Source organism: Leptosomus discolor, chromosome 2 (assembly GCF_034619465.1).
Source record: "Leptosomus discolor isolate bLepDis1 chromosome 2, bLepDis1.hap2, whole genome shotgun sequence".
In the NCBI taxonomy this organism is placed as follows: Eukaryota; Metazoa; Chordata; class Aves; order Leptosomiformes; family Leptosomidae; genus Leptosomus; species Leptosomus discolor.
Window position 1 is genome coordinate 90,569,979 of NC_141392.1, and position 72,089 is coordinate 90,642,067.

The 72,089-nt window shown below is 41.3% G+C and overlaps 1 protein-coding gene across 1 annotated transcript; it reads left to right on the top strand.

Moving 5' to 3' along the window:
* The first annotated feature begins 26,069 nt into the window (after positions 1 to 26,069).
* On the top strand, positions 26,070 to 56,719 carry ELOVL4 (ELOVL fatty acid elongase 4). Its single transcript, XM_086461443.1, has 6 exons — positions 26,070 to 26,169; positions 43,362 to 43,549; positions 46,849 to 46,929; positions 53,395 to 53,566; positions 55,814 to 55,941; positions 56,444 to 56,719. The coding sequence occupies exons 1-6, from the start codon at positions 26,070 to 26,072 to the stop codon at positions 56,717 to 56,719; spliced, it is 945 nt and encodes a 314-aa protein (XP_086317569.1).
* Positions 56,720 to 72,089: the final 15,370 nt, after the last annotated feature.

The window sequence follows — 72,089 nt, forward strand, 5'->3', positions numbered from 1 at the left end:
TGGTAAGATTCAAAATATCAGGGGTTGTTATCATTGCTGGAATTAAAAAATAATTTTAAACTTCAGCAAAAGAGAAGGAAACTGAAATTTTAGAATAGACAAAATATTGATTGAAATGCGGTTTCTGTAAAGCATGAAGGAAGTTAAAATTGAAGCTGAAGGGGAAAGTCTGGTCGCCAATACTGAGTCATTAAAAAGGGCTAAAATAATGATACTGGATGAAGTTTTCCCGCAAAAATAATTGACTTTTCTAGCTGAATGTGCGATTCAAGATGACACAATGAAGCAAAGATAGTGGAAGCTGTTGCCAGGCAGATTGCCCAGAATGGAGCCTCAGGAGATATTTAGAAGAAAAAATTGATCTACGCCTGCCAAACATGAGGTGCATTTTAAGATCTTATTACTAGGAATAAATATGTAACTGATTTTTATCACAGCTGTAAATAGCAGCATGAGAGCCAAAAGATCCACCTCAGGACATCCTCGTTAGAGCTCTTAATTTTAGCTCATCTTACATGAGCTAACCTGGTTATTGAAAGCAGTCCAAGGGCAGCAACAGAGAGTAACGTGGGCTCCCATACGCTGCTGAGGACTGTCGAGCTGAGCAGCTGTGCTCTATCCTGCATGGTTCTCCATCCTCTCACTGTTGCTTCTGATACCCAAATAGCCTTTTTTAAGGAACACCTGTAATATATAGCACGGTACAGACTACTGCCTGATCGAAAGTATTGCTTGCTTCACAAGAATCTGACTGTAACTTAAGAGATGATTGTGATTTTGTACAGAGGCAGTTCCTCTGTTCTGTCCTGACAGGTTTGCAAGAAGGTTGATAATGAAAAATCGAGTTATTTCCAGTTGGAATCAGATCTTGCATGCTGAGCTGCACACTCCTCTAATTGATGGGGTAGGAAAGCAGCAGAAAATTAGAAATGGAACCATGGCTTGGGTAGCAAACTCTACTTGTATTATTAACTCACTGCAACAACACCTCCTGCCAAGGTTTCTCAAGGAAGGAGGTTACTCAAAAAGGAACCAACCACCAAGAGTGATTTAATCAAAGGTATGAGAGTTGAAATTAGCAATTAGCAAATGTCCAGACACATGATACGGATAAAAAGAGATTAGAAGGCTTTGTCCACCCTGCTTTCCATTGGGTCTGTGAGCAGCGTGAATAGACGTGCACAAGTTAGCTTTAATCCGGTAAGCAGAGGTAACGTAGCAGTCAAGACATGGCAGCACCGTGTGGGCCGGTAACCGGTGTATTCTGTGTGCATTGTATAGCCCCGGCTACTGCGGGTGTTAAGATTACCAACACCGTGGTTAACTGAGCTAGCCAGGTTACAGCCCACATGGTGGTACTTACCAGTGCTGCTGCTGTGCACCCCGTTTGTAGGTGAACATGTGGAGAGGCCAGTGGAAACAGTGGGGTTCACTACCTGGAGGGCTAAACTTGCCAAGGCAACTCTAGGCCCATTGGAAGGGCTGAGCTACTTGCTGTAGTCTTGCAGTAACACTTGTTTCCAATATGCGTGAGACAGGTACCCAGAGGTAAGACAAAACAAAGCTTCTTTTTAAAAGCAAAGGCATGAGAATAACCAGGTATTCCATACTTAGAGTGCATCACAAAAGGACTTGTCCCCAGGGAGAAAAATGCAAGAATAAAGGAAGGGGAGTCATCGTGGCATTGCACATTTCTGATGCTGTGTATGGGAGAAACCACACCAGTTGTCCAGTTTATTACCTTATGCCCTGGAAAAGTTGAAATTCAAAGATTATGACACCTTAGAGGACCTTAAGACCATTGGCTTAAGTGAGCAAATGATCTTAACACTGCTGACAGTCAATCCTTCAAAACTGAAGCACAGTCACAGGTAGGTAAAGTTGTTGACATTTTGACCTTACCTATGCCGGCCATTTCATACGTACTAGGAAAACTTGATTATTGGCTACAGCAGTCACTTTGTAGGACATTGGCATTTAGCCACATTCTCAGTGAGGGGGTTCCTTTTGCTGATGTAGGCAAAGGGAGCTCCAGTGTATGCTTATGTAGACTCTGCATGAGAACTAGTCTGAAAAGCTTGTGCCTGTTTGCAGTAGCGAGAACAGAACTTAATTATGACCAAATGAAATATCTTCATTGTCAAAAAGGAAGGTCCTGTACGACCAAGAAAGCACTGCAAAGACTGCCGTCCAAATAGAGAAACCTGTCAGGAACCCTTCAAGCTTAACACTGAAGAATTATGTTGGAAACTTTAAGGTATTAATAGCTGAAATGCCAGTGAACCGTTGAAGATGGCCTGCACGTTGAACAAGGTAGCAGCAAAGATCAAGGACTGAGCTAGCATAGAGGAAAAGTGTGCAGAGATGACTGGGGTATGTTTAAATTAACAATTAATCTGACCTATCCATGAGTGATGTAAAGGAAAACTGCCCTACAGATGTTGAAAGTGGTTTCAGCAGATGATCTGTATCGTTTCTGTAAAGAGAACAGAGATAAAGCCTACATCCCGGATGTTTACAGGTACTCCTACCTACCCAGCCACTAACCACTACAGGCATGTCTCATGCCTCAGTACCAACTCTTCCTAGTGTTGTCCCTTCCAAAAATAAATGTTAAGATAATAGAAGTTAAATTTTAAAAACTTATCAGAGTAGGAATAGTGAATTATCCTCTGTAGCATGCAAATCCAACATAATCTAAGTAGATGAGGAGGAAGATTTTTGTTCCCCATGTTAAACTGAAAGAATCAAGCATTCATGGTTGGACAAATCCAATGCCTTATACCTTATATTATTCTGAGCACTCTATTTTATAAAGTGCCATTTTGTCCAAAAAAGTGCCTACTGTCTTTCTGAAGTGCGTGGCAGCTGAGTGCCTGCTTTATTGCATTTCTTCACAAAAAACACAAAGCACCTTAAAAAAATATGCTGAGTTCTCACCCAACATCAGACAGACGTAGCAAAATTTTCTCACGTACCAAAGAATTATGCTCCACATTGACTGTTTCATTAGTCCCTTACTTGCTCGTGTTGCCATGCATTACTGTCTGGTTTAATCACTTATTTAATGTGACAAATAGATCAGTGAACTCACTTTTACCACAGGCTGAAAGCAGACACATAGGCAGATACCAATGAGTAGCTGACATCTGGGGACTTCAGATCCCTCGATGACTGCTGGCAGCATGTCACTTGCTGTTCTAAGTTTGATTGCTTATGGGTCAGGGACAGTAATTGCATTTGAGAAGAGTCATTATTTCCATTCAGGACACCTAGAGTAACTGGCTTGAAACAGGAAGGTGTATTTCAAGACTCCTCCATGAAGTAAGATCCTTCCCTGTTTATTTATGGATAGCATATTAACCTGTGATTTTGTGAATGCTGCTACATACTAAAGATTGCAGGATCAGATGACTTTAATTTAAATACTTTCTAATACTATCTATGGAAAGATTTTCGGGTTGATTTTTTTACATAAAATACACCTTTTCTGAGAAAATGTGTTACAGAATACCCTAGAAAAGCCAGCAAAGACATTTTCTTGGAGTGCTTGGATGTTTGAAGAGATAACCATTCAATTTGCTCTTTTTTTCTAGCAATGCAAAACTTCTTTAACCTGTCAACCTACCACACAGCCTATTCTGTAAGTAGTTTTGCAACTTGGAAGCAGTATTAAGATTTTTGCCAATTTTTTTCACTGCCAAGCTAGGGACATAAATGTAAGAACCAAGAGAATACAGGAGTCTTTCTTAAGTTTTCTGCCCTGACATGGCCTAGCTATTGGTTTGATCTGGATAAAAATGGAAAACTAAGCCAAGAAGTTAAATGACAGTATATGAAGAAAGTCCAAAAGCATGTATTTAAAGCTACTGAAGGTAGTGGCATACCTAAGAACAGGGAAAATAATTAGACTCCTGAGATACTTGCTTCACTGGACCCCAGGAAGCACTGCTTTATTGCACTGTAGAGAGGCACCCGTGCTAACTCAGAGCTATACTTACAAACATGGTATCAGCAGAACTGCTTGGCCATGGCGCCATTTGTATCCCCCTTTACAACCCAGTTACACTGCATCACTTTATTTGTTTGCCCATAGCCTCCTACGGGCAAATCAGGCAAGTCTGAAACTGGTAGGAACTTTCACATTTTTGTTTTAAAACCTGTTTGTCTTGAATTTTAAATATAACCAATGTGTGCAGTTTCTAAATAATGTATGTAAGGCCTCACAGCATTATTGTGATGCTGCAGTGTCTCACTGACCTTGGTGTCTGCAGAGTTTGTTTCTCTCTCATTTCCCTCACTCCTCTCTCACAGCTGCTGCACAGTGTTTTTTACCCTGTCTTAAATATGTCACCACAGAGGTATCACCAGCATCACTAAATTTTATACATGAGGATTGAATAATTTCCCTTTGCAATAACATCATAGTTTTGAGTTTGCTGTCCTTAACATCCATATAAATCTCAGAGTTTTCCAAGATACATCAAGGTTCCAAGCTCTTTACTTTGTTTTTCTCAGGACTGATACCTGGTTGGCCGACCTGCAATTATTTCATTCTGATTGCTTTTTGAGCACTGACAAAATAACATTAGAATTATTAATTTTTTTCTGAATTTCTTGGAAATCGTCAATAGAACAGAGATCTCCTGCATCTTCCAGATGCAAAATATTTTAGTTTATTAATTCAGAAATAATTATTTCAACTAAGTGTTGTTTTAACATTTATTTACTAATATAAATATGAGTAGCATCCAGCTTAATAGATGAATATGAATATAGAATTGCTCTTTCCTGAGTAGAAATATCTATTAAAATTCTTTTCCTTTTATGCATTTTTATTGTCTTTGTCTTTAAATATATCTGCATTACCTGCCATTTTGCCTGGATTATAGGATCATAGCGTAATTCAGATTGGAAGGGATCTCAGGAGGTCCAACCTCCTACTTAAAGGAATGTGGTAAGTTCTTCGCTATCCCACTATGTATTTCTTTTTCTTTATTAGTGTACTTATTCCACAAGTGAGCCATAACAGATTTCTTCTTGGACTCCAAAAGCAATTTGCATTACTTAGGGGATCTTTCACCCCATTGACATCCTCTGCAATTTAGAAAATTGAGTCATATTCAAGGCAAGAAGAAACAGAGAACTTCTCCAGCTTGTATTTCATACAGTGAACTACCTTCTTGTCTTTAAGTGCTATGTCCATTTTCTCTTCCCCATCAGCCTTTTCTGAAAAAAATAATGGTAATCAATCTGTCATTTGAGGGCATTTTTAATTACCTTTCACAGAATGACAGCATCAGTAAGGTTGGAAGGGACATATGGAGACTACCTAGTCCAACCTCTCTCAAAGCAAGGGATTGCTCAGCGCCACTCTGATCATGTTTTGAATATCTCTAAAGACTCTACAACCTCTCTGGGCAACAACATCTAGTTGTCTGCTTCACCTGCTGTAGGTGAACCTGCTTTAGCAGGGAGGTTGGGCTAGATGATCTCCAGAGGTCCCTTCCAGCCCCTATTGTTCTGTGATTCTGTGATGCTGTCAGCCACCCCTACAGCTAAAAAAGGCCTTTGAATGGAATGTCCTGTATTTCAAAGTGTGTCCATTGCCTCCTGTCCTGTCACTGGGCACTACTGAGAAGAGTCTGGCTCCTTTGTCTTCATTCTCTCCCGTCAGGTATTTATACCTATTGATAAGATTCCCTTGAGCCTTTGCTTCTCAAGGCTAAGCAATTTCAGCGCTCTCAGCCTCTCTCCTTGTATCAGGGATGCTCCAATCCCTTAATCATCTTTGTGGCCCTTCTTTGGACCTGCTCCAGTATGTCTGTATCTCTCTTATACTGGGGAGCCCAGAACCGGACCCAGCACTCCAGATGTGTCTCACCATAGGACTAAGTAGAGGATAAGAATCACCTTCCGTGACCTGCAGGCAATGCTTTTTCTCCTGCAGCTCAGGATGCTGTTGGCCTTTCCTGCAAGGGCATATTGCTGGCTCATGGTCAGATTGTCCACCAGGACCTCCAGGTCCTTTCCCGTGAAGGTGCTTTCCAGCTGGTTGGTCCTTAGTCTGTACTGGTGCATGGGGTTATTCCTTTCCACGGGAGGACTCTGCATTTCCCTATGTTGAATTTCAGGAGATTCCTGTTGGCCCATTTCTCTAGCCTGTCAAGGTCCCCCTGAATGGCAGCAAAACCATCTGGTGTATCAATTACTCCTCCCACTTTTGCACTGCCTGCAAACTCGATGAGGGTACACTCTGTCCCATCATCCAGGTCATTAATGAAGACTTTAAACAGTATTGTCCATACGATCGACCCCTGGGGTATCATTAATGACTGGCCTCAGCTGCATTTCGTGCTGCTGATCACACCCCTCTGAGCCCAGGAGTTCAGATCACTTCATCAGTTGATCAGTGAGGATATCACGCAAGATGGAGTTGAAAGCCTTACCAAAGTCAAGATAAACAACATCCACTGCTCTTCCCTCATCCACCAAGCCACTTGTCTTATTGTAGAAGGTTATCAGGTTGGTCAGGCATGATTTCCCCTTTGAAAATACATGCTAACTGCTCTCAACACCTTCTTATCCTTCCTATGCTTCAAAATAGTATCAATGAGGATTTGCCCCATCACATTCCCAGGAATCAAGGTGAGGCTGACCAGCCTGTAGTTCCCTGAATCCTCCTTCTTGTGCTTTTTGAATATTGGACTGACATTAGCTTTCTTAAGAGTCCTCAGTCACCTGCCCCAGTTGCCATGACCTTCCAAAGATATTGAGTGTCCTTGCAATGACATTGACCAGTACCCTCAGCACCTGTGGGTGTATCCCATCAGGTCCAGAGTTATGTATGTCTAGTTTATTTAAATAGTCACTAACATGATCCTCCAGCAAGGGAAAGTCTTCCTTGCCCTTCCAGAACCTTGATGAATCTTAGAAAACTCTGAGGTTTATATGTATTTTAAGGACAGCAAACTTAAAACTATGATGGTATTGCAAAAGCGAATTATTCAGTACTCATGTATAAAAATCAGGTGACTGGTGAGTAGGTGCTGAGAGGCGATTTTATATTCATATGTCATGCTTGTGAATCTCTTATTAGTCAACAGCAAAGAATCTTCATTTCAAAAAATGAGTCATTACAATGCACAAAAGAGCCACAAAAATACATCAGACCTGAACAAAATGATTTCTTAGTTATTTAAAGAGAAAAAAAAAAAAAAAAAAAGAAAAAGAGGTTTGAGATATAACTTGATTATTGTACTTATCTTTGCTGGGAGCGAAAACTAGGTATTACAGTGGTCTCTAATTTAGTGGAGAAAAAGTTCGATGGAACTAATGTCTGGAAGATGAAACTTGACACATCTGAACTGGAGACAGCATACACTGAGCATAACCAGTGAAATAAATCTTCCAAGGGGATTCGTGAATAATCATCTTTGAATCAAATTTACTTTTTCTGAAAGAATGTTTTTGTCAAAAATGTATTTGGCTGAATACAAAGGTAATACAATCAATTGCAGTGAGTTGTGATCTGTTTGCACAGATGTTTATTTTACAGTCCTGTCTGACTTAAAACTCTATGAAATAATTAATTTCTGAGGTCCTCACAGTGAGTTTGAAGGCCAAAACCAGTGTGGGACTTCAAAAAGTACTGCCTGTGCTAATCGGTATAGTTGATGCTGTACACTTGAAGAATATCAGTCAGGCCGAGGTATGTGGTTGCTATCGAGGTGTGAACACCAAAATTAGATGGGACTTAAAAACATGTAGTGCATGAAAAATAGATCAGAAAAACCAATCTAGTAGAACATGAGTTCGTTTTATCAGAAGGAGAAGAGATCCCACAAAACACTGAACATTGTGAAACTCCTACTCAACACTGTTTCAATCTAATTTTTGTACTAATGAAGTTACCATGGAATTATCTCTCATTTTTTGTCATCATTGGCTAGTTATTTGTCTGTGTACATTACTCTGCATTCTTAACAATGCAGCATTGACTATGGGGTCAATTTTGTTCTAAATACATTTTCCAGACCTGTAAAATGCATTGTCATGTTTATTCTATTAGTTATTTTTTGCTTCCTAAATGACTTGCCATATGCTGAGTGACTGGGCTGCATAGCTGTATAGGAGGTGTAATTCATATGACATGAATATTTTGGGGAACTTGTTTTTGCATCACAGACCCGTTCCCACCACTATGCTCCTTAGTCCCAACTCTCCTCTAGTGCATCTATTGAAATGGTGAATTTGCTAAGGATAACTTTAAAATGAGACTTCTGAGAGGTAGTTTTCTGAGAAGCATCCATTCTGTTGAACGGTGAATACATAATTGTTGCAAGACTCACACGGCTTTTTCTAGAACAGCGTATTTGTCCTGCATCTCTGGAGATGCACACACTGATGATGGTAGCTTTAGTTATGCATGTAAGAGGTGTTGGGCAAGAATGGCAGTAAGGGGATGAAGCCAGGAGGGGAGAGGGGTGGTGTGGAGAAAAATATGCAGCAAATCCATATTGACAAGAACTCAGAAGTTATGGCGTGAAGCTTACTGAAGGTGTGAACAATGCCTGGCATTAGTAGTGCCTATGTCCCCACTAGTAAATTGGTGTCAGGGAATGTTCCAAGATCCTGAACTGAAATCATCCATGCTAGCAAGCTCCTAAAACAGTGCCTGTCTTGCTTTCAGCCTGAAACTAGCTGCCTTCTGAGCTCTTCCTAAGTCTTGTCCAGGGGGTAGGACCCCAACACTCTTAGCCTTTCTTCAGAGGAGAGGTGTTCCAGCCCTCTGCCCATCTTCGTGGCCCTCCTCTGGACCCACTGCAGCAGGTCCATGTCTTTCTTGTGATGAGAACTCCAGAGTTGGATGCAGTACTCCAGGTGGGTCTCACCAGAGTGGAGTAGAGGGGGAGGATCATCTCCCTCGACCTGCTGGACATGCTTCTTTTGGTGCAGCCCAGGATGCGATTGGCTTTCTGGGCTGTGAGCGCACATTGCCAGCTTATGTGTAATTTTTCATCCACCAGTACCCCCGAGTCCTTCTCCACAGGGCTGCTTTCAGATTCTGTCTCTGCTGAAAGGTTGGATTCTGCAGAATCGTACAGACATGCAGATGCCTGAAGTATGTGGAACAGGTATTTGTTCCTTGCTCGGTCATTCTGTCCTTAGTCAGTCTGGCTACATCTGTACGAAGTTTAATGTATGACTGATGTGAACACATCAGGAATTACCCTGTGCACACCACACCTCAACCTATTTACTTTGAATAGGGCAGAAGCATGCACCATGTTACACTGTTTGTATTGATTTGGGAGCCGCACCTTATGATTACCTGATCTTTGGGCTATGATTGTGAGGCAACCTCTGGTATTTACATTTATGCCATCGGTTTTCTGTGCAACATGGGACAACTTATTTAAGCATGCGATGGCTGCATTCCTTCATATCTAAATCGGGGGCAATTCTTTCCTCATGAGATTGTTATGAAGCCACATTAATTAATGTTTATAAAGCACACAGAGGATATCCTGGGGTGAATGAGACAGATACATGAAAAGTATTCTTACTATTCATAATAGGACAGTACATTCTGCATGTATGTACACAGAGAATATACACACTGGCTCAGAATGGGTGAAGTTTACCTAAACTATATGTAAGGGTGGGATTCATTTTATTTAGTCATCTAACACTCAGGTATCTCACCTAGCCACTGCTCTAGGCTCTTTATATTGATAGAGACAGAAAACCTTGGGCAATGGCTTGTTTTATCTAAGGGTGGTAGAATGTGTCTTCCTCTGCAAGTATCTATTTCTCCCCACTGGCTATGAAACCTAGAATCACAGACTCATAGAATCATTAAGTTGGAATAGACCTTTGAGATCATCAAGTCTAACCATTGACCTAATACCACCATGCCCACTAAACTATGTCCCGAAGTGCCATATCTGCACCTTTTTTGAACACCTCCAGGGATGGTGACTCCACCACTTCCCCGGGCAGGCTGTACCAATGTTTGACCACTCTTTTGGTAAAGAAATTTTTCCTAATGTCCAATCTAAACCTCCCCTGGTGCAACTTGAAGCCATTTCCCCTTGTCCTATTGCTTATTACTTGGGAGAAAAGACCAACACCCACCTCACTACAACCTGCTTTCAGGTAGTTGTGGAGCGCGATGAGGTCTCCCCTCAGACTTTTCTTCTCCAGACTAAACAACCCCAGTTCCCTCAGCCTCTCCTCATAAGACCTGTTCTCCAGACACTTCACCAGCTTCGTTGCCCTTCTCTGGACACGCTCCAGCACCTCAATGTCCTTCTTGCAGTGAGGGGCCCAAAACTGCACACGGTATTCAAGGTGCGGCCTCACCAGTACCGAGTACAGGGGCACAATCACCTCCCTACTCCTGCTGGCCACACTATTTCTGATACAGGCCAGGATGCTGTTGGCCTTCTTGGCCACCTGGGCACACTGCCGGCTCATGTTCAGCCAGCTATTGACCAGCACCCCCAGGTCCTTTTCTGCCAGGCAGCTTTCCAGCCACTCATCCCCAAGCCTGTAGCGCTGCGTGGGGTTGTCATGACCCAAGTGCAGGACCCAGCACTTGGCCTTGTTAAACTTCATACAGTTGGCCTCAGCCCATCGATCCAGCCTGTCCAGATCCCTTTGCAGAGCCTTCCTACCCTCGAGCAGATCAACACCCACCCAATTTAGTGTCATCTGCAAACTTATGAGGGAGCACTCAATCCCCTCATCCAGATCATCAATAAAGATGTTAAACAAGACCTGTCCCAACACTGAGCCCTGGGAGACAGTGCTTGTGACTGGCCACCAGCTGGATTGAACTCCATTCACCACAACTCTCTGTGCTCAGCCGTCCAGCCAGTTTTTAACCCAGCTTAGTGTTCAGCTGTCTAGGCCATGAGCCACCAGCTTTCTTAGGAGAATGTTGTGGGAGACTGTGTCAAAAAAAAACCCCACCAAACCTAGGAAAAAACCCTAGAGTAGTTCACAGAAGATATGCAGATGCACAAAGTAAAGTGAGATTAATCACAGGCTTTACCATTTTGCTCAATCAACTGCTGCTATATATTTTTTATTCATAAAAATGATATGGCTAAAATATCACCTATATAAGATGATAATATGCATTGTACCCCCTATATCCTTTAAGTCAAGTTGGACAGCCATGCAAGAAAAGTTATACAAGCGTGTACCCAGCTCTATTATTGCACGTGTGGGTTGTTACTACACTGTGCTGTTAGTGTACAGACATGACACAGGAGAATAACCTGGAAACTCCAAGTCCTGCAGGCATGAGCTCAGGTTTCTTTGTCGAATGCGTGGCAAGCCCTAATCACGGAAATCGAATACGTGGCAAGAATCTATTTAAACTTAACAACAAAGCTGAGCTCATGTTTGGAAAAAGGAAAAGAGGAGTAGGAAGAGGTGAAGGAGGTGGAATCACCTCAGGTACCTATTTAAACAGCAGTAAGATCAGTGAATCATATAGGTCGCTATACCGATATAGGAATATTTTCTTGGCAGACTCTACCCATAACATGGACCAGATGCCATTTTCCCTAGCCTTCCCTCCCATGGCCAAAGCATTTTTCATGCAAGCATGTCAGAGTGTTTTGAAACTGCCAATATCCAACTTGACTATAAGATAGTTTTATCCAAGCCTATGTTGCAAGGCCTTTATGGTAAGGGCTATGTCCTTACTGTAGGTGTAAGTGATTTCTAGCATACAAGTTCCACAGTTTCTTGTTGCTCTAGCATTACAGATAAACTATTATTATTTGCAATTGATAAAATATTTTTAAACCTCCTATAACCCATTGCTGTTATTAATGAATGTATTCCACTCATGGATGAAATTTATTCATACATGTACTAAACATACAGAATATTCACATTTTAGGATATACTCAAAGCTATTCTGACATGTTTAATATTGCCATGCAAGAAAAAACTCTATACATTCACAGGGAATCTGAACCCAAGTGGCCATAAAAGTTGCTATATATGCTATATTTGGGTTAGTGTTTGATTCTTTAGATAAAGCAGTCTTGCAAGCACTCCTGTGATCATGAGGGATATTCTGGCTGTATTGTTACTATTGTTATGATTATGAATCACAGTATTGCAATTCCTATACAGAGGCATATTTGGGATTATTATCACACCTGTACATTCACAAATATTCCTTTACAGTTTGTCTTATCTGTGTCATTTATGAACATGAGCAAATTTGGGATAATTAGCATTAACAGATCATCCATCCTGTACGACATACTGTGAGACAGCATATACTGGAAGTATAGCTCAGGACACATCACATTGTAACCTGTAACCATTAGGACACTTTTGCACATATCAGAAAGAAAAAACACAAAATACAGGAAGGAATAGATTTCATTTTTAGTTGCCATACTAAAACTTTTCTGTCATTTCTGACACATTAAATGCAATACACATGGAACAGAATACACTTTGGATCCCACCTAGCCACTTCACAAGTCACTAAGTAAAGCTATTACACTTGAAACACTGGAAGTAATCTTATAATTAACTGGACACAGATCTTTAATTATATTGGCAATATTTTAGAAACCATAGAAATGGAGAACTCACTGTCCAAGAGTATTAGAATATCAAAATAGTTGGTCAAATAACTCAAATATTAAAGCTGATTTTTCTCTAATCTTGAAGCATTCGTGAATTTCAAGTGCATTACAGAAAACATGTCCAAATGTTAAACTGGTTGATTTCACAAACTTGTAACTCTTAAACATGACATGGGTTCAGGACTCAATTAAAAAGACAGAAATAAGATGCCACAATAAAGAAAATAAAATGTGTAAGGAATTAATGGCCATCGACCTGGTATTATGAAATACAGGTTTTGGCAGATAGGCTTGCTATTTGAAGACTAAAAGTCTGACTGATAAAGGTAATGGTACTAGTATATAAGATAAAGCTCCTGTAGCATCTGAATTGCATGAGTTTCTGAAAACAATTAGAGATGCAAAAATTACTTAATTTAAATTATATGGATTAACAAGTAGTTAAGTGACAGAACAGAAAGGGTAACTGCAAATGGAACCATCAGCTGTAAGTAGTAAAATCGTTTCTGAGATGCCATGGACAGATCTGGCATTCACATTTCTAAAAAAATACTGAAAACTTGCAAAAACTTTGTTGAATGATATAACACCCAGAATACATGCCTAACAATAACAGTCAAAATAAGACTAATCTCATTTGCAATCCAATAAAAAATCAAGAGGTTTATACGAAGACATAGGAATACCAACATAGAGAAGAGCTTACTGATAGTAGACTGATCTATACAATAGGGCAGAGAAAGTGTAACGGGTAGTTAAAAGCTGCAACGGGACATTCAGACAAGAAAAAATGATGATAAATAACAACTCATAGGTACTTAATTGAAAATAGAAAATAAATGGAAACTCTTGTATGCCACAAAGATAAAAGATACGACTTCCCTTTTGCTTTGGTGCAGAAAGGTAAGTGGAGGTTACTTGATAGGCAGCCAGCTTGGGCTGAAAAGAGAGCGGAGATGGTGACAGCAAGCAAGACAGATGTTTCAGCTGCTTCTTCACACAACAACCAGCAGATCTGAGGATCATGTCCTCTGTGCTGCAGCTGCTGACCAGTTCTGGGCTGGCACTGGGTTATGCATGGACTTGCACCTTGGCAGAATTATCTGATGCGCTCCCTTACCCCTGCATCAGCAAAAGAGAGGAGACAGATCCTCTTATAGTAAGACCCTGTCCTACAGGGCATTGTTTCAGCTGCTGCCACATGGAGTGTGGAAACTCAGAAATTTAAAGTGAAATCAATGAGGCACAGACAAAAAGAATAAAATGAAACTGCTACGTGCTGGCAAGGGTGTACTTACATTTACTTCATAGTAATATCATCATGCATTACCTAGCACTTCCTTAGCCTATGTTCTTAAGAACAAGTTTAGAAGTATTAATATATACAGAAAGTTGTACAAGTCTAAGCAAGGGATGATGTAAGAAGTAGTACCAACCTCAGCTCACCATCTGTCTGCTCGGATTGGAGCGCTGAAGTTTACTAAAAATGATGAAAATTAACATCTGGAGTCAAGCGAGGGAAGATTTAACTTCTGGAGTTGAAGGCAAATCACAGAAGAATTTAGGTTGGAAGGGATCTCAAGATCATTTAGTCCAGTCCTCTGCTCAACCTTTGGACAACTTTGAAGTCAGAGCAGATTGCTCAGGCCCTTTGGTTGGGTTCTGAATATCTTTTTCTCAGCTGCAACTTCTGCCCATTACCTCTAATCCTTCCTCTGTGCACCTCTGAGGAGTGTCTGGCTCTGTCTTCTCTGCACCTTCCCAGGAGGTAGCTGTAGACAGCAGTAAGTTCTTCCTGAAGCCATCTCTTCTCTGGGCTGAGCAAACCCAGCTCACTCAGTCTTTTCTTGTACATCACGTGCTCCAGCCCCTGGCCCTCTTGGTGGTCCTCCAATAGGCTCAGTATGTCCAAGTCTTTCCTGTAATGAGGAGCCCAAAACTGCACACATCATTGCAGATGCCTCTGTCTCACAAGTGCCAGACAGAGGGAAGAAGCACCTCCCTTGTCCTGCTGGCTACACTCTTGCTATCGCAGCCCAGTATGTGTTTGACCACCTCTACTGCAAAGGCACACTGCTGGCTCATGTTCAGCTTGTTGTCCAGAAGAACCCCCAGGCCTCTTTTTTGCAAAGTTGCTTCCTGGCTCAGTCCCCACCCTATACTGTTGCATGATGTTATTCCATCCCAGATGGAGGACTGCATTTTCCCTTGCTGAATTTCATAAAATGTTTGTCAGTCCATTTCTCCAGCTTGTCAGGGTACCTCCAATGGCAGCCGCATCATCCAGCACAATGACTGCTCCCCCCAGTTGGATATCGTCTGTGAACTTGTGGAGGTTACATGCTGTTCCACTGTCAAAGCCATGAATGGAGATGTTAAACAATATTGGTCCCAGTGTGAATGCCCAAGGAATACCACTTATAAAAAGCCACCACAACACTTTCAGCCTGTTGCTCTAGCCTTTTTTTTTACTCTGTTATTCACCCAGGTAGTCCCTATCCCTCTAGGGAGATAGAGACTATCCAAAGTTTAGCTCCAAAGATGCTGCAAGAGACAGAGTCAAAAGCTTGACAAAGTGAAGGTAGATGACATCCACTGCTCTGCCCTCATCTTCAAATCCAGTCATTACATTATACAAGGCAATTAGGTTGGGTAAACTTAATTTGCACTTGGTAAATCCATACTGCTTTTTCCCGATCACTTTCTTCTCCCTTATGTGCCTGGACATGTGCCTTCTGCCTTACAGAAGGATTTGCTCCACAACCTTTCCAAGGACTGAAGTAAAGCCAATTGGTCTGTGTTTCCCCAGCTCTTCCTCCTTGGCCTGCTGGAAGATGGGTGTGACATTTGCTTCTGCAGTCACTGGGCACTTCTGATCACTGCAACCTTTTGAAGAGACAGAGAACAGCCTTGCAGTGATATCAGCCATGCATCCTGCTTGGCAATGTGTTCAGGTTGCTTAAGTAATCCGTAACTCAGTCTTCGTCTAACATTGGTTGTATTCCACCAAACACATGGGAAGCCTGAGAGCAGACCTTGCCAGTAAAGACTGGGGCATGAAAACCTCAGCCTTTCCATCTCCTTCATCACTAGGTCACCAGTCCACTTAGCTTTAGTCTTTCTCTCGCTGCTTTTGTTCCTTTAGAAGCTCTTCTGGTAACCCTTCATGTCCTTCACCATTTTTTGCTCTGGCTAAGCTTTGGCTTTCCTAATTCAATCTCGGCACTCTTGCGCATTCCTTCTTTATTCCTCCCGAGCAGCCAATCCCTGCTTCCATCTCCCATAGGCTTCCTTTTTCCATCTAAGCCCAGTCAGGAGTCTGGCACATTCAGCTAGTCTGGCCTCCTCACTCCTGCATTATGTCCTGCAGACAGAAGTGAATGCTTCTCGTGCTTTGAGGAGGTTGTCCCTGAATACCAACATGCTCTCCTGGGCTCCTTTGTCTTTCCAAGCAGCAGTTCCTGGGAACTAGCACACCATGAATGTCCTTGAAGTCCTCTCTATTGAAATTCGGAGTCTTTGTTGCAACTTGCCTCTTCTGCTTTCCATCTTCAAATACTATGTCTTACTAGTACTAGACCAAACAAATCCAGTTCTTTTGTTATTAGATTCAACTAGAAAGAAATAAAACCAAATTTTTATTATTCAACAAGTTTATTTTAAAAAAATATATATTTTTTTCATGTTGATATGTATTAATAAATTGATCCTCAGAGTATGTTAATATAATTACAGAATCACAGAATCACAGAACAGCAGGGGTTGGAAGGGACCTCTGGAGATCATCTAGTCCAACCCCCCGCCAAAGCAGGTTCACCCAGAGCAGATCACACAGGACTGTGTCCAGGCAGGTTTTGAATATCTCCAGAGAACGAGACTCCACATCCTCCCTGGGCAGCCTGTTCCAGTGCTCTGTCACCCTCAAGGTAAAGAAGTTTTTCCTCATGGTGAGGTGGAACTTCCTGTGCTCCAGTTTGTGCCCATTGCCCCTTGTCCTGTCACTGGGCACCACTGAAAAGAGCCTGGCCCCATCCTCTTGACACCTGCCCTTTAGATATTTATAAGTGTTGATAAGGTCCCCTCTCAGTCTTCTCTTCTCCAGGCTAAAAAGCCCCAGGTCTCTCAGCCTTTCCTCATAAGAGAGATGCTCCTGTCCCCTCATCTTCGTAGCCCTCTGGTGGGCTCTCTCTGGTAGTTCCCTGTCTCTCTCTTGAACTGGGGAGCCTGGAACTGGACACAGTACTCCAGATGGGGCCTCACCAGGGCAGAGTAGAGGGGGAGAAGAACCTCCGTTGACCTGCTGGCCACACTCTTCTTAATGCACCCCAGGACACCATTGGCCACCTTGGCCACAAGGGCACATTGCTGGCTCATGGTCAACTCACTGTCCACCAGAACTCCCAGGTCCTTCTCCTCAGAGCTCCTCTCCAGCAGGTCAACCTCCAACCTGTACTGCTGCATGGGGTTGTTCCTCCCCAGGGCAGGACCCTACACTTGCCCTTATCCTCTCCACCCAGCTCTCCAGCCTGTCCAGGTCTCGCTGAATGCTGGCGTGTCAGCCACCCCTCCCAGTTTTGTGTCCCAGCAAACTTGCTGAGGGTGCGCCCTGTCCCTTCATCCAGGTCATTGATGAATATGTTGAATAGGACTGGAGCCAGTACTGACCCCTGGGGAACACCACTAGTTACGGGCTTCCAGCTAGACTCAGCACCGCTGATCACAACCCTCTGAGCTCTGTCCTTCAGCCAGTTCTCAACCCACCTCACTGTCCACTCTTCTATCCCACACTTCCTAAGCTTACCTATAAGGATGTGGTGGGAGACAATGTAAAAAGTCTTGCTGAAGTCGAGGTAGACAACATCCACTGCTCTCTCCTCATCTACCCTGCCAGTCATGCCATCATAGAAGGCTGTAAGACCAGTCAAGCATGATTTCCCCTTGGTGAATCCATGCTGACTACTCCTGATAACCTTCTTTTCCTCCACGTGCTTAGAGATGACATCCAGAATGAGCTGTTCCATCACCTTTCCAGGGATGGAGGTGAGGCTGGCTGGGCTGTAGTTTCCCGGGTCTTCCTTCTTGACCTTTTTGAAGATTGGAGTGACCTTGGCTTTCCTCCAGTCCTCATGCACCTCTCGTGTTCACCATGACCTTTCAAAAATGATGGAGAGCCGCTTAGCAATAACATCTGCCAGCTCCCCCAGCACTCATGGGTGCATCCATCAGGGCCCATGAATTTGTGGGTGTCAAGTTTGCCTAAATGATCTCTAACCTGATCCTCCTGAACCAAGTGAAAGTCCTCCTTTCCTCATACTTACTTCCAGGGCCTGGGATTCCTGAGGGCTGGCCTTAGCAGTAAAGACTGAGGCAAAGGCGGCATTCAGTAACTCCGCCTTTTATGTATCCTCTGTCACCAGGGTACTCGCCTCGTTCAGCAGCAGGCCCACATTTTCTTTAGTCTTTCTTTTGCTACTGATGTACTTGAAGAAGCCCTTCTTGTTGTCCTTGACATTCCTTGCCAGCTTTAATTCCAAGTGTGCCTTAGCCTTCCTTGTTGCATCCCTGCGTACTCTGACAAAGCTCCGATATTCCTCCCAAGTGGTCAGTCCCTTTTTCCACATTCTGTAAAATTCCTTCTTCCAGTTGAGCTTTTCCAGAAGCTCCTTGCTTGTCCATGCAGGCCTCCTGCCTCCTTTGCTTGATTTCTTACTCATAGGGACACACCAATCTTGAGTTTGGAAGAAGCTCTTTTGCACCCCCCACCCCTTCAAGAGCCCTAATCCATAGGATTCCTCCAAGTAGGTCTCTGAATAGGCTGAAGTTGTCTCTCCTGATGTCCAGGATTGCAGTGCTACTTATTGCCCTGCTTCTTCTACGCAGGATCCTGAACTCCACCATCTCATGGTCACTGCAGCCAAGGCTGCCCTCGACCTTCACATCCCTGACCAGTCCTTCTTTGTTAGCACAAGGTCTCCTTGTTGGTTCCTCCACCACCTGTGTCAAAAAGCTATCATCAATGCTTTGCAGGAATCTCCTGGACTGTGCGTGTCTACCTGTGTTGCCTTTCCAGCAAGTATCAGAGTGGCTGAAGCCCCCCGTGAGAACCAGGGCCTGTGAACATGAGGCTACTTTCAGCTGTCTGTGGAAGGCCTCGTGGACTTCCTCTTCCTGATCCGCTGGCCTGTAGTAAGCACCACAACAGTCTCACCCATAGTAGCCTGCCCCTTGATTCTTACCCATAAGCTCTTGATTCTTACCCATAAGCTCATCTTGTAAAATGCTATAAACATTTTATTGTGCTCTTTTAGTGCGGCATCTTTGGCCTCCCTCACATTTTCAGTTGCCACTTTCTCAATGAAAAGGCAAATTTTCTATTCCTGTTGGTGTTTCTGCCTGTAAATGACATAAAATAGGTGTCCATAAAGACTCTACTGAAGTCCACAGAGTCCTGTTCATTTATACAAACTGAGGATCTGTTCCAACTGCTGCTTCATGAATTCTTGAGTAATTCACATACAGGGCTATTATGCTATGTCCATGTGCGCCTCTGTTCCTATGATCTTTGGGAAGGTATTACGGTATCTGGTTGGTCTTTTTCATTTGGGCAGACTTTAATATTGCCTCTAACAGTTAGGTCCTCTTCCAGTAACAGGCTTCCCAGGTTTTGGTTTTAAACATCCTGCCTCATTACCTAGATAAAACTTAACGGCAAAATAAAGATTTGTGATTAGATGCGTTGTTGATAAAATGTGCATAGCAGGGAAAACATGCGTATTTTGTGCCTCTACTCATATGCAATAGCTGTCTTAAAAAGCACAACACTTTAGGGTGTCACCTTCCCTTCTGGGAGTCCATTTAGCTGCCATGTAGAGTTGTGACTCTTACCTTGGGGACAGGTGACTTCATTCCCACCATAGCTTTGTAATCCTGGTAAAATCTTCCTGAGTATTAATTGCCTCTTGCGCTAAGAATGGATGGCTCACAGGCTAACACCAAGCCCAGGGCCACAATACCCTGCAATGAGCAATGCAAACCCCAGCAGGAAGCATAGTGTGACTGCACAGCAGCCCTCCCAGGGGATTTTCCTGCCTGTCCCCAGGCCGGAGAGATGGATATATGGCAACTTGGGCTGAGTGTGGACAGGAGCTTGTAGAAGACAGTTTCAAGGTCCTTTACAAGGTGATGGCTGTTCTGATTTCAACAACTAAACATTCTTATGTTGTATTATCTTTTTCTGCTCTTGTCCTCTTAAAACACCCTTGTGTTATATGCACACATAAACTACTAAAAAATTTTCAGTTGAGAGCCCTGCCAACTAAAAAGCTTTAGAGCAGCCACTGCATGAAAACACACAAGAAAAGTCTCATTCACTTTGTGAGAAATTTGGAATTTCACTATACAGTGTAAGAAACGTTATGTTTTATATGTGTCTGTCTTGCCTACAACTACTGAGTGGATCTTCACATTCTTTCCAAGCAGGGTCCTGAGGCTCATGCCTTAACTGATCATGCCTGAATATGGTGCTGGAAAGACCAGTGAACTACAAGTTTATACCAGTGAGTGGACAAAACTTAGCTAACTTAGGGGAGGTCCCGATATTTTTGCTCTATTCCATTCCGAAGAGCTGGAACTGGCATTGCTTTTCTCTAGGCTTGATTTCACCATACCTAAAATGAAGCTAATAATACCTGCTTATCTCAGTAGGGTGTTATATGGCTAACCTGCTGTTTATAAAATGTGTAACCCTGTGGCACATACCTCCACATGATCTTCTGAGGTTAGGACAACGCGAGCCTCTAATGGCATTCTGGCTGTCCATCAAGAGCATACAGATCTACAGAATATTTCCCCTGGCAGAGTGAAAGGCAGAACGTGCACCAGGTCGCACCGGTTCAGAGGCCCAGAGGCTGACATAGCCCTTATGTAACTCCTTTACCACAATTTTGTCCTCCACACATCACACGGAGAAAGGGTATGCCCAGCACCGTCGTTACCACCCATACTCACACAGTTACAGCCGGAGACGGCGTAATGGCACACAGCTTGCATAATCAACACCCTTCCACCTAACTATATTGCTATAAGTGCCTTCTGCAGGGGACTATGCCCTACATTTCAGGCCATTACTAGCACAGAACCAAAGGTGCAAAATCATCCCTACAAACAGCTACACGCCTTCAGGAGGCTGACACACCCAGCGAAGTGGGTGCAGTAGCAGTGACACACACCTATGGAAAAGGCTGGATTTGGTAGTTAGCGACGTGCTGCAGATCTGACTATACATGTTGCCGTCATTTCAACATAGTGCCCTCAAAACAGCTGATAGTTTGGCATAGCCGTTTTCCAGCATGTACACATATGAAGCCCTCATTGCAAAAGTGTGCTTGCCACACCTAACAAATGATAGATGCTGTCACAGGTATCACTGCAGATAAAAATCTTAGCTGTGCAAAAGTATGAGAAACCATGTAAGAAAAGAAAGTAAGTGTAAGGCAGAATGAGATAGTATGCATACAGGTTTTTATCATACTTGTGTCCATGTATGATGTGTACCTGCTGGGTAAACTCTTCTCATATGCTGCATATACACATTAGCTCTTGGTTAGAGTGAAATCTCCCACAGAGGAATTAATTATAAATTAATCTCTCAGAATGGGTCTGGGAGGCACTGGATTAATGGTTCCTCTTCTGGACCAGTACAGAACCGCAGCAGTTTAAGTTGGACTGCAGGCCAACACTTCCAGTTTCTGTCCGGATTTGCAGTAAATGGGGTTAATTCTACAGTTTAAAACCTGTAAGCATAATGATCTGGAGTCAAGCCATAGTTACATTTACCTGGGAATAAAACCTGATGTAGCTTGGGAGATAGCTGTCCACTACTTCCCTGGTCTTCTCATGATCAGATATTTGGGTAGAAAGATGGAGAAGAAGTGCCAATATGTATGTAGAGTCCCGTGGAAACAAAAGTTGCGTTTACTTCACTAGGAATTCTCTCTGTTGGATCTGGCCCTTGAGCATTTAAGCCAGGATATTAAACATATTTTAATTCTGATATTTCAGGTGGAGCCACAGCAAAAATGGCTGATGTTCAAAACATGAAGTTGGTACAGACCAGAAATCAAATTCAGTGCTGGTGCTGGCAGATGCAAGTGGGGTGGAACCTAGTGGGAATTTACATCAAAATTAAGTTTTGGCCAAAGCTTGCACTGAGTATTAACATCTCTGGACACTTTCTGATGCATCATTCCAGTATATTTTGTTTGGAAAAAAACTGTTTTGATGCAGTTGAATGTACAAAAGGACAGATGGCATTTAGCAGACTGTTTAGAAGACAAAAGAGCTGGATCTGTTTCAGAGCCTATGGAAGGATGTGCAAAGGCTGTGTAATCCCTGTATGCCTGAGTTACCCCATCTCAAATTATGGAGTTAACAGCATGTTACGTAATAAACAAAAAAATTATTTAGTGCTGAAAGACACATTGTTGGTTTTAATATTATTTTTTAAAAATTATGGTTGTTTGAAAACAGCTTTTAAAAGCATGAGTAGTATAAAGCTGCCTTAAACCAGCCTCTGTATTGATGCAGATAGCAGTTCTACTATTGCATATGCACACACTTAAGCCTGTGCTTGTTGACTCAAAGATCAGACAGGCTTTTTTGGCACAGCTAGCAGTCTTTATAAGACATATCAGCTAGAAAACCTCAGTTCAAGGAGCATATAAATTTGACAGGCTGTGCAAGAAAACCCCATGCACTGCAAATTGATGTGCTAATTTATTTCACCATTTTCCCTCTTAAAACATTGACGGAATCAAATGAAAAAATGTGATCGTTCAATAGTTAAAGTAATCAAAACATATTTCTAAAGTTAAGGTCCTTTGAACAATTTAAATTTGGTCACTTTGTGTGTCTTCTTTACTGGTAAGTGAATAGGTTGTCCCTTACCGGACAGTGTAACATTTAGATCTTCTGTCAAATGCACTGATTCAAGCACTTTTATGGTTTTCCCACCAGGAAAGTTCCTGGTTGTGGTGATTCTCTTTGTAGCAAGGCAAAGTTCTTTTCCTGCTGTTTTTGTCTTTTGGTGAGCTGCCTGGAGGGATCGCTGGCGGCAACGTACAAAGCTCTGACTGCTTTCTTCCTACACTTCATAAATATTATCCAACATACTTGTATTTCACTTTCCCCTTACAACAATCTCGTTGCTAACCTGAAGCAAAACCTGAGTGGGAATACTTTCAATTAGTGCAGAAGCATCATTTATTTGTGTCATGAAGCAGCAGAAAATGGCTTGAAATACTTCTGAAATGAGATATTGCATTGGGTTGTTTGGTTTTTTTTTTTTTTTTCAAAAAGGTCTAGAAGGAATACAAACACTTTGTATCTCGAATGGGAACTGGGAGAAGATCTTCCTTGGAGCAGGCTGTCCCACAGCTTCCTGTTACTTTCTGCACCTTTCCTGAAGCACACAGACTTGCCTGCTGCCAGCACAAGCACTTGGAGCACTGGACAAATGGCCGGAGCACAACTGGGAATTCGTGTGTTCCTCTTGGGTCAGCTGCCACAGGCCTGCCCTTTCTGAGCAGAAATTTGCCCATTTGAGATGTCCACGTTTTAGGAATGTGTAGATTACTAAGTAGAAGATGACAACACTAGCTAATTTTAAAAATCATCTAACTTCCATGCTGCAGATTTCCTTGGAGGCTGCTATGCCTTTGGATCATCCTCCTTCTTAAGGAGACATGGGTCTCAGCTTTCTGTAGAACTAGCACATCCTGCTGGGTGCACAGTCGTACGAAACTAGCTGGGATGTGTTTGGAAGCCCTCAGACCCAGACCTATTTTTAAAAGCATGTCCATGTGCTTGCAGGCTGAAAGTTAAACTAACGAAAATAGTTTGTCATAAACTTCATCACATTTTTTAATGCCAATGTCAAAGCACAAAAGAAGTTACTCTTGTTAGATCTTCTCCCTGTTCTCCAAGCTCTGCAGCTCTGTTGTGGCTCTTCTCAAGGCTTAATTGCTCTGTAAAATTATCTATGTACAATCATAGTGCCAATATAAAGGAATTAATTGCAATCAAGAAAAGCTGTCTAATCTGAAATAGATGAAACAGTAAACTGGATGGTATAAATATCTTATAAACAATAATTATTGGTGTCAGTTGTGTAAAGAAGTCTTCCATAGAATAATCTTTTTAATAAAGAAGTAAGCATATCTAGGCTATAATATAAATAATAATTATTATGAATATGTATTAATATTGCTAATTTGTCTTGTTCCTTTTTGTTCTTTGGTAGACTGTGGATCTTTACTCCTTGTGTTGATGGCACTCTTCTTAATCCACATCTTGCCTGACATCAGGGATGGCAGGAGAATGCAATCCTCAGTCATGTTGAGTCATTCAGTAGCCCATTCTGTTTCAAACACGTGGGCAAGGCAAATGGCCATATACTAGTCTGAGAAATTATGACTCATTCTTCTGGTTTCCTTCTGATTTAAATGATTATGTTAAAAAAGTTCTGAAGCCATGCTTTAGAGATGCCAACCACACGTCAAGTTTCTAACTGCCCAAGGACACACTGCAGTGGTTTCACCTGAAGGAGGCACAGGAACCACAGCTAATACTACGCCGTCTTCCTGCAACTTGGGAAGCAGGTTGGTGTTCACCTTGCCCTATCTAGTGACAGATCCATTTTAGAGCTCTCACCAGACCTCCTGCCATGACCAGTGCCATCAAAATAAACGGAATTCAAGTCAGTGCAATTCATGCAGAGTTTTGATTGACTCTTCTCACGTGAGAGAAGTAGCAGCTGTCCATATATCAGCATGCAGTAACCATGCTTTGGCTCCGACTTTCAGGCAGCATTAGAATGAGCTGGACTTCCCTGTCCATCCAGGCCTCCAGGGGTTGACATAGCTCCTCTTCCTTTTCCCAGTGCAGGTGGTCCCTACTCCCAAATACACGCTGGTTTCCAAGCTCCAGGCGCAGTGGCTCTGCTCGTAGTGGAGTAACTAGTGATGGCCAGTGTGCCTCTCCTGTCCATAGGTCTGGGATCCCAGCAGCCAGGGCGGTTCAGGAGCTGAGCGGAGGGTGACTCACCCAGGAGGAGGAGAGCGAGCTGTGCTCACCAAGACCAAGTGACACAGGCGCTGGTGCACTGGGGGAGGGAGAGGTAGATACCATCTGATCTGCTGTCTGCCAGGAGGAAAGCTCGCAACTCAGGTGGAGCAGCTCTCCTGTCCCTCAGTGGGGAAGCCATTCCCAAGGGTGTCATGCAGCCATCCACGCTAGTGGGATAGGGAGGGTGAGAGACAAGCTGACAGCAGGAGGTAAGAGGCAAAGGGTGTGAGGAGCAGCTGGTGCACCCACACCAGGCAGAGGGTTTGTTGGGGTTGAAACATAGGGTGCAGAATGGATGGGCTGGGACTGCACCTGCAGCCCTGCTGGCCTTCGCCATGGAGACTCCTTCTCCTGCAGCCCCCAGCAATGGTCCAGGTGGCCAAAGCTCTCTGTGCCATGAGGTGACCGTAGAGGCTTTTGTACAGCAGATGGAGGGGAGAGCATGTGAAATGCACCTCAGTGGTGCCTGGAGGAGGCTGGGCAGGTTGCTGGTCAGGGAAATGCCACCGACCACCACCGGTGGGGCAAGGAGATGGCGAGACCCAGTTGCGATTGCTGATTTTACCAGCGCTGGGAGGGGAAGGGAATTTAGCGGAGTCTTCTCGGCGCAGTCGACATCGCAGTGCGAAGAGCTGGAGCTTACGCCGGTGCCTTGGCCTGTCCGTCAAGGGGGAGGGCGAGAGGGGAAGAAGAGAAGAACAATCCAAACTCCTAAAAAAGAGAAAAGGAAGGAAGGAGATAAAAGTTGGCTGAAATATTTATTCACCGCCTGGTAAATACACACCTATTTGAAAATAAAAGGCAAACTAAGGCAAGAGGCACCTCTGTTCCACCCCGGACGCCCCCTGAAGCAGAGGGGTCCCCAGGGGACGCCCGCAGCCGCCCTGCACCTGCTCCCGCCGCCCTCCCCTCAGCCTCGCGCCGGTTGGGCGCCCGCAGTGCGCCTGCGCGGCCGGCCCGGGCCGTCGCGCAACCCCGCGGGCAGCCGCCGGCGGGCAGCGAGCCGGCGGTCACGTGACGCGAGCGCACCGCACCGCACCGCGCGCTGCGGACGGTGCTGCGGTGCGGCGGCCGCTCCCCCCCACCCCCACCCCCCCCTCCGCCCGCCTCCACCTCCTCGCCCTCCTCCCTGGCCGCGGGGCACGGGAGCCGGTGACGGGAGCGAGGCGGAGTCTGGAGGGAAGATACCGAGAGATAGAGATTTAAATCACATCCCCGGCTGTAGAAGGGCAGCAGCAGCAGCAGCCCCGGCGCAGAGGCACGGACGCACGCGCCGAGACAGGTCTGCCGGCTCCGCCGCTGCTGCTGCTGCTCACCATGGGTGCCGCCGCCGCCGAGCCCCCCCGCGCCGTGGGACTGGTGTCCAGCGTGGTGAACGACACCCTCGAGTTCTACCGCTGGACCTGGAGCATCCGAGGTAACGCGTCAGGGCGGCCCCCGCCGGCAACCCCGGCCCCCGCCATCGCCGCGCCCGGCGCCCCCCGCCCGCTGTCACGGAGGCGCAGCGGTTCAAAATGGCTCCGTCTCCCGGGAGACGCGGCGCGCGCCGAGGGGGCTGGAGCGGCCCCGCGGGGCTGGGGCGGCGGCGGGGGGCCAGGCCCCTCCGCGCCCGCTGCTCCTCCTCGTCCCGCCGGGTGTGCTCGGGCGCTTTGTTTGTTTATCCGTCTTAATCCCGTGTAACGGCCCGGGGTGCGCGGGGCATCTCTTCGCGGCAAGGTGAGGGTGTCCCCCGGGCGCCTGCGGGCTGGACGTGGCAAAATCCGCTTCCCGGAGCCGTCGTTCCGCCGGTTCCCTCTCACCGCAGCGTGCCCTGGGGTGGTCATGCGGGAATCTGGTGCCGGAGGTAAAGGGAGGCCCTCCGGTAACTGGTGCCGGAGCTCGGGCGGCCTGTGGCTCCTGCGGCAGGTGGGAGTCCTATGCCAGCATCGCGTGGAGTTCGGCGAACTAAATGAGGAATTGGTTGTTCCCGGCAATGCAGAAGCTTTTCGTTTGGTATCAAGTGCGGTTGGGCCGGTTCTGCTGTTTCCCGTTTTCAATATGCTCCATTTTTGTATTGGCACCCCATGACTGCAACGTGGAAGATGCTGAAGGAAGAGAAAATGTCTTGGAATATGGAGAAATGTGAAAAAGCAGCTTTCAGTGCTGGAACAGCAGATGAGACGGTAGCTTGGTCCAGTGACCAGTAGCTGTGGAAGCGTGGGTCAGCGTGAACGGCTCTCTCTCGTTGGTCAAATGAAACGAGAGGGGTAGAGCCGCAGCTTTCATAGCTGCTATTGTGAGTAGCCGTGGGCAGCTGACAGAAGAATCACTTCTCTGGATGTTTTCTTCTTTTTTAGGTTGTCCACACAGCGTTGAGGTCTAGGCTATTTTGAATTAAACCTTGAAATACATGGTGCAAAACTCTGGAGTGAGTGCGACTACGGACGTATTTTGTGGCAGTATGTTAAGTGAGAATGCGGGACCTTCATTGCAGACGGGAAGCTCACTGCATCAGCAGTCTTTTCTTTTCCGCCCCCCTCCCTTCTGCCATCTGTCAGATAATAAATTAATCTTATGTTATAGATGGCGGGAGCTCACTTTTTTCACAATTTGTTTTCCCAGCCTATCTTCTGGGGTTTTTTTGCCATATTTTAAAAATTAAGTCTGCGTGTGTATTTTTTTCCTTCTGTATTTAAAACCTGCCAGAATATGAGATCAAATAAAAATGCTTGCAGCAGCACTGCATTGTAATCTACCAGTGTTTGCTCTCTTTCTCTGCCTCTTGCAGCATACAATTGTTCATAGACTGCCAGGTAATGCATGAAAGAGATGCTGTCCTGGCCAATCCCCATAGCGTTTTCAGATGGATGTAAAAACAGATGTGGGTACAAAGCTGATATCCTTATGGATCACTTGATTTATTTGGGAAAAGACAAGTTCTGATATATTTCCTGAACTTCAAACATGTTATTTAAGTCTGTATATAGACCGTGTTTGTGGTGTAAGCAAAAATGATCAGAGAAAAAAAAAAAAGGGGGATCGAAAGGCAAGTTTATGTAAAGAATGTAAAGAGAAGTAACTTACATTAATACTACATACAGAGCAAACTTTTATTTCTTCCTCCTGCTTCTTTGGAGAATGTTAAGCCATAGTAGGATGACATGATGATGGCATCTAAATTATGCCTAAGTCTTTTACTGTCTTACTAATGTAAAATTTAAAATTTTTGCTCTAAGTTCAGTAGTAGGTGTTAACACAGGATTCCACTGTAATGAAGTAATCAGTTGCATTTTGCATAAGAGGTGGAGAGTTTCTTGTTCAGGTTCTGGATTTCAGCAGGTCCCTGCAAGGATAGTTTTGGGTAGAGCCTGAGTCTCATCAAAAGCGTGTTACTGTTCTTGCTTATACCCAGTAGAATGTAAACCAAGGTCCTCCTGTAGTTTTTACAGTCAGGTATGGTTATGTGAAACATAATATCCCACAATGTAGTTACAGGGTAGCTCTGGATAAGAAAGTGTCGTTTATGAGGCAACGCTGCGTTGCTATTTAATGAAATCATCTTAATGCCTTAAGTTCCACTTAAATACCTGCTCAGTTTGCTGCTTTTCTGCATGCGTCTTTGTTCAGGAAAAAATAATTGACTCCATTTGCCATCTCTGAGTGAATATACGATAAAACCATTAATTCAGCACTGTTATGTGAATTCGTGCAATTCACCTTTATGTCAAGAGCTATGGCTATGATGTTGCTCAACAGAAAGCACAGATTATGGCATGCAAGACCATTGCCTAACATTCAACATCATTAAATAAAAAACTATACCACGCAGCAAAGTTGCTCAAGAAATGATGCCATGCAATAGCATTACACAATAAATCATACTGAAACACTACTACACAGCAAAATTACACAATAAAATGTGAAGAAATTTTATTCCCACTACTACTCCTACACAAAAACTTCTCATTCATATAAAACCAAATTTACTTATTCTCTCCAGTTCTCACTTCCAATTTTTATTGGACACCCAAGTCTGTCTTTAGCCCTGTTCTCAGTATTCAGATTGTCCTGCCAGCAGGTGTTTTCTAATGCTGCCCTGGACTCCTGTGATGAGACTTGTGTAGAACTGTGCCAGAACGTCCCACTGAGTCTTGTGCTGCTTTATTTTTATGCTGTAAAGATCTGGTCTTTTTCCTCCTCTGCTTTGTGCTATTTAAAAAGCAACAGACATTTCCTGAGACCAAAAAGAACCCCCAGAGACTGCATATATGATGAGCCTAACTGTATTCTTTTTTTAAATGATGTCACAAATTTTTTTAGCATTAAGCTTGCTATCTAAAGCTGGTTTGTTTGTAGTTTTGGTTTTTTAAATCTTGTGTTTGGGAATAATAACTGATTCTGTGACTTCCCCATATATATTATCAAATACATTTTCAGCCTTAGCTTAATGCTTTTGCTTGTTAATTTGTTGAAAAACTTTTTTCTTTTCCTTCCTAGACTATCTTTTTAGATCCCTTTCATGAAAGCCTAAAATCCATTGTAACCATATATTCAGTTGAAAAGGCTGAAGGAGGTCATGTAGGAAGCCATAAACTTCAAGGAGAGATAGAAGGGATAAAAACATGGTCTTAGCAGTCATCAGGAGAAAAAAAAAAAAAGGTGGTCGGTGGATCAGTTGCTATCAGGAAAATTGATCTAGGAATTCCATGCCACTATTTCTGTAAGGGCATGGGACTGGTTACATGTAACAGGTAGGGCAGGGCTTCCTCCTTCGTCTCTGCTCAGGTAGCTGGTTGGGGTTAGATCTGCCAGGAAGGATTAAGGGTATGATTAGATGACTGAGCAAGTGACTTAAAGGGAGGTTCCAGGCTGAGTCCAGGGGAACTATTAAGATGAGTAACTCAGGACACAATCCAGGAAAGAAGAATGTGGAAATCCCAAAATATAGGAGAGAGACCATTGGCAGTTGGGAAGGGGGAGTAGGAGACTGTGGCTCGAAAAGGAGATTTGTGAAACCCTGTATCAAAAAGGCTTATTTTAGCAAAACTAGTTGATTTGAATGTATTGAGCTGAAGAACAGAAGGCTTTAACAAGTTTGGGTGAGAATGACTGTTCTTGGAGCTCAAAGTTAAAAAGAGGCAGGGCCATCCCAGGCCACATGAGATTGCTTTGGAACAGCAACTATTTACAGCTGTTGCAGTTAATAAGATTACAGACTTCTTCCATCAGGAGGAAAGGAGAGAGGAGAAAGATGCACACTTTCACTTCAGTGGTAGGATAGTCTTCTAAGTAGCACCTTGTTCAGGAGCAATATCAGTCGTTGTTTTTGTCGGTTGGGTTAGAAGTGTAAGGCAATGAGGATGGGAAACATGGTAAACTTACTGCTGCTTGCCCTAAAAGTGAACCAGTGGAGCAGCTTCCATGGGAATTGAAATTGCTATAAAAGCTTTTTCCAGGAAGATCTTGGGACTAAGTAAAGAATGCTCAGGAAGTTTAGGTTAAGTTTCTTTTTCAGGGAACAGAACTGGAAGAAAACACATTTTTTAGTCTTCTTCCTTTGGTCTTTTCCCCATGCAGAAACCAAGTGTGGCCAAAGGATCCTGGATGTTTATACTTGAGGAAAGTAGGGTGGTTAGCAGGAACAGTCTGAGTGCAAGTAGTACCTTGTCGTACTTGAGTGTTTGTGCCAGAGCTGAAGGCAAGTAGAATCCCGATGAAAGTTCTTCAGAGGGTGACAATGGAGAGAGAGAACGAAGAGCAAGATGAAGGTTCTTGAAGCCTGTTTTACAGAAACAAAGCCAAATGTGTTCCTAAGCTTTCGAAGCACTGGCTGAGCATCAGACTTGCTGATTTGGCACAATACTTGTCTTGAAGATACAATTTTCTTCTCAAGGGAACAGTGTTTTCCCTTTGTGACCATGACTGGGTAAAACTCAAGGATTAGACAGGGAGAAACACACCGTAAACTGGAGAAGCTAGTGTAATTGGGTTTGGCTGTCTTGTGGCAGAAACACAAAGAAAAACCTGTGGCAGAAGCAGCTCTTAGAGAAATTGATTATAGAAGTAAAGAACGTTGAAGGCTGGATTATGTGAGTCTGCTGTCAGCCAAACTGAGCAATAGGAGCATCCCAGTTTGCTTGATTAATTTCATTAAGCATCCCATTTAACTGCCTGTCAGTGGAGGGAGGGACTTTATTAGTGAAGAAGAAACAGCTCTTGGTATTGAAGACAATTTGCTGGGTGTTTGAGGGGAAATTCCACCCATGTTTCATCACCAGGAGATTTTATCAGATTGTGGAACTCAAAAGACAGATAATCAGAACAAAACAGATACCAAGCACCTCTGGAGACAGAAACACCATTCAGAAAAGCACATTACTGAAGTGGAAATGTCTGCTTAGAGATTTTGGGTCACCAAGCTTCAAGAACTGGAGCCTGAGGGAGTAGCCTGAAGGAAAGCTAACACTATGGATGAGGAGCTGTGTTGTGAGTGGAAGACTTCCCTTTCCTAAAATGAAGGAGGAGGAGTTGTAAGTGATCAACTGCAACACTCAGCTCCAGCAAAGAGAAGAAATGGAAGAATGCCTTCAAAGAGCACCAGCAAGAATGTGATACCAACTTCTCTTTGAACACTTATCAGCATATTCCAGAAGCAAAAGGAAATGTTGGGACAAAATGGCAAGAACATAACTCAATTTCTTAAAATTCCTTTTAAGGCTGTGTGGATAGCATGTCTTGAAATCTTTGGAGGAAATAAGATGTAATGAATCCTCTTAAAGCACGTTCCATGGAAAAAGGTTAGGAAACTGCTTTGTATAGAATTTAGCCAAGCTGATTGCATGAACTTAGTACCTACTGCAGAATGCCAATGACTAGATGTTTAAAATTGCAGCACACTGTAAGTTACTGTTGTGGAGTTCTCGGCAGATCGTGTTTCTCAGCTAAGGCTGTGTGCCATTAGTGAGGTGCGAATAGGCCCTGGAGCCACATGCTGCAGTGAGAGGTGAAGAACTCTTGAGCAGTTGAAATATCTGTGGCATGAAGGAGATGCATTCATCCTGAGGACTGCACTGGTTACATAAATTGATTGAGCATAGTGGTTGGACTGTTTGTAGGTAGCTGTCTGTAGCTGCAGAAACTTGACTGGAAGTTGATTGTGGTAGTTGTTCTGTATTTATGCTGTGCTCGGGGTGAAGAGGCACATAGCAGGGCTACAGTTATAGCTGTGGAAGACCAGAAGAGGTTGTATTCAAGGCAGCTGTGTTATACTACCCTGTGCAACCAGGAGAGATTGTCAAAGCCTGTGTAAGGACAATTGGTAGAGGAAGGCGTAGGAAACATAGGATGTAGTTCCTTTTAAGGTTTTGTGGATCAGAAGCCGTGAGGAGTGGGTGAGGCAAGACTCCACTTTTTCCTCTGCCAGTCCAGACAGGTTTTTGGAGTTACTCGATTCCCATGGAAAGGATTAAGGGAGCACTTAGATGAAAGCTTTATGAATGAAAAGTCTCCCAGCAGACACGGAGAGAACTTTGGGAGGGAGAATTTGCTAGGATGCAAGACTGAGGGGTGTGTGTGTGGGGGAAGGCTGTGGTGTGTACTGAAGAGTTTTTTGAGGTAAGACAATAAGACAAATGGGGCTAAACGTGAATGGCATGAAACCTGGAGCTAGATGGGAGTTCATTTAGCTAAAAAGAACTAGCCATAAAAAGAATGAGAGCTTTGACTTTTAAAAAGTGTTGGTATGAGTGGAGCGTGCCTGGAACACAGAAGTTGGGACGATGTGCTTTTAAGGGCAGATCTGGTCCACGAGGTAGGACTTTTCTGACCAGTAAACTGTTACATGACAAGACTTAACTTTCTCAGGCTGTATTTGAAAACAAAGCTGAAGCTACTATTGCATTTCATAAGGAACTCCTGTGTAGTAGACTATCTGACTGACATCTCCTCTAGGAAGATGTAGTTTCTGGATTGTGTTTAGGTCGCAAGTGGGTATCACCATGCTCAATTTTGTCAAGGCTCAAGTGCTTTTGAGTGCATGGACTTGAAAGTCTTGTGGCATTTTAAGGACGTAAGTGAAGGCAGCTCTGAAATTTAGGCCTGCCAAGACTTAGGTGTCAGCTTTGTGGGGATTTTCAGGACTGCATCCGAGACTGTAGGTAAAGCAGTAATAGCTCCAAGGCAAGCCTAGAGACAAATTGAATGCAACGTGTTTTGTATTAACTCCTATTGTTTGTGCTTGGATCTCAAGATAAACATGACCTAGTTTACCTTTCTCTCATGGAAGGTGAGGGGGAATAAGCTACCTCAATTTGTCTTGCATTTGATACAAGATAATGGCACACCTGTGGGCATTAACTGCTTTTGGTTGTTTCAGGTTAACTCACTTATGTGCCTGCAACTCCTTTCTTTATGTACTTGAATAATTTCAGTGGTTTGATCCTTAACTCCTGCCCTGGAGTGTTCTCTCTCTTTGTGGCATCGTGTCTGCCTGTACCATGAGGTTCTTCCCTAGTTTCACTCCATCCGTCTGCCTCCCCTACGTACTCTTCTGTTTCAGCATAATTGTGGACTTTTGACTATTTGGTTTGTTTTCATCATATTTTCCTGTTGTTGTTATTTATTTCTGCCATATCGCAAAAGTGTCTTCTTTCAGCTCTTGTATATGTTATGCTTCAGTTTTCATGCTTGAGCATGGTGGTTTTATATTGGGATTTTTTATCTGCTTATAGATGTCTCCGTGTTTCCTTCTCCCAGTTATAGCTTATATGAGAGATTGTTTTATTGCTTTCTGAATGCTCACAGAATGTTGCTGAAAGAAGGGAATTTCTAACCCACATCTTTCACTTTTTCTGTTGAGCCAGTAAATCTTACCTCTATAGACAAGATTTTATGTCCTTCTATTCCTAGAGCATCATTGTAACACTTTGTTTTTTAAATGGTTTAAGATATTCTTAACGGAAATAGAAATACAGGTGCTAAATTGAATGCCTGGGCTGTAAATAGGAGACTTCATAACTATATTTTCTGAGTTTGCATTCAATATGTAGTGGTTTACCAGGAACAGATGTGCCCAATAGAAATACTTACACATCGAGTACTCCAAAATACTTTCATATCATATAGATCAGATTTTCTTCTGCTTTGTCTAATCTCAGTTTCAGTGATCCATTAATTTTTGATCAAGAGTGAGAAACTGTATTGTGGAAACCATTAGAGAAGCTTAGATTTGGGGACCATATGTAAGAGGTAACACAACTGTAGAAGCAAAGAGACTTAGGTGTAGCAGTCATTTCTATATGGCATTATCTAGCTGCCAAACTCATGATTTTGCTACTATATACTTAGTGAGTGAAGGATTCAGACACTGATCGTTCTTCTGGTCATCTTCGGGTATAAGAATGTTTTCTCATGCAGTTTATGTTTTGAAAATCAACATTTCAAAATTAGTGTTGCCCCCTGCCCCCGATTTGTCACTTTTGGTGATATGGAAGGTATGTTGAGGAAGTAACTAAATATTTTGCAGTGTTATTTTTCTTTGGAGGCCTTGTCTGATGTACTTGTATTAGGCTAACAGAAGACCTAATGTACCTCACAACTTTAAATTTTATTTCTGCCCTGAACTTTGAAGAAAAAAGCTAGTATATTTCAGTAACTCCTTTTTTAGTTTTTACTCACAACAGAATTCCCACCTCATTCATCCTTCTGTACAGCCAAATTGATGAGCAGCATCCCTGTGCTGTTGCAAACAGAAAAAAACAGGTAGTTTATGAGAGAGATTTCTGTGCAGCTTCTTTCAAATATTCTCCAGTAGCTTTCTGGTATTATTTTTAGGTAGATTTCACTTGCCATTGCTGGTTTTCATACATGTTCAGTCACTGCATCTAGGAGTCTCTAAATGTTCATCTGCAACCCCAAATCATTCTGTATTACTGAGTGTGCAGCAACTTAAGTTGTTGTAAGCAACCTGGTCTAGTGGAAGGTGTCCCTGCTGGTAGCAGGGCGGTTGGAACTAGGTGATCTTTAAAAGGTCTCTTCCAACCCAAAACATTCTATGATTCTATTCTATACATTTGCCGTGTAGCTAAGCATCAGTATCCTTCCGCTGTGTTAGCACATTAGCAAGACGTATATCAGGGCTGAACATACTGTCCCGTGTATGCTGCGTGTGTAATGCGTCTCTCTACAGTGGATAAGGCCTTGCAGAGTTGTAATTAAGCTGTTATTAATAATCCTTCACATTTTTCAAGGATGTTAGCTTCTAACTGAGGGAATCTAATTCAAAAAATCTATATATGGGAAAGATTTATTTTAAGATCATCCCATTTAGCATTATAAAACTCCAAATTGTACTAGATGGGCCAATACTCTAATCTGTTATTGCAGCATTCAATGTGCATAAATCCCATGTTTGTACTGCTGCTTACTGATACCCTTACAACTATTTTCATAGCACCAAACCCCACTACTTTTTTGTGCGGTAATGACATTTCCAGTCTGAGCTCTCAGAAATACAGTTTTGGCTAAGAACAGAGAAGTTTGAATAAATATTTCACTAAAGAAAACACTGTAGAAGGAAAGCTTGTTGAAATGTGTTTTATGCAGCACTTCTGTTTCTTTAGAAATACAAAGACATGCGCTGGATCATAAAGTTCTGCAACTAGTTCGTAAAATTGCATCCTGTGGGTTGGTTGGGGTTTTTTTGTTACTTGTTTTTTTTCCATTTGTTTTCTACATCTCTGTACTCCATAACTTGTAACATTTAAGAAAAGGCATGCAGGTATCACTGCACTGGCAACACATCTTGCTTTTGTGATGTTTGGAAAAGTAAGATTTGACAAACAGAAGAATGCTACGTGACTCGAGGGCTTGCTATCTTGCAAATCTTGTGTAAGCTTCAATAAGGATTATATTTTTATTACTCCTTGAAGCAGAGTATTTGCACTGTGTTTGCAAATAATCATAATCAACAGAGGAGATAAATCAAAAATAATTTGAACAAGGCAATCTCTTAGACTTGAAAATCCTGAGACTTGATGGTGAATTGTTATGGCTCTTGAACTTCATAACAATTCCATGATTATGCCTGTCTGGAAACAAGTGTATCCTGTAATTGCTGTGTACAGGCACAAAGGCAGTATGGTATTAGTGATTGAATGATGGGAGTCCCGAACAGACTAGAATGCTAGTTAGAATAACGGAAATACTAGTTAAAATACATCTGACCTTTTAACAACAAATTGGAATTAGACATTCCTGTTACTTTAATGGGAGTTTATGAAACACGTGTTACACAGGTGTCCCTTAGCTGCAGGAGATGTTCTTCTTAGCTGTGTGGTATTTTGATTTTGTGTTGCTGTGTGTGGCTTTAAAGAAGCCTAAACAGTCAATTACGACAGGGCTTTGTTGTAAAGCCACAGCTGGTTGTAGGCAGTACCTGTTTGTCTTGTCTGTAGTCCTTTTGGTTTTGGGGCAGGCATCTCTCATTTCTGAGCGCAACAGGATTTGTATCGCTTCGTCTACAAACTTTCAAAACCTGTGAGTTTTGTTGTTGTGTGTTTCAGAGTATATGCTTTCATTATTCATTGCACTTAAGACTGAATGTTTTTATTCTTGCATCTTAGCTTGTTGTTTCATAACTTGTTAAAATGACAATGCTTTGCCATAAAGTTTTTATGCCTGTTGTTCTCAGCCCAAACAAATTAGTTTGTTCTTGGCTAGTTAGAGATTGAAGATAGACAAAATACTTAACTCAGATATTTCTGTTTGTTCTTGAAGATCAAAGTAAACTTTTTCTTTGTACTGTTCCGTATTAAAAAAAAATGACTTAAATCAGAGCAGCTGTTGTGCTTTTTTGTGCCAGGTTTTGTGAACCTTTGTCCATATAGCATCGTGCGCATGTCATCATTTACCAGTAGCATACCTCTTTGTTTTCTTGCCAGTCATAATCACCACTGATGCTATGACATTATTGTGATAATACAGAATTCTTCTGTGAAGGAAAGCAGTAGGGACTTGATTGGCGTAGTTAATTTTCCTTGACAAACAGATGTAAGGCTGATTTAAATGTTTGCAGAGTATCGAGAGAAGAGCCATGAAAATGATTAAAGGATTGGAAAATATGCCTTCAGGTGAATGAAATAAGGTGTTTCTTTAAATAAAATTTAAAAAAAAAGGCAACTAGTGAGTGACCTGATAGCTGCTTATAGCTACCCAAATGAGGAGGGGAAAAAAATTAGTTATAAAAGATGGGTCTTCAGTCTATCAGAGAAAAGTATCACAAACTGGTTAATCCTAATTCCTTTGGAGTGAATTTATTCAGAGGGTCTAGTTAACATTTTATAGCAAGCAGTTATGTATTCCGTTGGGTTCTCTACCTCTGAAAAGATGTATCCTGTAGTAAAATGGGAAATTCTTCTGAGGAAGATCTCTTAGTTAAAACGTGCATTAAGGGAAGTCTCATGGCCTTTGTTTCATAGATTATACTAGATTGTAATGTTCACGGGTTAGGTACAGGTATATTTGACCCTGTCAGACTCCTTAGAAATACCCATAGCGTCAGAGGACCGCAGACATTGCCAAGTATATCAGTGAGATAAAGGTGAGAAAGAAGCATAAACTGGACATTCCTTGTGTGCCAATGCTTTTGCTTTCCTGCAGCAATCTGTCTGCACAGTCCCTCCTAGGAGGTCATAGACTTTTTTTCCGATTGAAACAGGGGTGAGGCTGTAGGTGCGTTAGTTCATGCACTAGCTTCAATCCTCTATCATAGGTTTTCTCTTAAAGAAACTCGATAGATTGAGATAATAAAGGATTAGGGTGCAATATGTGCAATGAGTAATCAATATCAAAGCAGACAAGTCAATTCAAGCACTGGAGACCTTTAAAAGAATCGTTCATCTTGGACGATATAAACTGCTCCATTAAAACTGTAATAAATAAGTGAATAGAAAACTTTAGCTTCTGTAGGTATTCAGTTGAAAGACACATGGCCTCTCAATTTTGGCACTGCAATGGGACTTCTCTAACAGTCTTCAGTCTCAAGTTGTGTAGTCCACGTAGTTAGTTGTGTACTGGTTTAAAGGCTAGGTTTATAGCTTCAGCTGTGGTTGTTCTGTTTGTATGTTCTGAGGCTTTAGTTAATCAGACTGAGCTTTTTTTTTTTTTTCTTGGAACCTCTACAAACTGGTAACAGCAAATGTGCTTTTAAGTGATTCTGATGCATTACTCCATTTAGTTTAAAAGCCCAGGGTCTAATCGTGTGGATGCTTATTCGAGTTTATTTTCAACTGAGCCAGTCTGCAGTACTTGTATAGCCACAGTGAACCTTATATTTACTTGTAAACACTTACAGGACTCAGCCAGTATTTCTAATACAAATGCAGAAAGAGAAGTATGCTGTATAGAATATTAATCTGTAACCAGAAAAAAAAGAGGGAGAAAGGGACACTAAAATACTGCACAGGCATTTTTTTTAATGTGAAAGCTGTGTAAACATTTTAAGATGTGTGAAGTTACGTTTCACAGATGTTTTGTTATATGATATCCTTCAATTATAGTGCTAGTGGAGCTAACAAGATGTGGATAATTCTTAGATAATTAAAACAGTGCAGTTCATATAACAATACTTCAATTAGATAATACTGCCTTGCCTTCCTTATATTGTGGAATTAAAATTTCACTTGTTTAAGGAAACCTTTCTGAAACTTGAGACAGGGCTTTGAGAAGACTTCTTGTTAAAATAAACGGCGTGATCTGCAGAGAGCTGTCGCTGTTAAGAGCCACTTTTAAACAGTCACCATCGTTTCTGCAGTGTCTTTAGAAATGTAATTGGACAGATGGATGTGCTGGATTGGCACTGTAAGTGTCTTTGCGCTGAGAATAGTATCAATAGCTATTAATAACTTTGAAAGGCTCTCCAGATAAATTAGTGAGTAGCGACCTTACAGCTAAGAAATACATACGTTGTTAAAGCAAAAATAAAGACTAAGTATTGATTTTTGAAGCTAATATGAATATAGGGAATTTCAAAAGTCATGTATTTTAGTTACGTAGTATTTTCTCTAAAACTTGTATTGAAAGCAGAGTTAGTCACCCTTGTACTGTTTAAGGATTTCTCCTGATGAAAATTGGACTGTCTGTGCCTTGCATTTGTTAGCTTATTTTTGAAGTTTATACTTCTTGAGGAAAGAAAAAAAATTATCATAGGCTCAGTAATATGCAAGAAATTTAACCATCTGAAATTCCTCCTATTGGAAAAGAAATGCTGAACCACGTTTGACATTAGCATTTGCATATTAAAACACTTACAGTCTGTTTCACTGATTTTTAACTCTAGATCACCGTAAGTGCAGCCTTGCTTATTGAAATTCATCTTCGTTTGCCATCCATATTTCAATATAAGTTCATCATGTCCTCTTTGGACATTACCAGGTAGGATATTCAGTCCTTTTCACTGGTTCTGCTGTTGTTCTTGCTTTGGAGGAAGAAATCAGACGTTTTATGTGTGTGTTTCCTGTTAATTGCCCCATGTAAAGAATTAAATCCTGCAAGGGGATGTGCCTTAAGGCAATTTCAATTATATATATATACACACACATATATATGTATGTTCTTCTATTCCTTGTCTTGTCTTTGCAATGTGAAACTTTAAAATGTGTATGCACAAAATGACAGGAAAGCCTTGTGTATATAGATATTTCATGTTACTTCCTTACGTAATTTTCTATCAGGAATGTGTTAGCAGCTGCCTTATTCTATTCTAGATTCACCTTTACGATTGAGTGCAACTTCAAATGTTTGTTCTAAAACTTCTCGCACCTTGCAAAAAAAGTGCCGTACTACAGGCTCTGCCATCACAACAGACATTTCATTTGTGATCGAATTAGAATCTGGGTCTTAGGATTTGAAAGACAAACGCATTAATCCCCTGAAAGATTCAGTCAGTCTCTGTCAATTCTAATCAGGTAAAGGCATTGGTCATTTTGATTCAAAGCAGTTGGAGGGATTTTTTTAATTCAGGGAGCTGTCATTTTTATTTCAAGCTTATTTCATCTTTCAGGTGGTAACGTACCTATTGCGTGTGAAGTACCGCAGGATTTAATACCCTCATATGTCCCCTTAAGCTATCACAGTTCTCTGTAATTTGCAGAAATCATTTGTGGTCATCAGCACCAGCTAGTAAGTAGGACACAAAATTATGCTGGTTTTGCTAAAATGGGGTGGGAGGGAGGAGGGTGTTTGAGTTGCTTGGGAGGTTTGCCACTTAAGCAACTTCAGAGAATGAATTTATCTAGGTTTGAAGCAGTGTATCTGAAAAGAACCCTGAAACAAGGGTCTACATCTAACTGTGTGTTTTCTGTATAAAACACAGACAAGCAGGCTTGCCTGGTAAACTGAAATGAAATTGGTTTTGTAATACCTTCTGTGCAACAAGAATGGAGCATGGAGTTGATTTAAAACTGAACAAGTTACTTTGCATTATCCATTTGAGATCTTGTGATGAGCAAGTTTCTAATTCTAGGAAGTTCTGGGATGAATAGTAGCAGGTTTTCCAATGCCACAGTATTAGTTAAAAATAATCATGTGCAGAGGCTCCTCAATGCCCTAAAATTAAGTGCAAGGTGTTGTTCTTGGGTAGCACAGAAGGAATTAGATACGCTTTGGTTTTGGCCAGGATCTACTCCAGAACTGAACTGCCTACTGTATTCCCTCTCACACAGGCATTTTGCATTCAAGGTGTAATTAATTGTCCTAGGAGAGGTCAGACCCTCCAAACCCCAATCAGATAGATTCCCTGGGCAGTGTCTTATGTGGTCTGTATCTGTAAGCTAATTGCTTTTCTTGCAAATACTTGAAGACTTGTCTCTGAGATGTGGTGGCTCACTGTCCAAAAACCCTGTGCAGAAGATAAGTTACAAGCTGAAACCCTGATGCAGATATGGAAGTGTAATGGCAGCTGCCCAGGTGCCCTTATGTTGTTGTCAGAGTTAATTAAATATATCTCTTGGTTTTCTCTAGTTAAGTTCTTCAAATTGTAGTATTTGGGGAAAGTAGGTGAAAGAATTGCTTACAGTGCTGGTGAAGCATGAGGCAAAGCCCGCTTGCAGCTGGGCTTTCGTAAAAGTTGTCACTTTGTCTTTCCTTTCACCCTCTAGTGAATCCTCATTCTTCCCTCTAGAAATTTTTGTCTTCTACCACAAAAAGAAATCTGGAATCAGTCATGGTTTCCTATTTTCAGCAGTGAGTTGTAACATTCAAATCTTTCTTCACGTTTTTCGTGTTGTCACTTTAGCATTCAGAGTGCCATGAAACACAGTTAGAAATAGAAGACAGATTCTCTAAGATGTCCTTACCTCTTTATATTGCATAGTGCAAGAAGGCTAGGAAAGCAACCAGGTCTCTTGCCTCACCTGCTCTTAACTCTTTGCACACTACAGTGTCTGAAGGGAGATGCAGGTTTGATTAAAGCGTGTCACACATTGGCTATTCCCAGAGCTGTCTTTTAATTAAGAGGTGACACCTTTCTTCTTCCTTGGTGGAGGTGAGTCTTGCTTCGTATCAGGTGGATGATGACATTCTTCATTTCTCTTGTCTTTCAAGTGGTGTTATCTTTTATTTTTAAATTCAGATTGGTACAGTAATTGCTAAAAGCAAGCAGGAACTAAAGTGTAAGGGAGATAGCAGTGTAATAATTGCAACACAGTGGTGTGATTTCAGCTTCAACAGGTAGCATGCTGTGAGGTCTGGAAAATGGGCTTGTTGCTTTACATCCCAAGACACTGTACTGTACTGTAAAGCAGTCGTTCTCGTGTTTCATAGAGAGTTCGTTATATGGTAATAGAAGTGTCTGGTCCAAGGGCTTGCTGAAAAGTAAGAGGTAGCTGTCTTCTTTTGCTTTCTTCAGTTGTTTCACTGCCTGTCTTTCTACAGCTAATCTATCTGATTTTTTTGCCACTCCTCCCTATACTCCTTGCCCCATCTTGCCTTTGGCGCTGCAGTCTCAAAGCTGACTCCTGTCATTCTGGCAGCATCAGCCTTGCTGGAGGTTTCCATGCATTAGGATGATTTCTCTCTTCTGGTATTAACAGCCATGATAGAAACACGAGGCTGGTTTATCTTTCTTCTTTTCCACTTCTTTTTAGGCCCCCTAGCATCTTACTTGCAATGTGCAGATCGAGTATGGTTAAATCATCTGGAAGCAAGAAGAGCCAGTGCCACGCACGCTGTCTTTCTGTAGAGCACAATATGTGTTATTAGAAATAGAGGATCTCATGAAGTCTGGTCCTAAAATGAGGTTCTAATTTATGATCTTAAGGGCAACTAAGGAAACAAGAAAGAAGTGGAGGAGGAGTAATGGCAGTGTGGTTCTCTACTTTCCTCATTACATCAGAGTTCCTCATTTTGTAGATAAGAAGGCTTTTCTAACTTACCTGTTAGTATGCCTGGAATCAAGAATTAATTTATGGTATAGGATTTTTTCCCACTGTTACCATGAAAACAGTTTTCCAAAAGAAACTTTAGGTCCTCTAGGTAACAACTGCATTGCTCTGTGAGTTTGTCAAAGTGACTGAAGGCAGGTAGTTTAGAAGTCTGAGCTTCCCAAGGAGCCCTGTGGTGCGTTCAGTTCCATCTGAACTCCACCTGCCCTTATCCTCTGGAAAATAATCCAGTTAGTATCATAGAGATGTGTAGTATCTGAAATATTGATGGTTATGGAATAGTTCCTTTTATCTCTTGCTATAACTAGAGATTAGCCTTCATAATGGGGGGAGGGGGAGCGGGAAACGACACTGAGTAAGGAGGTGTCACTGTATTCTCTCTCTTCCCTCCTGTGTAGCAGGGTCATCTTCTAATCCTAGGTGTCACTGGTTCATCAGGCTAAGAGTGCTTTTTTGATACAGATCCAGAACTTAATATAGCGTATTCTGGGTCCTGGAGTGTGTGTAACTGTGGATCCCATGAGTGACTGGCAGAGACTGTAAATAAAACCTTTTGTCTCCTGTATGGCAGCAGAGATTACTCTTAACTAGAAAACTAGCACCATCCCTTGAAACTCTTTCTTAGTTGTTTTTCAGTAACGTTGTTAGTATTCTGTCTGAAACGTGTGAGACTGACCTACATCAAGTAGCAAAGGTGCTTGGTTAGCATCATATAACCTGTATAAAAGTAACAGGAGGCTTTCTAGTGCCTGATCTTAAGCTAATAAAAACTATTAATTTTATCAGGATTTTGCCAAATTTGTGTATCTTTCATTTGCAGTGGTGCTGAATATTTGGTTACATTGCTGCTACAGTCCCTGTTCATCACAAGCAAAATTGGTTTTTGGGGAATTAGTGCGTTGGTTTTGGGCTCACATGATTCTGTTTGCTGTATTGTTTTGGATTGTAGAACTGGACAATAGAACTTGCATGACATAAAGAATCTCTGTGAGGTAATGTGATATAGTGGTTTTTTTTTTTTAAAACTATTTTCTTTAACCTTTCTAGAAAGAATGAATGTATTGTGTTTGTACTATCTGATGCAGCTATTCCAGGAGAGAATAATACTTAACAAATGCACCGCTTAAAATGATGATGAAATATATTTTGTTCAGACCTTGTTGACTCCTTCTGTTTGCTTCACCCCTCCCAGACAAACGTGTCGATGATTGGCCCTTGATGCAGTCTCCATTTCCAACACTGACTATAAGCACTATTTATCTCCTCACTGTCTGGCTGGGCCCCAAATGGATGAAGACAAGAGAGCCCTTCCAGTTACGTTTCCTGTTGGTTGTTTACAACTTTGGAATGGTTCTACTCAACTTCTTCATTTTCAAAGAGGTGTGTATGCCCTGTCACAGGAGGGAATTCCTATTGAAGTCTGAGGGGTCTACAGATCACAAAATGAAAATAATCTTACATATTCATGGTGTCTATTGAGGGTGAATGTTTTGCACGGACTTTTAAAGCCGAGTTTGCCTTTGATGTGAGTATTTCTGTAGCTAGATACATTCTGTTTGAGAATAAATGCACTAAATGAGTCTATAGGAGCATTTGTGTACTAGCTATTCCGAGTTCGTTTTTGATTTATGTTAGTGTAAATACTGGACAGATTAACTAAAATCCATAGAGATTTAACACTTGTAACTGATTTTTTTTTTTTCTTTTTAATAATCCTAAAGAGTGTCAGAATGTATCTTGTTAGAAATTGAGCTCTTTGGTGCCTTCAGTGTGTTTATCATTTTTAGAAATTCAGATGTCCGTTGTCTGCAGTGAGGAAAAGTATCTTGTCTGTAAGTTGTCTTGTAGAATAAGGATAAAAATGAAGTGAGCTGTATTTTTAAACAAAAATAGATACAGTATTCTAATATTTGGTTTGCAACATTCTGAGTGTGTTAATTTTAATAAATTTCAGTCTTGCTGCATTTGTCCTTTGTTAGGTCTTCTGTACAGAGGAAATGACTAGTAACAATGCAGTGGATCAGCTCTTTAGCAGTAGCTAAGTGGGATTACTGAACAGTTTTGTAATCATTATTCAAGGATAGCTGTGCAGAACATAGCTCATGCTAAGGAATAGTTCATGCTGCTGTGACTTTGCTCTTGTGGGTTGAGAGTCTTCCTGGAAGACCTCGGATCATAAATTCGCAAAATCCGTTTCCAGAAGTAAGCAAATGAACAGAGCAGTTAAAATTACAGCATTGCAGATGCTTTTACAGCAGCCTCTTTTTCTGTCTGGTCTGTTCTGTACTTTTGCCAGGAAAGCGTGGCATATCTGATGATGATCAGCATATTGACCCTTCCCCAGAGCTTCTATAATAAAATCATTAGCTGATTTCAGCCTTTTTTTAAGATGTGGTTCAACAAAGTTTTAGCCATCACACCTCAGTTGTCATTTTGTCTAAATTGTTTCCATGTACTATTCAACTAAGTAATAAAATACTACAGGTACAACAGAATTTAATGCTGAAACCCAAGGATAGTTGTGGGAATGGATGAAATCCAGTCACCTTGGCAGGTTAAAACTGGAACTCCTCTGAAATGAGTTCTGCAGTGGTTTTGCCACGTTTGTCTTTTTCACTTTTTCTTTTATATTGATTTGTTTTATCCATAAGCTGAATTATACCACACATGTGGTCAATTAATTTTCAAACCTATGTTGCTTACAGGATAACACACGTGTTTGTGTGGCATTTCCATTAACAAAAATGAATGGGACAGCAAATGTGAGTTTGCTGCTGATAGGCTGAAAGCTCATAATAAATTTAGACACAGACAGAGGATCTAGTTTCCTGCTGTTTCAAACGGTAGGTGGTTATTACAATGGATGTTAAAGCTATGGATACAACATTTACAAGAGGTGTCTTTTTTTGATCTTAGAGACTTATAGGAGGAAGGTGGTCAAGTTTCAATTGTTCCCTTTAACCAAGCAACTTCTGCTTCAGTCTACATGAGATTTACAATACCAATGTGCCACTGTTGTAATTTGCATGAGTAATGTAATTATTATGAATAAAATGATACAGTTTGTATTTTATGAATGACCGTAAAGTTTCCAGGTATTGCTGAGAACAGAATTTGAATGTGAAATGCCTTTAAATGTTATTTAATTAATCATCCTGATGGCAAGCTGTATTGTTCATCTGTAGTAACTTACATTAAAATGGTAAGTCCATAAAGCATTGCTAGGTTGTACAGTCCAAGCTTCCCATATGTTGGACTCCAGATTCAAATTGGGAGAAAATTTTGCTTATAACACACGGAAGTCCCAAATTCATAGCCCTTATTTTGCCACAAAATCTTGAATTTCTTACTCTACTTTGAGGCAGTCTTGTAAAGTCCATTTACTGCCTTTTACCAAGTGAACCTTGGTCAAATTACCCAGTAGATCACAGCAGAGATTGGTTAGTTTCTGTAACAGTGTGGACTAAACTGTACCCTGCTCTTCTCCGATATTATCAAATGTGTTGTGCCTGTGTAGGACCACATTGGAGAGTGTTACAGGAGCTTGTAAATGGACTTGGATGATGCAGAAGTAGTTCAATTTCTTTCTTAGGACCACTTCTGTGGACAGTTCTTTCACTTTCCTACTTTAGCAGATATGTGCAGCAAATAAGCCCAGAGTTTCACAAGGTTTTGTATGTTGGTTTTATCAGGTTAACACTTGTCTCTGCATCTGACTGCACTCCTAGTGCTGTGTGCAAGGTGAGATAGCGAAGTAAACTCAAGTTCAGTCTAACTAAGATGGAAGTCAGGTTAACAGTAAGAATAGTCATTGCCTACCTATGTTTATTTTGGAGATCTTTTTATATCACCCTTCTTTACTTTTACAGCTCACAGTTTACAGCTTATGTCTGCTCCACTGCTATCTTTTTTTGATCCTTAACAGAGTGGGATTAACTGGCTTTAAACAATCTTGTATCATAATGTTTATGAATGTCAAGATTAGAAATATTACTTGGGCCTTGTAGACCTCTAGGCAAGTGTTCTTCTTTCCAGTGGGAGCTTGCTCAAATGTCATGTTTATCTTCTGTTCAGGTTATTTCAATGTGCTTTATTTGGAGTGGCCCTACAGGAGCCTTAATGTGCTTTAGGCCATTTCTGTTGGCACGAAATGGGGAACTTTTCTTCATCTGCTTTCTCTCAATAGGTTTTATGGGTGCTCAGCATTGGCTGTTCAGGGTTTTTTTTTTCTGGATTTTGATTGAAATACCGTTTTAAGAGTAGTAGATCCAAATTATCTAATCCATTGTAGGAATAGCATTTCTGTCATTCATAGTGAAAGCAATTGGTTATTTTCTGTGTCTGAAGCTAGAGCTGTCAGAGGGAGTACTCATGTTTGAATAGCTTAAGGTCATACTGGAATCCTTATAATTTGTACAGGGCTCTAATTATCTGGGCAGATACATGCAGGGGAAAATGAGTACTTTCTTTTTAATTTACAAGAAAAAAGTAGGTACTGCGTAACAATACGTTGTTAGAACTAAGTGTTGGCTTTCTTCAATAGTATTCTCAGGACTGATGAGGATATTTTAAGTATTTCTGCTCAGGTAAGTTTGATGTAGCAAGAAATTTCCTGATAACTGTTATGAATGTGTTTTATGTAGCATCTTTCCCCTCATGTATAACTTTAATATTTTCAGCTGTTTTTGTCATCAAGAGCTCGAGGGTACAGCTATGTCTGCCAGACTGTGGATTATTCAGATAATGTTTATGAAGTTAGGGTGAGTATTTCTTTTTTGTATTTCTATATGAATGTGCATTATATATAGCACTACATGGTTTAAGTCTTGTCTGAAAATAGTGTTTCCAAAGTTCTGCTGTCAGCCGTGACTGTATCCCGTTATATTCCCACGGAGCACTTCAGGTTTGACTACATTGCACATAGCAGGTTTAATCAAAGTGCATCAGTATATTTGCATTAGCTTTCATCTGACTGCTACAAGAGTAGTCTTAAAGATACCATCCTTGGCTTCATCCATAGTTGTACAATCCAGGATAAACATTGTCTACATACTTTGGTTCCTAGATCTTGCTGAAGTTTATGATACCAGGGTAACCACAGTAAAGGTGTAGCATTACAGCTGGATCAAAGCAAGTAAGATTTGTCAGATTATACTGTGGTTGCACTTCGCTCATACTGGTGAGGTAACTTTTGTCTCCTTTACCCATGTTTGCCTTCGTGAGGTCTTGCTGGCTTCTGGCAAATGTATTATCAGTACATTTCATTGTAGAAGCTTAGATTTCAAATGTGTGTTTTTTGGAAAGCATTCAAATTAAAATCAAAGTGCAGGTGCTTGTTAATTTTCGTAATGCTGTTGATTAGCTCATGTATGAAACTACTTCTGGCAGAACTGACACTTGAGAATCTCTCAGCTGTTCTTGCAAGTTTCACCTACAGATCAGAACATGTTCCTGAAAAAGTAATGAAAGCGTGTTAAAATCTAAATGCATTTAGTATTTATAACACATTTCAAAAAATGTGTGTCTACAAGGTGGCTGTCCATGGGTAGTATTACTCAAAATCTTATGCCCATGGCAGGGGCGGTAGTGAGAAGGGTAAAAGTCTTACACCTTATGTGTAATGGCTGATATTGCAGAACAACTCTGTGTGTAGATTTTTGTTGGCCTTTTGGCAGTCACCTATCTTTCACCTTTGCCAATACTGTGCACTTGCTATTTCAGTCACTAGAATAGGTCTGTTAATAATTTTGTTTAAAAACAAAATCTAGCCAATAAATGCATTACAGGGTTTTTTTTTTCAATAGCTAAGCGAAATAGAATGCAGTTGTACTCATCTGGATGATGTTGAGGACTCGTATGGCATATATTGAAGGAATTTTTGTATAAGCTAGGTACAAGAGGTGATGACTTTCTGTTTCATAGCCTCAGTTTTAGGTGCACTTGTTTGAGGGAGGAAGTGGAGAGGTCAGACCTTCGCAAAGAATTATCTTCTTCTGTTTTGTTCGTTATGGCAAACAAAGCATTATTATACAATGAAATAAAGGCAAAATGACATGCAAAATGTATTTATTGCATATGATGTGTCCAGAAAAGAAAAGTTGCTTTAGCAATATCTACTCTTTGGATTTCCTGGCTTTTTGATTTTTTTGCAAACTTGTGGATTTGCATAAGCTTTATTTCTAAGGTTTTAAATTGTGACATATTCATTTTGAGAGAGTTGAGGAAGCAGGGAAGATTGAGTTCTCTCAAGTTGTTGCAGCAGCTGTATAGTATGTTATTAGTCAAGACCCTTATCTTGATCATTATCTGGTAGTTCTTTTGAATGAATTCTCAATTCAGGTGAATAAATCACGAATAGAAAACTAGATTTTCCACAAGTGTACTTCTCTAACTAAACAGTCTGGGATACATTTCTGGCTTGCTTCACAGTGTATCGTGCTCTGCATTTAGAAGGTGTGTTGTTGGTTTTTGACACTGTAGGACAAAAAAAACTCCAAAACTTCCTCAAGATTCCTTTCACCATGAGTTTTCATTATATAAACCTGAAAAAGCAATTCTAAAATGTAAGTAAATGTGGGCTTCTTTTTGCAGTTTTGAGTTTAGAATTGATAAACCTTGTAGCACACCTCTCACACTCTTTTAATAGATCTCGATACTAAATGTCTAGTATCTATTGGCACTGGGTTTTCTCTGAAGAGGAATGCTGCACTGCAACAGTAGGATTAATTACAAGTGCAATAACTTTACTTGTAAGAGAATGAGTAAGTAAGTTCTGTATTAAACAGATAAAGGAGACTGGGACTAACTCAGATGGAGAAAGCACTGAGCTCAGAAAGCATTATGGAACATGCTCTGGAAAGCAACAACTTCATATATGACTTTATTGTGGGGCTTAGAAGGCTGGAACAAATATTGGGAGATATTAAACTAGTTGCATATGATGGTCTAAATGGTAACACAAAAGCCCTGGTATGACCTCTGTTTCTGTCTTTTTGGGAATGTGCCTCTATGGTGTTGCCATGTAGTGGTCCCTTTTGACCAAAGCTCTTGCTCAAACTGAGGGGTCAAGAAACCATCCCTTGTTCCTCAAAAGAGTACAGAGAGCTGGTAAACAGGTGGGGGGAGGGGGGGGAGGGAGGCGCGGAAAGAGCTTGACTATCCTGGGTGCCAGAGGATGTCTTTCCTCTCCTCTCCAACTAGTGTTGTGTATCAAGACAGTGGTGATTTGAAGGGAACAGCGTAAGGCCATGTGGTGGTACTTCCCCTGTATAGTCTAGCAACACCAGCAGTCTGTAGGTCACAGACCTTTTAAGTCGGACGTAGCCTTTTTGTTTTGCTGTTTTTTAAGGGGATATTATTCCATCAATTTCTGTATTTTCTTCAACTTCAAGCTTCTGGCTTTCACTGACAATTAATTCTGTAGGTAGTTTACACATAGTATGAAGAAACTGGTTCTCCTACTGACTGTTTTGAACCTACCTACACCTGTTAATCTCATCCAGGCAATGGATGACTGGAGCAAGCTGGGGTGGAAATTAGATTCCACAGTTTCAGAAATATTTGCAGGAATAAACTCCTTTCTAAAGGACTTACCTTCTGAGCATAGTAGGTAGCCACCTTACTGACTGCTGGCAGGAAGTTGAGGAGTGTGTTTTATAATTGACTATATAAAAAAAAATGAAATATTCATAGTAGACAAGAAAGAAAAGGGGAAGAAATCCCCAAGAAGGGATTTTGAAGGAGCTGCAGCTGCTGGAAGAACTTTTTTTGATTCTAGCTTAGGAGTCAAAATAATAAATGCAAGGGGCTGAGATGTTAAATCCATGCTTTGTAGTGCTCCTTTCGAAGCCCCAGTATTTGGAGTGAACAATTTCCTAATGTTGTCCAACTTAAAACATGTTAGTGTCTGTGAGTAGTTACTTTCCTCCTCTGCTTACATTTGTGTGTACTTTTCCCAGGTCAAGGTTCATCTATTTTATTAGCATTTCTGAAGAGCTGAGAATTAGGAATCTGTGACTGTGTGAATTAGTTCCTAGTTTTAAGTGTGCTAATTGTAATCATAAAGCTGAGCTAAGGTTGTCTTCTGTATGATAATTGTAATTTGCGTTGTTTGTGTTATGTCTAGAGCTTGAGTAGTTTCCTCTTACAAATAAATATAATAATAATTTACTTTAAACCTCTGTGAAAAGGAAACTTGACTTAACAAAATAGACTTCGTGGTCTTGCAAACAAAATTCTGTAACTGAAGCGGGAAAAAGTGTTCTCTTTAAAAGCCACTTTAATTTTTCATGTTACTGTTACCTTCTCATAAGTACCTCTCCCTTCAAACCCCTTAATGGGTAACTGTCTCCAGCCTGAAATGAGGAAGCAGGATGTGGGAACGGAACCCTGTGTTAAAACAGCCCTCCATTCAAAAATCCTGCAGCAAGCAGAGGTCATGGGATTGGACCTCTTGTTGACCCCTCCTTAATCCTAGTCTGTAATGTAATCTTTCTGTGCCATCTGGTGTTTTAACAGACTTAAGATTGACAGATATAAAAATTGCCAGAAAAGGTACAGTTGTGACTAGTATTATTCATTTTCAGAAATATACCTTTTTAATATATATTTTCTTTTGAGCTAAATCTTTCTTTCATGCTGTGTCCAAAGAAAGGCTACAGGTTAGGTTCTAACTTCTGATGCTTTGGAGAAGTTTAACAGTAGCTGTCTGCTCCTGACATAGTTTACACGTGGGTGTATTGTTCTACTTTTAATTCTGCCTTCTGTCACTGTTTGCATGCATGGCCTCGGGCAAATAACTGTTTCACTTTTTTCTGCATCTAGAAGCTAATGATCAAAATGTCTGCATAAGTCATTGGGAGCACTGAAATAGATCATCAGTACGTGAAACCTATCAGGTTTGAGAATAAACGATAGTAAAATTTGATGATAGAAGAGCTGTTAGGCAAAAAACTCTGCAGGAGCACAAAACTCAGCATGTATAATTCTGCAAAGAAGTGGAGGCTATTTTTGTTCTTAAGTGATGGGAAGTATTTTGATCAAAGGTTCAGCTGATTTTGATCCACGGGCTGTAATTGCTTTCTGTGCAAGGCAGGTGCAATTCTAAAGAAGAACAAGGTGTGTTAAATGACTTGTCCAGGAGCATATAGTGAACCTGTGGCATCTTGGGCATAAAACGTAAGGGGTTTTATTGGATTTTTCTCCACTTACATTTTGTCATACAGTAAATTAGTTATTTGCTTATTGGCTATTTGGTTTGTTGTTCCACTGTTTCTTTAACAAAATGCACATCAGTTTTGTAAGAGATTTTATGGCAGTTTGCTTGTAGCTGACCTATTGATTCTTTAAAAGTTTCTTGTAAGAAAGGACCTCCAAAAAGCTTGAGTATTGTAGTGCTGGCTTGTCGTTTTATGGATACAGTCCCAAGTGTTTGTTGTTAACTCATGAGATGAAAAGATGGTTATCTTGATTTATTTAAGAGATGCAGCTTTAGCAAAGATCTGTAAAAGATGCTGGACTGTTATGCTAATCCATGGGTGTGAGACAAAGCCTTGATGTTGATGTTATTAAACACCTGAGTACCTGTTCCAGAGGCAGAACTGTACTGGATATTAGAAGAACTGGATGGCTCTTGCAGCTTGCCTGTGTGTCTGTGAACTCCGAGATCTGTGGGAGTCAGTTTTCTCTCATTAAGCCTCTCTCCAGCTTTGTCAGATGCATAGAAGTCTGCAGTTTGGCAGCAGTAAGTTGTGTGGTCCCTATGTGAAACTGCAGAGTCTGCAATGCAGATCTGCAGCGCTCTTCTGCTCCCATGCTGCTTTTTTTTCTGCTGTAATCTGTCCTAAAATGTTTACCAGTCCAATTGTGGCTGTGACAAATTTACTCTGAGGAGAGATGCATTCCTTTTCCCACTAGTTTGGAGAGATGGAGGAAAACGCCATGCAGGGCTGTAGCCTTGCTCTGTACTGCTCATTCTTCTGATGACCCTTTCTCTCACTTGCCTTAACAGTATGTGTGTATTTGGCAAGGGGAGCTACTCTGTCTTAGCTTTTTCTCTTCTGTTTCCCCTGGGGGCTGGGGGGTTATTTTATACCATGTTAAGGTAAAAAAGCCATCAGATGAGTCCTGAAAGACCAGATGAACTTCTTACAAATAGGTGTGTTGTGGCATTGCCTGCTCTCCGTGCTGGCAGTGCCATTTCCAACTTTTTCTTTTTCTGTTTTTTTTTTTTTTTTTTTCATTCTCTATGTGAGTCACTGTCTAGGATGTGTTCTGGTCCCACTCTTGCATAACAAGCTAGATGACTTACAATGCCAGGAACTAGACTCGTTGCTATGCTTTGGGATGTGGAAGGGAGTCCCCACCACCACCATACCCCCATATCACAGTATTAGCAAACTGGTACGCAGAGTTTCTGGGCTGTACCTGGTACGGCGATATCCTGATTTCAGCAGGAGACTGTGTCTACGTTGCATCTTGGGCAAGACTTACTGTGATGGGTGGATTAGAAAAAGAATTTTGGGTGTGTAGGGCTGCCCTGTTGGGTAGATGGGTTCTATCTCTGCAGCTTGTATGGATCCTGTGGTCTCATTTCTTACATTCCCTGAATGGCACAGAACGACTGGGTGAATGCTGCTTTCCAGAGGGGGTTACTGAGCAGGCCAGAAGAAGCTGAGGGTAATATTGCTCTAAGGAATGTGAAATCTCTACCACACCTAGCTCGTAGGAGTGATTTGCTATCTTCCCACCCATATGCCTGTGGTACCAAAAGAATTTTATATAAGGTTTCAACCTTTGCAACTTTGTTTTACCATAATGTTTCTGCCTCCTTGTTCTGACCACATCAAAGTGTTGCCTCGTTAGTACAGGAAGCCCTGTGGTAATCTTCTCCCACAAAGCTTAGGGTAGAGAATGAGGACACCAACTCCCTATGTTTAACTGGTAAACTGTTCAGAGATTGCAAATTTTTTAGTTGTTAGCTCTTTTTTACGGTTGTGATTTGTGAGCAGTAGACTCAGAGTAATACTTCCGTGTCCAGAATAGATGAATGGAGGGTTGGTTTCATTGTTGTTCTCGTACTGTCAGATGTTTGACTCTACCTCAATGTTTACCAGGATTTGGGGAAGGAAGGGGTATCTTTCTCTTGCAACAGATGGGTGCAGGGAATTTTATTCTGTTCAGTTTGGAATCACTAAAACTTCTGTGTTGTCTTTTTTTCATTGCAGATAGCTGCTGCTTTATGGTGGTATTATGTCTCTAAAGGAATTGAATATTTGGATACAGTATTCTTCATCCTGAGGAAGAAATTTAACCAAATTAGTTTCCTTCATGTCTATCACCATTTCACCATGTTCACCTTGTGGTGGATTGGTATTAAGTGGGTTGCAGGTGGACAAGGTGAGTTCCCTTCCTCCCATACCATTTTGACTGGACACAAGGGAGAATTATTATTGTTTGGGAGCAATAGAAAAAAGTTTTCATAGACTTAACATTATAAAATACAAGACTATTTAAATAGCACTGAAGCAGCGCAATAGCTGTAACACATGCAGTCTTCCTCTGTGGGAAATGTAGGGGAGGAAAAGATAACAGGGCAATAATCTAATAAATTGCAAAGTTTTTTTTTTTCAACTTAAGGGCATCAATTGCAAGCCTGAAGTTCTGTCTTCAAAATGATCCTTGTTCTGTATGAAATAGGAAGAGGAATGTGTCTTGCCTAACTTTAATTTTTGCAGATATAGAGAACTGCAAAATCTAATTACAGCCCACTTTCTGTGTGCAAATGTAAGAAAGTTAATGGAGACATTATTTTGGCATTGTATCTGAGTTTGGGGTTTGCTTTCTTTTTTTATAAAGAGGCACGTATAAAATTCTGAAAGCTTCCTTGAAGGTGAGCCAATAAGTCTGCCAATTAACTTTTAAAACCCGTTCATAATAACACAAGTCTGTAATTCATTACCAGTCTTTTTTTGTTGTTGTTGCTTCCTTTCTAAAGCCCCCGTCAAAGAATTTTACTCCATTGTATTTACCACATCTTCCTTTGCCTGCATTCTACCTTGATCATGCTGTTTTGCCTTCTCTCTCAAATTATAAGCTCTACCGAGCTGAGGGGTCAGGGAAAATACCCCGTTTTGTTTGTTGTAATGTGCTTTGTAGGCTTAAGGCACTGGAAATAACATATAGTAAATGCCACACCAAACTAATATTTTGGGTTTGGTTTTTTTTTTTTTTTTGTCAAACGGCACTAATACTTAATGCATGGGGGTTTTATGCTCTCATTTACTATAGATATCTTGTACTGAGTGGTTACTTATATTCAAAAGAAGAAATATTTAAAATGGGTATCTGTGGCTATCCTTGAATTTATCCCAAGTAATCTGCAGGATGCAGGTACTCAACCAGACATTTCATGATCTTTTTTTGGCTACTGCACCCATAAAGTAAGTTTGTTGGAGATTGGATGCTTACTTGTAGTCTTACTTAGAAATTCCCTGGATATCTCAAAAATGCCCTCTACCTTGTCGTCTTTTCAGACTTTTCATGCTAAATGTCAGCAGTTTTCAATACAACAGTTGCAACTATTTTCAAATTAATTTCACGTTTTGTGTTCTTGCACTGCCTCTTAGTACCCAGCCCCTGCGAAAGGAAAAGCAACAGTTGCTCTTCTGCATTTATGTAGCCTACTGCATAAATGTGGACAGATCTATGTTCTTCTGTTTTCTAGTTGATAGCACGTTGCTTACATAGACAGATCTATTGTAAACGAGACCCTATTATGACTAACTGGGTCTAGACCACATGGGCATCTGAGCTGTTTGATGTCAGCAGCTATTGTCTGTATTGCCCTAATCTTATGCATTGGAGCCTTTTTGAGCCTCTCTGGCAGTGTAAGAATACCTTAACAGGATATAATTTGTTTCTGTTAAATGGCTGCTAATCTTGACAGAGCAAAGAGATCTTAATGCAAATGAGAACTGTCATCTTTGTTTCCAGCATGGATCATTCTGGAAAAAGTTATACTATACATTTATATATTTAAGAATGCTGGATATTTTAAGTCATAAATAAGGAAACTAAAGATGTAGAGTTTAGGCAAACTCACTTAGCAATGCCCTTAAACGTCTTATGGCCACGAGTTAAGTTTTGCTTTGTATGAGTTTTTGGCCTGTTTAATCAGACTTCCACATGAGTTTCTTGACCTTTTGCTGAGCAGTGAGCTTTGTGCATTTAGATACAGTTTAAAAGATTCAAGTTCAGAACCTGATACTTTGTACTTTACATTGTCAAATACAGCTTTTAATAATTCTTTAGCAAAACAATTGCAGTTCTACTACAGTAACTAATGTGGAATCCATGTAATTTATGTCTGTTCAACAAAAATCTTAAGAAAAGCTTTTGCATAAGTGGTTCCATGAAAGATGTGACATACTACTTGCATGAACAGCTATTTGTGTCAGCACATGTTGGCAGTCAGGTCTATACTATACTATTGAATATTTCAGAGATGGAATCCTGACATGTCCTGTGCTTTATAATTTTTACTATCACATGAATAATACTAGGAAAGACTTCTTTTTTTTTTCCCCCCTCTCCCCCCCCCCCGCCCCAAATGACATGACAATCTTCCCTTCTGTTCCTGAACAGCTTTTTTTGGAGCTCAGATGAATGCATTTATTCATGTCATTATGTACATGTATTATGGATTAGCTGCCTGTGGCCCTAAATTTCAGAAATACCTGTGGTGGAAACGATACTTGACCATATTGCAATTGGTAAGTAAAATTTCTCCCTTTATCTCAGAAAGTATTGCCTCTGAGTGGATTTGCGTTTGCAGAGCTTTGGAACAGATGCTGCACCTTCCAAAAGCTCTTAGCTGTCTGATACTCACAGCTTGAGTTAGAATACTTCCTGGAGATGGAAGTATTTATTTAATTTCTCAAAAAATTTGCAACATAGGTAAGAGTTATGTGAGTAAAGTCAAATACTACTTTACTGATTGTTTCAACTGAATTACAAAAACCTGTTCAAAAGGTAGACAAAATCCAGATCTCTTAATGTCTTCTCATTTGCCTATTTCTGAAAACTGGTGCCAGGTACTGCAGTAAATTTGATGTCCCTTGTCAACCACATGTGTGCATGCGTGACATGACAGCCAAATACAGCTTCCCTACCACCTCCCAGTTTAGCAGTTTTCATAACTTAATGCGTCATTGGTGCAGTCAGACCTACAGAATATATCCAGACCTTTTAGATTGTGTATTTTCTGTCTTTCAGGTGCAGTTCCACGTGACCATTGGCCACACAGCCTTGTCTATTTATATTGATTGCCCTTTCCCTAAATGGATGCACTGGGGTGTCATTTTCTATGCTGTCACCTTCATTTTCCTGTTTGGTAACTTTTACTATCGGACATATAAGCTGCCCAAGGAACCTGTGAAGAATGGCAAAGTAGCAAATGGTGCTGTTGCAAATGGAGTAAGCAAACCAGAAAATAATGCAGTGGTGGAAAATGGAAAAAAGCAGAAAAAGGGAAAAGCAAAAGGAGAATAACTTGATCCAGGCCTTAACCATTGTTGTCAGTGAGGAACCTCCAGTTTGGTTTATAAAAGGAAGAGAAAAACACTATCTGTACCAATTAACCTTAGGTTACTGAAGAGCTAGAACACAGATATTTTCATTATTTATGAAGATTGTTTTAAGAACAACACTAAAGTTGAATTTCTATTATGTAATTATGTAATTATCATGCAAATGGTCTCTGTGTAAACTTGTAGACTGCTGGTGTGGGTAAATGTAAGGAAGAATTGCAGTTGATTCCCTGTTTAGCAGTCCAAAAGTTAATATTACCATTGATACAGGCAGTTTTGTTGGCACCCACATTTCTTTGGGGGAGGGAGGGGAAGGAAGTAGCGTTTGGATACGTTTGTTTTCTTTCCAGAAAATTATTAAATTTCAAATTATTATGTATTATCTAATCAGAATGCACAACTTTTCTTGTCCTCCTTGGAGAGTATCTTCAGACACATTATGTTTATGTGCTGTCAGAACAGTGTTTGACTTTTCAGACATTACTTGATTTAAATGAGTGTCTGTTACAGGTTTGTTTTTTTTTCTTGTGTGGAAATATACCTACCTCTTCATCTGCTGGAAAGAATATTGAGCATTAAATAACTGGTTTCTGAAGTATGGAGTCCTCTAATATAAATATCTGTTAACACTAATTCAGGAGAAAATTTGATTTCCTGTGGGAGTAAAAGGGATTTTGGGTGGTGTTTTTTGGTCAAGTCATCAATAACCTTTTTCAGTGTAAACTTAAATTTTGGAGTGGTATTTCTAGTATAGCTAAGTGAAGAAAAACATTTTAAGAATGTATAAATATGAAATAGTGCAGTAAAAGTAGGTCTGCTGCTTGTTGTCCATAACCTACATTAAACCTGTGGTGCTGACTGATACTGAAAATATAGATAGATACTATGGTGGAGAGAAAACAATAATATGTAATTCCATTTAGAAATGCTGTGTTTATGGGTAGTCATGCTAACTACAAGACAGTCACTTCGTTGGGAGAGAGAATTCAGTTGAAAAGTACTAAATACAGTAATCATAAAATGTTGAAAATGCTGCAGCTGCTTGATACCCGTCAAAACTCTGTTTGTTTAGATGCTTGCGGACAAAGTATTGCTAGTAGTCAGTCCACCATAGTAATGTGAATGTCTGAGATGGGCTTCTGAAACTCTGTTCCCAAAATATTCTCGGCTCTTTTCAACCTGACAAAGTGATTCTGCCAATCATTTTTTTTAGTCAAAACTGCTAAAATAAGTAGAAGCCTTTTAGATGCTTTTTCATCTTACATGATACATTAATGGACTACTTACTGCTCCTTCTGTGAAGAAATTATGGAAAGAGTTATTCTCCTTCCAAATAATTACAGAGAGGTGTGTTGAGCTGCTCAGCATGCAACAAGTGTAAGACAGGGTTGGAATTAGAAACTGTATCCTGAACTCCCATGTTCCTTGTTCATCACTGCAAGAGCTGTGTTGTTGCTGTTTAAATGCATTCCTCCCAGCTCTGGTCAAAAACATATTCATAGTTAGTGACAAACTTATATCCGGCAATGACACCAGGAAAAAAAAAGTACATGGACCTGTAGGTGTAAAGTGTGTGAGACATTTAATAGTTTCTGCATCTTGATTTTCCATTTGTCTGTTCATAATATGCAAACAGGTCACATCTTCTGTGTCTCAGGTTTGTCTCTTGTCTCTGTACTAAAAACTCTCTAAACCCAAAAAACAGGTCCTAGGAAAGAAAGGGTTGGATTAGTCTGTTGTATTCAGAAATAATTCCTAATGCGGGAGTTGATTCAGCTGGAAAGTAGTTCATCCATAAGCTCCACCACTGTGGATTTTATGGCAGAATGTAAGATTGTGATAAATGTCTCTGCTGAACTGTAATGCCTGTGCTCATTGAGTTTCCTATCTGCTGTGTCTTGTGGTTCTTCCAGCCTTTGTACTCATGCTTTTTGCATTTGCATAGCTCTTTATTTATGTAGTGTGGCATGGGAAGAGGGACATGCCATGTCCCTTCCTGGACAAATGCCACTACTAAGCCAAAATGTTGGCTGACTGGGTAACTTTGGAATGGCTAAAGGAGCAAACAACTACAAAGCAAGCTGGCAGATTTACAGCACGCCTGCTACTCCAAGGTAATGGCTGGTGCGAATACACTTACCCTACTGTAAATTCAAGGTAGCTTACCCCACTTTGTTTAAAGGGTAGCTTCTTTCTATTTGCCATGGGATGTGGGCAGCTAACTTGGAAATCTGTATCATTCCTTGTATTGTGTTAAATTGTTTGTTTGCTCTGTCTTTCGGTAAGCCAGATCAGATAAACTGATACTCTTAATGTGATCTAGCTCGGAAAGAGCATACTGAGAAGTATTCCAGTACAGGTTCAGTTATGTCTCTGCTGCACTTTGTAAAGTGAGAATTATGTCTTGCATGTTGGCAAATATTTAAATAACTGAAAATCAAATCTTCTCTCCCGTCATCATGCATGGAAGCTACTTAAAGTTGGTAACAAGCTGAACCTCGTTGGCAGAACTTGAGTAGAATCCTGCCCTCAAACTCTGGGGCATTTGGTTACTTCTAAGAAAAAATGAAACAACGCATTGTGAGAATGCATGCATGCATACGTACACGTCTTGTCTGGCCCTGGGGGTAAAACCAGTTTGAGAGATTGGCATTTCATGGAAAAAAGAATAGTTATTAAATTGCTGGAACGCTGCTGTTCTGGTCCATCTTCTGCAATATGGCTTTCCTAGGTCTATTTATGATATATCAGATTGTCATGTGACTTGAGTCCCATTATGATCTTTAATATAATGGCCTTATTAAATGTGCATTTTTGTAGGCATGGTCTTGAGTGCAATACTTCTGTTTCTGACTATGCAGCCAGACTCACAGAATACAGGGCTGAACTTGTACAGCTTTTTCTTTTTCAAAATTTGAGGCAATGATGCACATGTGAGATACTGCCAGGTTCATTTAAGTAATCATTGAGTCCAAGGCACCTCAGAATTTTGCCATGAAAGTAATAGAATATATGTATAAATGTGTGTGTTTGCTATACACAGAACTGAAATATAAATTATAAAATCTACTTTGCATGGTATTTTTTAGAGGTTTTTTTCTAAATGCTTCCAATTTATTTAAAAGTGAAATTCAAACCATTTGGAACTTTTCTTTTTTGCCAATAAAAGATACTTTTTTGCTAACAGTTCTAAAGCTCTTGGACCAGAGTCTCATAATTATTTGATGCCATATACTTATAACACCATTTTATTTAGCCTCATCTCTAGCAGTGAGAGTTGTTGGATTCTTTTAGCACTTTGTCAGTGTAAAATAAAAACAAATTATCTATACATGTGTGTGTATATATATGTGTACACATACATAGTGTGTGTGTGTGTGTGTGTATGGGTTCTTAGCAGGTTCTTTCAATATGTGAAGTAAATTATATTTCTTTAATATGAAGTTGGCAGGAGCTAATAGAACAGTTCCTACAGCTCAAGCAGTAAAATGAAGCAGTTTTCATTGATCCATAGATCCAGTATCAGTCTTACAGACATAAATAGTGTTTGTCAGTTGTTTTAGACATAGGATGGCAGACAAGCCAGAGCCGTTTCTCCCAGTGTAATAAATATGTTCAGGCGTCAGTTGTAGATTCTGAGGGGAAGGACCTCAACTCACAGGAGCTGAGGAATTACGATGTTTTATGGTAGGGATCATTTTAGGAAACAGTATGAGTAACTTGCGCCAGGTAAGTCTTTGAAGTCATTGCAATCAAATTCTCTGTTTAACAAAACGCTTTTTTAATAAATAGATAAATAAATGTTTCTCTAAGTTCAAAAGCATGGCCTATTTGATAGTATGACTGTTATACTGCTTCCAGCTCCAGATCAGGAGAAAAAGATGAAAGCAAAATAAAAATGCTGCACATTTTTTTTTCCAGGTTAACCTTAGGGCACATTTCTTCACAGTAAGCACTTAACTCATGTGCTGGGGAGGCAGGTAAGAAAGGAGTAGATAGCTATTGTGCTGGAAGGTCTTGCTCCTAAAATAGCTTATAAGCACACTTGCTGTCTCTCTTAAAAACTTGAGTAAGATTGTTCATGGTGCATAAAGTTAAACCTTGCATGAAGTTAGTGTGGGATGAGAGTCAATGTTTAAACAGGTATTTAAAATTAGATCAGTTTCAGTTAAAATTGAAGAGAATGGGGAGCTTATTAAGTATATGGATAGTCTATTTACCCTGGTTAGAAGCACAGACTAGTCCAATTTGGCACCTAAAGCGAGTCACCCGTATGACATCTCATTGTGTTGTGGACTCGTGAGTTGGTCTCTCTGCTAACGTAAGCAGTCGGAGCTCTGTGGAAATCAGTGGGGTGGTTCCCATTTACCTCAGCAGAGTACGTTTAACCCTAAAGAACAGAGAAAATGCTTGCTTTCTGCCAATATCCCAGGAGGATGAGGGAAATGTATGGTTCAGGATGCTGCTTTTGCATAAGGTGTTCATGCTTTTGTAAATAACAGAAATAAACATTGCTTTTTTTCATGCTGTTTGAGTTTGGTTTTATACATTCTGTAGAATGTTCTGTGTCCCGTCTTGCTTTGAGGTGTGTGCTAGTTTTACAGTGTTGCCCAAGTACTGTTGATGTAATCTGTTATGTAGCCCAAAAGTTTAAGAAAAACATTTTTGTGGCACATCCTCCCATTTTAACGTTAAGGGGACTTTCTAATTATGGATATTGCCCCAAAATGGTAGTCTAGTGGCTTTGAAATCGCCCTTAGGGAATTGACTGAAAATAGGATAGCGGCTTCAACAAAATCCAAGTCTCCTGGAATATCTTCTGGCTGTACAGCACATGTATCAGCATCAGATTTGGTCCAAATGCCATCTTAAGGCTGGGATAAATTGAAAGTGTTGGATGGAGTTGGCCTCTGGTTCTCTCCCAGTATGGCTTGTGCCTTGGGTAAGCAGGAGAGGGAAGGAAGGATTAGCAAAGTGAAAAATGGGTGTAATGCCTGAATGTAATGGTTCTAGCTAAGAAACCTTCTCAATCAATCTTCTGTTTCGTGAAGGTGGTGGTGAGAGACTCTACATGCTGTACTCAAGGCTCCAGATTGTTCTGTCTTGGAAGCGTTAACAATTAGGAATAGGATTAGGCACGTGGTTTAGCTTTTGCTGTACGCTGCATTGTGTTAATGTGATGTCTTTCATCCTGGAGGATCGAGCACTTTTGGCAGTAGGTGTAATTCACATGTTGCTGTGTACAGTAAGTTCCTTCATAGCTAGTCCACCAAGTGTGATCTCTGTAATCAACCTCATAATGTTGAGTTGCACCCACATTGCACTCCTGGCACCTAAGTAGCAAATAGCTACTCTGGATGTCAGGCAGCAGAGAATCAAGTCTGCCGTCATAACAAAGTACGGTGTGGTCAATTATCTCTTGCGTAATTCGCAGCTGTTGCTTCAGTCCGTTGCTGACACCCTGCCTGAAATCAGAAGATAACACTAAGTGTTCAGATCAGGATTTGTCCCTTAAATGATTAACGTGCTGGTGGTAGCACTCTGTCCAGACATCTTGTCCATAATACTTGTTCCCCTTATTCAGTAGTTAAAAATACGCACACGTGATCAAGTCAGATTCATCAGATGATTGGCTAGAATAGACTGGATCCTCTGCTTTTCATGGTTTTCTTTGTTGTTTCCTTACCTGTTTGCTTGCTCAGCTCAAAGCACTGGAATTACCGCAAGAGAGCGGGTGAATGCCGGCTATAGTCTTAGGCGCAGGTGAAGCGTGTGCTCAAAGACCGTTTTGAAAGCCATACTTTCTATGGACTAGTGCCTTTCGGTGTCGTCTTATGCTTGAGACTTCTAGGCAGCCTAATGAATGCACACACACTTTTCTGTTGATTGCCTGATGCATCAGTGACATCGCATTTGACTTAATTACAAAGGTGGTTATTGATAGGCAAGATTATGGCTCTTTTGATCATCGTGGTGCCCGTTGTCCAGGGCCTCGTTAGTGTATGCCGGTCCAACAGTATTAAAACGGTGCTGGCAGTTCCTGCCAGAGCACCATACAGTCAGCACAGCTTTGAGGGGAAAAAGCTGTTTGCATTTTGGTTCACTAGGTGGGAATTGATATGAGCTCGTGTGGCATCACTGCTGTCAAAGAATATCAGGTAGGTTCTAGTCTGCTGAATGAGAAGAAATCTTTGATTCTTGAAGTGATTCAGAGATAAATGTCTGTCATTATCTTTAGATTGAAAACTGTTATTCTTGCAGTGGTATCCTCTTAATTTGTTTAATGAGAAAACCACCTTTATGCTGGTATCTTTTGGATTGTGCTTGTGAGAGGAAAGCTAGAGAAATACAAGAAATAGATTTGGCCAAAAGCTAGAGAACATGGAGTAGTTGCTCCTCTAGTTATTGCCCTTGCCTCTAGACATTGCAGGAGTTAAATGACTACTCTATAACTGTTACTGCTGTGTATTTATTATTTATAGATGCTGTAACAGTGGTGTACTTGTGCATAAGTACATTCTGAAGTACATAGAGATTGCTTTGTCTTAAATTACAATAGAGCTGTTTATCTGACCACAAATGCTTGTAGTGGAAGTAATGACAAACATCATAGTTCTGCATTGGCAGGACTCACAAATAATTAGTATTTTCTCTGTATTTTCTGGTTAATTATCTTCTTCAGAGCTTCTGAGGAGCTTCTTGCAATAACACAAAGCTCTGTGAAGGTGGAAATTGCCATATAACTGCTAAAAAGCTGTTTTGCAGGGCTTCTGTTGCTTTGTTTCTTTTTTGTAAATGTGTCTTCAGGTCAGGTGCTTGCTTACTAAATGGTTCCAGAGTGGGACATGCTTCACGGAAAGATCTTGTAGCAGTTGCAAGTGAGTAAAATGTCAAAATGTACTCTGGGGTGTTGTACAGTCAAAGATTTCAAGTCCATGGCATCGCTTGGTACGCTGGCTTCGACCCAAATGCTGCTCTTGGGCACAGGGAACAGCAATCTGGGTCCATCCAGCCCATTACGGATTTTCTTTAGTGAACAGCAGATTCTCATCTGGTGTCTGACCTGGTTTCCACACATTTGGCAGAAGGGGCAGGAGAAGACCTTGGCCCAAAGAGGAATTTTTTTTGCAGTTCTGCCTATTCTCAAACTTGGCAGGGGGTGTTTGAACATTATCTGCTGACAGCTTGAGGTACGGAGTTTGAAAAAAAAAATGCGGCTCTGGATTCAGCACTAGAGAACTTGGCATGCTTTTCTGTTCTTCTTGGTTGCTTGACATAAACCAAATGTGCTGGAAATACTCCAGTTATATATAAAGGAAAAACAAAACAAAACAAAACCAACAAAAAACCCCCAACCAAAAACAAAAACAAAATCCACCTTTTAGGATTTATTCAGATAATGAGGTTTCATGTAGTAGCTAGGTTTTTCTGAAAAGTTCCCATTTTTTCCCTTTTGCTCTCTTTAACCACTGTGCATGCCTTTCTGCTCTGCTAGGGTGGCTCCCTTGGATGAAGATTGCTCCGTGTGTTCAGGAAGTAATTTACTGCTGTGACTTGTCACTGGGGCATTTGAAGTGGCTTCTCTCACAGTCTGAAATGCCACGTAGCAGGCGCGCAGTCTGAGCAGGTTGAGTAGTAACAGTATTTCACATACAAAGGTCGCAAAGCATCACTACAAAACTGGGTGTTCTGGATAAAATAAACTAGGGAAAAGAACAGCTTTTATTGAATTTTGTCTTCCTGCTTAACAAGTACCAGGCTACAAGGACAAACTCCAGTTTTGTATTCTATGAAATGGAGGCATGTTGTACGCACATAACCAGAGCTTCTGGCTGTGAGAGGTGGAGAGTTTACTGCGCTATAAAATCACTTTGTTGGAGATTTTATACTGGGCTATTCTCTTCTGTGATCAGAGTTTAATAAAAAATGAATTTTTATATAAAACTGACTTTTGTTTTTTATTTCAAAGTCAGGTAATTAGTACAAATATTTTCTTGAACAGGTAAAAGTTCTTATCTGGACCTTTTGATGCTTTCTAGGTGAAGTTTCACTTATTTCGGGGAGAATTTTCACTTGCTGAGGACACTCTGTGATGCTAACAGAATTTATAAGAGCTCACTTACTGTCTAGACTTCACGTTGCACACTAAGATATTCAGAGAATAATAGAAAGATAAGTAACAATTTAATATTTTTTGTATTTAGATTATTTTTAAAAGACTTTACAATGAAGGTATAATTACTTTAGTAAAACACTAAGAGAAGTGGCAATGTCTTTTGACCTTCATGTTGGCAATGGCAGATTCCTTACTGAGAAAAACCTTTGTGCTGCAAAACACTGTATGGGCAGATTTTTTTTTTTGTGCTTTCTGACACTTCATTAAATCTGTTTTTGACAAGGGAACAGATATGAGATTGTATGTGCAACACTTGTAGCTCAAACTCTCCTTAATGCCTCCGGTTGCACCAGCACTACAGAATACACCTGTAGTACTGTAGTGGCAAGCAGTCAGCATAAGTTGTCTGTCTCTGAAGTCTATAAATCTCTTGGATCTGGAAGGTGTGGTCTAAAGCCTGTTGAAAGCTATGGAGGTACTGATTTACTAAAATCCTTGAACTGAACCCTTAGGACAACAGTTTGAATTCTAAATTAAGCAAGCCTCGGGTTTTTTTCCAGACTTAGACTTGCATTACCTTGCAAAAGTAAGGTTCAGCTCATTTTTGGCACCTGTTTGAGGCAATTTCTCATTCTTTCAACACCTTGAGTCTTTGACTTTATGAGTTTCTGGTCCTGCCGCTGACTACCAGGCAGCAGCGCTGGGCTCTCAGCACTTCATTGCAAGTGTTAGAAGGTGGCTGCTCAGCAGCTCTAGTAGATGATGCATTAAATAGAAAGAATTCTTTTACTTTGCTTGCAATATGTTTTATTTGGAATTTTAACAACTGACTGGGGCCTATGTGCGTATTTTAATCTGACCAAAATATTCTTGGTGTTTGATTCACATCATATCTTTATGCATCTTTTTCATGGGAGGTAGGAACATATGCTTGGTTACAAACAGATGCATAAAGTGTTGGTGGTTTGCACGTTTTTGAATTGCAAGGATGCTGAAAATAAAATGTCGTTTCAGCCAGACAAGTGATTTTGGGCTCTGTTTTAAGTTTAAATTTTGGTGTAGCAATTTTGGCAGCATAGCATCTTGAGGCAATGTGGTTCTGTTTTTTGTTTCTTAGAACAGGCACAGAATGCTGTACAGTACCTCCTTCACTGAGCAAAACTCCCTTTGTAAGCATAATGCTAGACACCAAGCTTAGCTATCAACGTTGTATGACCTGGTGAACAGTGTATTCTGGAAAACTTTAAAATATTCCATAATCTGCCAGAAGGTAGATATAGTCAACAGCTTTTTTCCAGCGCTGTGGCTAGGCCTGGATGTAAAGATATATGCCATCATTAGCTGCAAAAGCGATGCTTAGGAACCCAGAATTCAGAAAAAAAAGCACACCTTTTTTTTGCATGTGTCCTAAATCCTTGATTTAAATAAATAAATACTTTTTAAAAGTCATTACCTTCAAGACAACTTTGTTATCTTTTTCCTCAGTATTGAGGAATAAGGTATAGAACAAAAATCCCTGGAGGGTGCTCACTGAGGTTGTTATTGTTCTTTTTGTGCCCTCTGCTATTTTAGTAGCAGAAGCAACCAAATTAAGAAATGCCCTCATTATTGCTTACTAATGCTGTTTATTTTAAGAAAACAAGTGCCAGGGTTTAAAGCCTCAGCTGGAACCTGTTTCTCTTTGTTGCTTAGATAAAATAGCCTTTATGGTTGTGGAGAATGAGTGTATCATTATTCTCTTTTCTAAAGCAGTCAGAGATGGGGGATGGGCTAATTGTATTTCTTCATTTCTTTTTTTCAGCTGTTATAATGCAGGCTGAATGTTTGAGCCAGAATTTCTGCTCCCAAAGCTGGAAATTCTGGAGCAGAAACAGCATTTTATATTAGCAAGGAGGAATCCATGCATGCCCATGCATGGCCCTGGCATCCCATGGAAGGTGAAAGAATTAGAAATCATAGGAATATTTGGCCCTGACCCCCTTTTAAAATTACATCATTCTCATCACTGGCCATTCCTGTTTCTTGGGATGGGTTTACCTTTGGGGACTTACTGGATTGACTGAACAGCAGTTCAAATAAGTAGATAAATAAAAACAACAGGCACTGAATTTCTGCTCCAGGCGATTTAGTGGGGAAGGTGAAAATTCTTGTAGCTGGAAACTGCATCCACTGACAAAACATTTTCTAGGTGGACTTGGATTTAGCAGGTTTTGCACAACCTGCGGGCTGTTACCAGATTACACTGCATAGGGACGTATACAGGTGAGTGGTGGTGAAGGCACAGTCAGCTTGATGACACATTTCACTACAGTGTTTCCTTAGGAAGACTTGGAGCCTTTCGTAACTGCTGATGTTTCCTACAGAAGAGCTAAATAATATTCTATCATCAATAGGCAGGATGTTTCTGCAGCTCCACCTCCTTGGCTTTAAAACTTTAACTGATGGGCAACCTTACAGTGGCTTTTCTAGTGTCCACCTACCACCAAAGCAAAAGCTGCTCTTTCAGGAGCTTCTCGACACCAATAAAAAGACCGCTCTCAGGTGTTTAGTTTTGGGGTATTTTTTTACCTTAACAGGGAAAGGAGACCAAAAGAAAAGACCTGTAGTTTACCTGGAATAGCCATGGTGCTGTTTACCTGCAGGAGATTTGTATGTCTTCCAGTGGCTACAGGCAAGGATGAGAGAGGACTGAGTAAGTTTTGAGCAGACGCCCTTTCTGCAGTGTGGTGTCACGCCTTAACAATAGTATTATCCCTCCTGGCAGCACTGTAAAGCAAGGAGCTTATTTATTCAACAATAACAAGTGGGGTAGGTAATTTCTGTTAGTGCTAGCTCTTTGTTAACGTTTTTTTCCAATTTAAAAAAAAAAAAAAAATAAAAAAAGAGACATTTACAAAGTGGTTGGAATACTTGGTTAACAACCAGAAACAAGACTTGCAAGAACGTGGGTAAGGATGACTCTCTCCTTTGATCCTGTTCCTTCTGCAGCCGCGGCAGGCTGACACAAGGCTGCTGCTGCGTCTGCAAGCTCTGTGCAGGACTCATCATGCCGAGGGGCTGGAAATTAGGTCCCCTGGCCACTGCTGCCTCCCTGGGCACAGTGGGACGGAGAAGCACTGAGAACTGGCAGAGCTTTTGCTCTCCTGCCCGTCCCCAGAGCAGCCTGAATCTTCTCATGCAATTAATATCCTGCAGCACACCACTGGTGCCATCACAACTTTAGCAGTTTCTGATCTGGGATAAGAGACTAAATTAGTTAGCACAGCGTTGAATAGGAATTTTGCTGAATGCTAAAAGCAAATGCCAAATCCCAGTATCTTATGCATTAATAATAAAATCTTTTTAATTTGGAATGTAATTAGCTTGCATCATAAAAGTTTTCTAGATAAGCTTTTTCTAACAAACAGCTGAAAAGCAGTCATGGAAATACTTACGATTGTATGAAACAAAGCTAAAATGATTTTGCTAAGAAAGCTTTTAACACAACTGCAGTGTTAACCATAAAATCACAAAGTGTTTACTTTTGCTACATGTGTCCGGGTATACGCACCCAGACACCCCCATTATTGAAATTATGATGTCATGCTTTTCACTTCTGGCAGTCCTTCTGTTTCCAGGGTGCAGGTATCTCTTATGTTGAGTCTATATGGCTATTTTCTATTGCTACTTCTGTTGCTAAAATGAAATTAATCTGCTGTTGCTGTATTTTTCTGCAACTCTTGCAAAGTAAATTGTACAAACCCCCAACATCTTCCTGGAGTTACTGAGGAGCAGTCCCTGATACATCAGTTTAGCTGTTTGTATGCAAGCCCTGAAGCCTGTGGCAGCTGTGTAAGGACAACTCTTTGTTAGCTTTGACAATCTCTGAGCCATGTGAGAGAGATTTTTTTTGTAATGCCACAGATCTGCTCTGTCTTGCAACTCCAGAGCTCATGAGGCACAGTGCTGGTGATTAGCTGGTTTTATCGTGTATTTTATCACCCCCCAATAAAGACTAACAATGTGACTCTACCACAGCTGGCAACAAAAAAATGCTGCGAATAGAAATCAGCCTGGTGTTTGAAATGCCAGCAACAGCTCCGGGATGAGGCTGGTGGCTCCCCCTGAAAGGCACATCCCCTCGGAGGGGTGGCAGTCACCTCTCCACTCCACCCCCTCTGTTTCCCGATTCCCAGCCTAACCCTCTGCTCATGCCCATTGCTTATGGAAAGGATTGACCAATCTGGTTCCCACCGCCAAAGCGCTGGGTAAGGCAGGAAAACGTGCCAAAACATCACCAAGCAACGGGGAAACATGAGCAGGTTCGGTCTCGGTGTCGCCCGGGCTGCCCCGCAGCACGCTGGCTGTGCATGGCAGGCCTGCCCCTCGCCTGCCGACAGCCCTGCGTTATCTCCCTGCCATCCTTCCCATCGGCTAGTTTTGCTTGGCTCTACTGGTGACTCGGTCTATTAAATGGGTGTCATATTTTATTACAAACCTGAGCTGATTAATTATATGCTGTTAGGCAAAAAGATGCAGGGGAGCTGTCGGGGGGAGGGGGGGTAGGGAGTGACGCAATGGAGAAACAAACAGAAAAGTTGTCACTTCTGGAAAGGAAAAGGATTAAGGAGGTAAACGTAACCAGAAGAGCTGCTTTGCCAAGTGGATCAGTCACTGGAGGCATTGGGAAAGCGTGGCCGCACAGACCTGCCGCCGTGGGAAGCGCTGCCCGCCCACCCACCATGCCAGCGCCCCACAGCTCCCTTTGCAGGGCTGGAGAGATGCAGGTCTCTGTGTTCCTCTTTAAAAGTAGTCATTGCCCTCTGTGCTAATTAAAAAAAAAAAAAAAAAGAAATTGTAACGATTTTTAGGAAAGATTTTGAGGGAACTTTGAAATGGTGAGCATCTGGGCTGGTGCGGCGGGGGGATCCAGCACGAAAAAGAGGGAGGGAGGGGGTGGAAGCACAGTGCTTACTGCCTCCGCCCAGTAGTAAAGTGGAGGTGCCCACATGTCCTGGCTTTCTGTTTGAGTCAGCATCATAACTGTGCCACCTAACCAGAAACGGGCAAGGCACCCCTTGCTGGGGGGAGCCTGAGAGTTCCCTGGTGGCTCCGTGTCTCAACTCTTGCCCACGGGGAGGGAGGACATGGCTCCATCCCTTCACAGGGAGCAGTTACAAGGAAAAGCAAGTGTGAGCAAGGCGAGTAAGGTAGGGGAGGATGGCGAGTTCCTGCTGCCAGCCCTGCCTCTCAGTGCACAGGCTGGGAACACCTCTCTTTCCAAAGAAGGCTCAATGAACCAAAAAAAAAATCCGAAAAGCAGCTCTTTTAAAAACTTTTTGAAAACTTGGGGTCCAAGGCAAAGAGCAAGCGGTGCAGTTTTAAGGAGCTGGGAATGTCGGTAGACTAGAGCATGAGTCACTGGAGAGGGCGGCCTTTTGCAAAGAGGAAGGCGGCAAGTATCACACTGAAATTGCCATGGATGGCAGCTCACGCCCTTCGAAGCGCTGGCTAAGCCAATTTATTTTTTGCTATACGTGTTTGTTGCTTGTGCTTGAAATCACGTGGAAACAAACACTTCTGGAAAACAGACTGTCTGTTTGATGCTTGAGCTGTTACATCCCTGTGTGGTGGGTTGACCCTGGCTGGACACCAAGTGCCCACCAAAGCTGCTCTATCACTCCCCTCCTCAGCTGGGCAGGGAGAGAAAATATAACGGAAGGCTCATGGGTCAAGATAAGGACAGGGAGATCACTCAGTAATTACCATCACAGGCAAAACAGACTTGACTTGCGGAAATTAATTTGATGTGTTGCCAATTAACACCAGAGCAGGATAATGAGAAACAAAACCAAAATCTTAAAAACTCTTCCTCCCCCCTTCTTCACTGACCTCGGTGTCTGCAGAAATGTTTCTCTCTCTCGTCTCTCCCAGCTGCTGCTCCTCAGTATTTTCCCCTTGAATATGTTATCCCAGAGGTGCTACCAGCATCGCTAATGGACTCAGCCTTGGCCAGCAGTAGGTCTAACTTAGAGCTGGCTGACTTTGGCTCTGTCAGATGTGGCGGTAGCTCCTGGCATCTTCTCACAGAAGCCATCCCTATAGCCCCTCCTGCTACCAAAACCTTGCTGTGCAAATCCAATACACCCTGTTTTCCAATGCCATAGGACACTCTCTGAAGCCTGTTGAGTAAGTGAAAAGGGGGAAAAAAAATCCTCTCTTGTCCACCACTAAACTCTCCAAGTCAAACCAATGGACTCACTGACTCTGAAGAGGCCACACAAGCCTCCTGTGTGGTAGATGTGTACTCACAGAGCATGTCTGAAAAGCCAAGGCTCTGTGCACCGTGGGGGCCAGTTCATTAGAAAATCACTTTTAGCATTTTCTGACACTGGTTAAATTCTTCCTGCAACCTGTCTGGTAGGTGTCTCACAGCCCTGGCTAAAACACAGCCAGAAATGATACAGATTTTGAATGTATTATTAGTAAACTGAGGTGACTCATCGCGTTCAAAACAGCACTGTTATCACTGCCTCGTTCACTGGAGACTGCAAGTTCTTTGTAGCAGAAGAGCCAACAAGGAAAACATAAATCATCGGGGTGTTGGGTACATCCCTGGGCAGTAGCACCGCAGCCTGGCATCAGTGGAAGCACTTCAAAGCAATTAGAAAACCATTGGATTAGGGAATATAAAACTAAAAAATGCTTACACACTTCTTGGAGATTTTTACTTCAGGAAACAAATTTTTTTAATATATGGGGGTTTTTGCCAATAATATAATTGAGTTGCATCTGGTATCTCATCCCATACCCCACCCTTGCTTCTTTTTAATACTTTCATCTATTTTACTATGTGATATACCATATTTTTATGTAGGATTACAGAACAATTTACCCTGGGACCTTGTGGTCCAAACCCCTGCTGAGGTCAGGGCCAATTTCCAGTGACTGAGAAGCTCCTCAGATAACGCCTGACCATTACTGAAAAATGTGTCCTCACCAAACGCTTACCCTTTGGAAACCTCAACCATCCCAGGACAGGGCAGAGGGAGGCTGGAGGTGTCTCAGCTGTGAGTGGAGAGGGTGGACTATGTAAGATCTGAAATAAGAGGTTAGAGAGAGGGTTCAAGGCTCAACTAGCCTGTCTTTTACCTACATGTATAGAGAGAGAGTCTGGTTTTCTCTTAAATCATGACAAACGGACAGCCAGCTACTTGCTGGAAATAATGGTGATTCC

Bases quoted from the DNA above. Each gene is read 5' to 3' on its own strand.
- ELOVL4 (XM_086461443.1), top strand. From the start codon at position 26,070: ATGGGTGCCGCCGCCGCCGAGCCCCCCCGCGCCGTGGGACTGGTGTCC. The intron at 53,567-55,813 runs GTGAGTTCCCTT...GTTCCTGAACAG, and splicing joins GTGGGTTGCAGGTGGACAAG to CTTTTTTTGGAGCTCAGATG. The intron at 55,942-56,443 runs GTAAGTAAAATT...TCTGTCTTTCAG, and splicing joins ACTTGACCATATTGCAATTG to GTGCAGTTCCACGTGACCAT.